At 48.8% G+C, this 60,000-nt stretch overlaps 2 protein-coding genes across 18 annotated transcripts in view; one reads left to right on the top strand and one right to left on the bottom strand.

Moving 5' to 3' along the window:
* The window catches only part of DOCK7 (dedicator of cytokinesis 7), a 177,487-nt gene extending 168,094 nt beyond the window's left edge, over nucleotides 1-9,393 (bottom strand). For 7 of the 14 annotated variants that reach the window (XM_075320362.1, XM_075320363.1, XM_075320365.1 and 4 more), the window contains exon 1: nucleotides 9,244-9,393. In XM_075320362.1, the coding sequence (XP_075176477.1) occupies nucleotides 9,244-9,281 (38 nt within the window). In that variant the 5' untranslated portion in view covers nucleotides 9,282-9,393. The remainder of the gene's footprint in view (nucleotides 1-9,243) is intronic. The other 7 variants (XM_075320367.1, XM_075320368.1, XM_075320374.1 and 4 more) reach the window with 1 other exon arrangement.
* Nucleotides 9,394-18,914: 9,521 nt separating this feature from the next.
* ATG4C (autophagy related 4C cysteine peptidase) lies at nucleotides 18,915-45,726 on the top strand. Of its 4 annotated transcripts, none has more exons than XM_075321148.1 (11): nucleotides 18,915-19,012; nucleotides 21,636-21,758; nucleotides 27,579-27,662; nucleotides 27,876-28,109; nucleotides 28,870-29,185; nucleotides 30,527-30,597; nucleotides 30,792-30,913; nucleotides 31,855-31,933; nucleotides 36,074-36,150; nucleotides 39,655-39,774; nucleotides 45,261-45,726. In XM_075321148.1, the coding sequence occupies exons 2-11, from the start codon at nucleotides 21,689-21,691 to the stop codon at nucleotides 45,429-45,431; spliced, it is 1,344 nt and encodes a 447-aa protein (XP_075177263.1). In that variant the 5' UTR covers nucleotides 18,915-19,012; nucleotides 21,636-21,688; the 3' UTR covers nucleotides 45,432-45,726. The 4 variants fall into 4 exon arrangements, with proteins under 4 accessions (XP_075177263.1, XP_075177265.1, XP_075177264.1 ...); XM_075321150.1 differs by having other exon boundaries at nucleotides 18,916-18,970; XM_075321149.1 differs by lacking the exon at nucleotides 18,915-19,012 and adding an exon at nucleotides 19,179-19,246.
* The last annotated feature ends 14,274 nt before the right edge of the window (nucleotides 45,727-60,000 follow it).

The following is a 60,000-nucleotide window of genomic DNA, read 5'->3' as shown; positions in this document are numbered from 1 at the left end:
AAATAAAGAACATGTTTACAAGTTATAGGATATGCAACATAGGATATAGAGTAGAATAACTCAAATCTTGGAGGTAATAAGTAATACAACACTTTTCTACTTTCATAATAAGTCCTTTGATTACACACTTCAGGTCAGACCATCATCACCCATGTAATAGCTTTGCTTTGGAGATGATGCCCACTGGGTGACCAACAATCCGACCCTCATGCAAAAACGTATGCAGCCTGGTTTAGAAAGGCGAGGCAACGTAGATGCACAAAGCCCCTGAGATGGCAATCCTGTCTAACAATGTAAACAAAACATAAAATGTACAAAGAGGAAAGAAAGATGAGAAAAGAAGAAATGTAGGGGGAGAGGGAAAAGAAGGACGAAAACGATGTCTCGTCTGGGTCGTGTGCAGCCCCCGGCACACTTGTTTTGTGGAATGGACAATCACAGAGGTCTCACGCCCCCAACTGAAGCTTGAAGCCATAGTACCAGGTCTGGTGTCTCTCTGTACATAATCCACGGCGCCCACAGCCTGGATACTCGCTCCTCCGAGTCTGACCAGCTCCTCCATCCTATAGATCTGGTTAATCTCGGCCACCAGTTCAGCCTCCAGTACCTTGGGATTAATCTCCTTGCCCACGTCAAAAAATGCCTTAACAGGCTTCTCTTGAAGTGTCCTGCTGCTTCTGATACAGATTCTGACTACTGAATTTCCTCCTCTTTTCTCTTAGAGATAGCAGAAGGGTGGGGAAAAAGTTCCAGGGTGAGATAAAACACTCACTAGAAAGCAGTAGATACGTCCCTCCACAGATTTGAATATTGATCTGATCCCTCAGTGAGCTGGCTAAGATTACGGTAATTTGATCTGCTTTCCAGAGTGTATGGTGAATTCAGGAGGCAGGCAAGAGAGGGAGAAGTGGCTCATAAGTGGAGAAAGAGGCGTTTTTCTCTGCTATGAGATTTATGCACGGTTTGTTGAAGCAGTGAGCAGCGCAGACTTTCCTGTAACATGTGTAGAAGTTTCCTATGTGAAAAGAAACCATGGAGGAGGATTACACGCAGTCCTATGCGAGACAACAGACGGCTCTACTGCATCTGCGGATGTTCATAGTGGATAACTGGCACAGAGTTCAGCCTCAGTAAACAGGAAATATATATATATACTTGGAATTAAAAAAAACTCCCCATATTCTGACTCATCGCTTACAAAAAGAAGCAAGAAGTAATGGGGAAGAAGACGGTGACGGGCGGAGGGTAATCACCGGGACACCCCAGCCTTGTGCTCTGAAATAAGGGAAACGAGACCAGTGACCTCCACTTATTGTTATGGGGACAATGTGCCCCAGGCTGGTAAGGCATGCTGGCAGTTGTAGTCCTTGCCTGGCTTGAGAGAGACTGTAAACTACTAACTTACAGTCTCTTGTACATTTATTCTTTAAAATATACAAAAAGTGCATTGAAGTTAAAGGAAGATTCCAGGAAAAGCCAACACGGCGTATATTAAAGGGGCGCTACCAATTCAGACATTTATCCCCAGGATCAATGGTGAACGGGAGCAGCGAACCAGCGCCGCAACTTTCCATCCGATCCGGCAGCCGCATGTTGGATGACCGCACAGGGAAAGTCCTAGAAGTGGCCCCATCTATCAGACAATTAGGGCTTATCCTGGGCATATTGGTAGGAATGCCCCTTTAATTTTCGCAGGAGAGCTCCTAAAATAACAGCAAAACTTTAAGGGGTTTTAGGAAGTGATCGCAAGGGGCGAATGGGTCATTACGTCAGCTGGGGTCCGGCTGAAGCCCCCGTCACTGCCATCCCTGTACTCCTATGATATATAACCTGTGGCTGAGCTTCACACAAAATGTTACATTTCACTATACACTTCAAAACTAAACAGTGAAAAAAAGAAATAAAATCTTATTTTGGAATTTTTTGCATAAGCAAAAAAAAAACAAAAAAAACAACTTTTTTTTATATCGCTGCGTACACTACAAAAAATCTCAACATCTGAATTGCTGTTTTTCGGTTGCTGCCAGTTGCAGAAAAAAATGTTTGCAGCCCCAAAAATGGTATCAATTGAAACTATGATACGGAGCGCAAGAAATGAGCTGTCACCCCGTGCTGCGGAGAGAAAATGTGAAAAGTTACAGGACTCAGAAAATGGCGACAAATCAAGGTATTGTAATCAGACCAGGCTGGAGAATCATTTCTACACATGATAAATGTAATAACAAAAACAGAAAAATATTGAGTTTTTGGGGGGTTTTATCTCCAGTATTAGGCTGCTTTCACACATCCGGTTTTAGCAGTGCGGCTCAATCCGGCTGTAAAACCTATGTAACGGATGCGGCGCATCCTTTGCATAAGTTTTTTACATGCGGCCGTCCAGTTTTTGCCGCTTGCGGCATGCTGCTAAGCATGCGCAGTGGCGAAAACGGCATGCGGCGGCCGGATGCGTTTTTTGCCGCATCGCGCCGCATCCGGCGTCCATAGGCATGCATTGGAAAATGCGCCGCAGCGGCCGGATGCGGTGCGATGCGTTTTTTTTTTTTGCCGGACTAAAAAACGTGCCAGGCAACGTTCGATCCGGCCGCCACATTGGCTAAAACTGCCGCATCCGGCAAAAACCGGACCAAACGCAAGGCCAAACGGCAGAACCCGGCACTAATGAAAGTCTATGCAAAAAAAAAACGGTTGCGTTTTTTGTGCAAAGTGCCGGATTGTGCCGCACAGCAAAAACCGGATGTGTGAAAGCAGCCTTAACTCATCCTGCAAAGAACAAGCCCTCATACGCCGATGTGAAGGAAAATTGGAGTAACCCCCCCCTCCAAAAAAAAAAACCAAACAAAAACAAACCTAAAATTGTCCGCAGCGGTAAAGGGTTATAGAACCTGTCGGCTGTCACATGATGTCGGTTATTGTGCTCCCTACAATATAACAATTAGTGCACATTTTTGTGCTCGCATTCGGCATTGTGTGTTCCTCTGTTTTTCCTCCTAGAAACGTATAAATAGACGACTGGGTGTTACATGTTGGCGGAGCTGGTGACTCGTCAATCAGCTGCTGTCCAGGCATTGCTGCTGTAGGCGCCCACCGTACCAACAAAAGCAGTAATAACATTTGGTTCTCAATTTAGCTATAGATTTCCAGGAGGAATAACAGAGGAACAACACGAAGCGGAGTTCTAAAGATGTTTTCCCTATATTTGTTATTACGAATTAAGTATTTACTACAAAGCACGTCAGAAGAAGGGGTCATCACGGGTCGTCCACAGGCCCCAACGACCGACCGGGCTGGCCGCAGCGCCCACCGACCGGGCTGGCCACAGCGCCCACCGACCGGGCTGGCCACAGCGCCCACCGACCGGGCTGGCCACAGCGCCCACCGACCGGGCTGGCCACAGCGCCCACCGACCGGGCTGGCCGCAGCGCCCACCGACCGAAGGGGTCATCACGGGTCGTCCACAGGCCCCACCGACCGACCGGCTGGCCGCAGCGCCCACCGACCGACCGGCTGGCCGCAGCGCCCACCGACCGACCGGCTGGCCGCAGCGCCCACCGACCGACCGGCTGGCCGCAGCGCCCACCGACCGAAGGGGTCATCACGGGTCGTCCACAGGCCCCACCGACCGACCGGCTGGCCGCAGCGCCCACCGACCGACCGGCTGGCCGCAGCGCCCACCGACCGACCGGCTGGCCGCAGCGCCCACTGACCGACCGGCTGGCCGCAGCGCCCACCGACCTACCGGATGGCCGCAGCGCCCACCGACCGGCTGGCCGCAGCGCCCACCGACCGGCTGGCCGCAGCGCCCACCGACCGAAGGGGTCATCACGGGTCGTCCACAGGCCCCACCGACCGACCGACTGGCCGCACAGCCCACCGAACGACTGGCCGCACAGCCCACCGAACGACTGGCCGCACAGCCCACCGAACGACTGGCCGCACAGCCCACCGAACGACTGGCCGCACAGCCCACCGAACGACCGGCCGCACAGCCCACCGAACGACCGGCCGCACAGCCCACCGAACGACTGGCCGCACAGCCCACCGAACCAATTGATTGTCCAGAGCTTGCAGTGACAACATTCTAACTCGGAAGTGATCGCTACTAGGATGCAGCGTCATCAGTGATTGGCTCCATATCCCCACGTGTGGTGGAGCTTTGGGAAGTGGCACAAAAAAAGAAACAAATTATGGTTTTATCAGTTCCAAGATCCTCCTCTTAAAGATTTACACAAGGGTTTGTTCACTGTTCAAGATGAAAAAAAAAATAATGCAGAAAACAAATAAATATCAATCACACTAATGCAAAATTAAGAGTATTTTCCAGGGAAAACCAAAGAGTGGGAGCCGCTACAAGTCGCCATGAGACCCTCGCCGATCTGTGTCCTATAGGTGCAGGGTCCTGATAAAATGAATGGGCGCTGATCTGAAATGGGACTGAAGCTTTTTTTGAGAAATTCTCGGCTAAAATCCACATCAGAAATCCCAGTGTGAACGCGGCCTCAGGGATGGGATCGGATAAGAAGGAACTTTGAAATAACGATTTGTTACAATGTATTGAAAATAAAACTGGAAGAAAGTATCAACAAGATTCTATGGAGTCAACAACCAGAGTAATAACAATAATTATAATGCTGCCGACTCTGCGAAGCCCCGTAATGACGATGAGACCAAAAACAAAAAAATATTTAGGGCAGAAACAGCAAATGTCCTCACGCCCCAGTGACCGATCACTTCCGCCCCATCAACACTTATTAGCAAATTACTACAAGAACAATGGAAGTGGCGGCTTTACAAGATCCATTGTTCTCCCCACATCGCTGGACCCAAAGGTTTTGGGAGGCCCCAGGGGTCTGAGGTCACAAAGATGGGGGCCCCCACTGGCACAAAGTTGGGGGGGGGCGTGGGTACAAAGTTGGAGGGGCCGCAGGCACAGAGACCCCCCCCCCCAACCCACCACATCTACTGAGTGATCCCTTATACAGGTATCAGACCAGTCCAACATCTACCAACTGTGGAACAAGCCCAAAATAACCAGACACCGCGCTCCAGACCCAACAGAGAGCGGAAAATAAAGAGGATCACTAAAACCACCTGAGAATTCACCTCTAAACTACAGAAATTTCCTCCATCCAACAGCTCAGCCTGTGACTAATGTGCGAGGAATGACGGCTGGAAGAAATCACCTGATAATATTCAGCCCAGAGGAAACCGCAATGTGCAGTCATCTGCTGATACAGGACCGCGAGACCCGTTATCTGCAAATAAAGAGCTACATCCTGCATTATACTCCGGAGCTGCACTCACTATTCTGCTGGTGCAGTCACTGTGTACACACATTACATTACTTATCCTGTACTGATCCTGAGTTACATCCTGTATTATACTCCAGAGCTGCACTCACTATTCTGCTGGTGCAGTCACTGTGTACATTACATTACTGATCCCAAGTTACATCTTGTATTATACTCCAGAGCTGCACTCACTATTCTGCTGGTGCAGTCACTGTGTACATACATTACATTACTTATCCTGTACTGATCCTGAGTTACATCCTGTATTATACTCCAGAGCTGCACTCACTATTCTGCTGGTGCAGTCACTCTGTACATACATTACATTACTGATCCTGTACTGATCCTGAGTTACATCTTGTATTATACTCCAGAGCTGCACTCACTATTCTGCTGGTGCAGTCACTCTGTACATACATTACATTACTGATCCTGTACTGATCCCGAGTTAGGCTGTGTCCACGAGAGAATGTTGCTGCGGATTTTTCTGCATCAAAATCTGCAGCTTTCCCGCAAAATCCGCACCTTTTCAAAGGTGCGGATTTACCGCGGATTTTTTTTTTTCCCAATTCTGAAGCCAAAATCCGCAACAATAATTGACATGTTGCAGATTTTTCCGGATCAAAATCCGCACCAAATCCGCCGCGGAAAAATCCGCAGCATGGGCATAGCATTTCCAAAAAGCCATAGAAATGGCTGGGAAGTGCCGCTGCTGCAGATTTTCGGAAAATCCGCGGCTTTTCCGCGAGAAATCCGCAGCAAAATCCGCGCATTTTCCGCAGCGTGGGCACATAGCCTTACATCCTGTATTATACTCCAGAGCTGCACTCACTATTCTGCTGGTGCAGTCACTGTGTACATACATTACATTACTGATCCTGAGTTACATCCTGTATTATACTCCAGAGCTGCACTCACTATTCTGCTGGTGCAGTCACTGTGTACATATATTACTTATCCTGTACTGATCCTGAGTTACCTCCTGTATTATACTCCAGAGCTGCACTCACTATTCTGCTGATGCAGTCACTGTGTACATACATTACATTACTGATCCTGAGTTACATCCTGTATTATACCCTCAGAGCTGCACTCACTATTCTGCTGGTGCAGTCACTGTGTACATACATTACATTACTGATCCTGTACTGATCCTGAGTTGTTATCTCCTGTATTATACTCCAGAGCTGCACTCACTATTCTGCTGGTGCAGTCACTGTGTACATACATTACATTACTTATCCTGTACTAATCCTGTGTTACCTCCTGTATTATACTCCAGAGCTGCACTCACTATTCTGCTGGTGCAGTCACTGTGTACATACATTACATTACTTATCCTGTACTAATCCTGTGTTACCTCCTGTATTATACCCCAGAGCTGCACTCACTATTCTGCTGGTGGAGTCACTGTGTACATACATTACATTACTGATCCTGTACTGATCCTGAGTTACCTCCTGTATTATACTCCAGAGCTGCACTCACTATTCTGCTGGTGCAGTCACTGTGTATACATACATTACATTACTTAACCTGTACTGATCCTGAGTTACCTTCTGTATTATACTCTAGAGCTGCACTCACTATTCTGCTGGTGCAGTCACTGTGTACATACATTACATTACTTATCCTGTACTAATCCTGTGTTACCTCCTGTATTATACTCCAGAGCTGCACTCACTATTCTGCTGGTGCAGTCACTGTGTACATACATTACATTACTGATCCTGTACTGATCCTGAGTTACATCCTGTATTATACCCCAGAGCTGCACTCACTATTCTGCTGGTGCAGTCACTGTGTACATACATTACATTACTGATCCTGTACTGATCCTGAGTTACCTCCTGTATTATACTCCAGAGCTGCACTCACTATTCTGCTGGTGCAGTCACTGTGTATACATACATTACATTACTTAACCTGTACTGATCCTGAGTTACCTTCTGTATTATACTCTAGAGCTGCACTCACTATTCTGCTGGTGCAGTCACTGTGTGTACATACATTACATTACTTATCCTGTACTGATCCTGAGTTACATCCTGTATTATACTCCAGAGCTGCACTCACTATTCTGCTGGTGCAGTCACTGTGTACATACATTACATTACTTAACCTGTACTGATCCTGAGTTACCTTCTGTATTATACTCTAGAGCTGCACTCACTATTCTGCTGGAGGTGAATGTCACATGCAGACCATGTATGATTGGGGGCTGCTACCAGAGATGACCACTGGAAAGGCGGGTTTCTGGGACCTTTTGGGTCCTGATGTTGGGGAATATTATAGAGGGTAATTATTGGGGGACAATTATTAAAGGGTCAGTGTGGAGGGTATACTCAGGCATGGGGCTGTATTGGGGTGTGCGGGGCAGTATTGGATGCGCTCAGTTATAGGGTCATGGGTCTGTATGTATGCATGGGCTGTATTGGGGGATGCAGGTCTGTATTGGGGACACGGGTGGGGTGCAGGGCTGTATTGGGGGGAGCTGAGTTATAGGGTCGCGGGGCTGTATTGGAGGGACAGTTATGGGGTCACAGGGGTGTATTGGGGGCATGGGGCTGTATTGGATGGTGCAGTATTGGGGGCTCTGACTTATTATAGGGTCACTGGTCTGTATTTGTGGGCGTGGGGCTGTATTGGGGGGACAGTTATAGGGTCACAGGTCTGTATTAGGGGGCGCAGGGCTGTATTGGGGGGACGAGTGAGGCGCGGGGCTGTATTGGGGGGACAAGTGAGGCGCGGGGCTGTATTGGGGGGACAAGTGAGGCGCGGGGCTGTATTGGGGGGGATGAGTGGGGGCGTGAGGCTGTATTGGGGGGATGAGTGGGGAGCAAAGCTGCATTGGGGGGACAAGTGGGGCGCAGGGCTGTATTGGGGGGGACGAGTGGGGAGCGGGGCTGTATTGGGGGGACAGTTCTAGGATCACAGGTCTGTATTAGGGGGGGGCGAGTAGGGCACGGGGCTGTATTGGGGGACAGTTATAGGGTCACAGGTCTGTATTAGGGGGCGCAGGGATGTATTGGGGGGACATGTGGGGCACGGGGCTGTATTGGGGGGTACGAGTGGGGCGTGACGCTGTATTGGGGGGGGAGACGAGTGATGCGTAAGGCTGTATTGGGGGGATGAGTGGGGCGCGGGGCTGTATTGGGGGGACGAGTGGGGCGCGGGGCTGTATTGAGGGGACGAGTGGGGCGCGGGGCTGTATTGGGGGGACGAGTGGGGCGCGGGGCTGTATTGGGGGGACGAGTGGGGCGTGAAGCTGTATTGGGGGGACGAGTGGGGCGCGGGGCTGTATTGAGGGGAACGAGTGGGGTGTGAAGCTCTATTGGGGGGACGAGTGGGGCGTGAAGCTGTATTGGGGGGACGAGTAGGGCGCGGGGCTGTATTGAGGGGACGAGTGGGGCGCGGGGCTGTATTGGGGGGACGAGTGGGGCGTGAGGCTGTATTGGGGGGACGAGTTTGGCCTGAGGCTGTATTGGGGGGGACGAGTGGGGCGTGAGGCTGTATTGGGGGGGACGAGTGGGGCGCGGGGCTGTATTGAGGGGACGAGTGGGGCGCGGGGCTGTATTGGGGGGACGAGTGGGGCATGAGGCTGTATTGGGGGGACGAGTGGGGCGTGAGGCTGTATTGGGGGGGACGAGTGGGGCGTGAGGCTGTATTGGGGGGACGAATGGGGCGCGGGGCTGTATTGGGGATCATGAGGTTATTATAGGGGAGATGGAGGGGCAGATATAGGAGATGTTTGGGGGGAGGGTTGCAGGGTCACCATTGGGGGTGATGATATTTGGGTCTGGGGTCCCGCCGTCCCCGCTCCTCCCCGCACAGAATGCCCCGGGCCCGGCTGTCAGTAGTGCGGAGGGCTCGGCCGGGCCTGTCCTCCGGGATCACATCCTGGGACGCCCCCCTCCTCCGGTCCGGCCGGTTATATGACGCACGGCCCCGGTACCTGCTGATCTTCTGGGCGAAGGCTCTGCGCTCCGCCATATCCGCCGCAGCCGAGCACTCCGGCCGGGGGAAAATCGGGAGCGCCGGGAAGGGGAGTGCGCACTGCTGCGGGGGAATACGGCGGCGGCTGCCGGCTACCGTATTGACCGGTAGAGAAGCGCACTCCGCATAGTGGACAGAGGGGGAAAAGTTGTATCATCCAGATCAGGGGAGAGGGGATCTTGAGAACAGCTGTACCATCCTGATCAGGGGAGAGGGGATCCTGAGAACAGCTGTACCATCCTGATCAGGGGAGAGGCGATCCTGAGAACAGCTGTACCATCCAGATCAGGGGAGAGGGGATCCTGAGAACAGATGTACCATCCTGACCAGGGGAGAGGGGGAGCCTGAGAACAGATGTACCATCCTGACCAGGGGAGAGGGGATCCTGAGAACAGATGTACCATCCTGATCAGGGGAGAGGGGGAGCCTGAGAACAGCTGTACCATCCTGATCAGGGGAGAGGGGGAGCCTGAGAACAGCTGTACCATCCTGATCAGGGGAGAGGGGGAGCCTGAGAACAGATGTACCATCCTGATCAGGGGAGAGGGGGAGCCTGAGAACAGATGTACCATCCTGATCAGGGGAGAGGGGGAGCCTGAGAACAGATGTACCATCCTGATCAGGGGAGAGGGGGAGCCTGAGAACAGATGTACCATCCTGATCAGGGGAGAGGGGGAGCCTGAGAACAGCTGTACCATCCTGATCAGGGGAGAGGGGGAGCCTGAGAAGAGCTGTACCATCCTGATCAGGGGAGAGGGGGAGCCTGAGAACAGATGTACCATCCTGATCAGGGGAGAGGGGGAGCCTGAGAACAGATGTACCATCCTGATCAGGGGAGAGGCGATCCTGAGAACAGCTGTACCATCCTGATCAGGGGAGAGGGGATCCTGAGAACAGCTGTACCATCCTGATCAGGGGAGAGGCGATCCTGAGAACAGCTGTACCATCCAGATCAGGGGAGAGGGGATCCTGAGAACAGCTGTACCATCCTGATCAGGGGAGAGGGGATCCTGAGAACAGCTGTACCATCCTGATCAGGGGAGAGGCGATCCTGAGAACAGCTGTACCATCCAGATCAGGGGAGAGGGGATCCTGAGAACAGCTGTACCATCCTGATCAGGGGAGAGGGGATCCTGAGAACAGCTGTACCATCCTGATTAGGGGAGAGTGGGAGCCTGAGAACAACTGTACCATCCTGATTAGGGGAGAGGGGGAGCCTGAGAACAGATGTACCATCCTGACCAGGGGAGAGGGGATCCTGAGAACAGATGTACCATCCTGATCAGGGGAGAGGGGGAGCCGGAGAACAGCTGTACCATCCTGATCAGGGGAGAGGGGGAGCCTGAGAACAGCTGTACCATCCTGATCAGGGGAGAGGGGGAGCCTGAGAACAGATGTACCATCCTGATCAGGGGAGAGGGGATCCTGAGAACAGCTGTACCATCCTGATTAGGGGAGAGTGGGAGCCTGAGAACAGATGTACCATCCTGATCAGGGGAGAGTGGGAGCCTGAGAACAGATGTACCATCCTGATCAGGGGAGAGGGGATCCTGAGAACAGTTGTACCATCCTGATCAGGGGAGAGGGGATCCTGAGAACAGCTGTACCATCCTGATCAGGGGAGAGGGTGAGCCTGAGAACAGATGTACCATCCTGATCAGGGGAGATGGGGATCCTGAGTAGAGTACAGAGAGGAACATTCTGATCAGGGGAGAGGGGGTCCTGAGTACAGAGGGGAACATTCTGATCAGGGGAGATGGGGATCCTGAGTACAGAGAGGAACATTCTAATCAGGGGAGAGGGGGATCCTGAGAACAGCTGTACCATCCTGATCAGGGGAGAGGGGGATCCGGAGAACAGCTGTACCATCCTGATCAGGGGAGAGGGGGAGCCTGAGAACAGATGTACCATCCTGATCAGGGGAGAGGGGGGATCCTAAGAACAGCTGTACTATTCTGATAAGGGGAGAGGGGATCCAGAGAACAAAGTGTTCCATTCTGATCAGGGGAGAGGGGGATCCTAATTACAGAGTGGACCATCCTGATCAGGGTAGAGGAAGATCCTAGTTACAGAGTGAACCATCCTGATCAGGAGAGATCCCTCTCTCCCTTGATCAGGATGGTACATCTGCTCTCTGAATTCCCCTCTCCCCTGATCAGGATGGTACACTCTGTTCTCTGGATCCCCCATTTACCTGATCAGGATGGTACAGCTGTACTCAGGACCCCCTTCTCCCTTGATGAGGATGGTACACTCTGTATTCAGGATCCCCTCTCCCCTGATGAGGATGGTACACTCTGTATTCAGGATCCCCTCTCCCCTGATGAGGATGGTACACTCTGTATTCAGGATCCCCTCTCCCCTGATGAGGATGGTACAGCTGTATTCAGGATCCCCTCTCCCTTGATGAGGATGGTACATTCTGTATTCAGGACCCCCTCTCCCCTGATGAGGATGGTACACTCTGTACTCAGGACCCCCCTCTCCCCTGATGAGGATGGTACACTCTGTACTCAGGACCCCCCTCTCCCCTGATGAGGATGGTACACTCTGTACTCAGGACCCCCCTCTCCCCTGATGAGGATGGTACACTCTGTACTCAGGACCCCCCTCTCCCCTGATGAGGATGGTACACTCTGTACTCAGGATCCCCTCTCCCCTGATGAGGATGGTACACTCTGTACTCAGGATCCCCTCTCCCCTGATGAGGATGGTACACTCTGTACTCAGGATCCCCTCTCCCCTGATGAGGATGGTACACTCTGTATTCAGAATCCCCCTCTCCCCTGATCAGGATGGTACACTCTGTTCTCTGGATCCCCTTTTACCTGATCAGGATGGTACAGCTGTACTCAGGACCCCCCCCCTCCCTTGATGAGGATGGTACACTCTGTACTCCCCATCCTGATCAGGGGAGAGGGGGATCTGCTGTCAGATTCTCCCCCTCATTCATCATTACCAGTGTTCCCATGTATACGTTTATAGCACACACTGTAATAATAATGTACAATAATATAATAACCGCACACAATGTAGCAATAATACAATACTTACATATAACAGCACAGAGAGGATCCGGCCTTCCTTACCTGTGATATGTAGCTCTATGTGTGATTTAAGGCTTTGGCTTTATTCTGTTAACTTTCTTAAAGGAATTTTCCACTGCTCAGATCCCATCTTCTTCATCCCTACATTTCCCCCATGTAAATAAATAACAGCCTGCCCTCCCCTCTGGTGTGGGCGCCCGGTCTCTCGGGGGTCATCTGTTTTGTCCGCAGAAGGTTAGAGCGATTAGGAGACCGGGCGCCAATATGACAACAGTGGAGGGGAATACGGGCCGCTATTATTTTACACAGGGACATGTCGTGATGGAGAAGGTGGGATCCGAGCCCTGCATAGCACCTGTAATGTCCTTATGGAGCCTTCGCTGCTACCACTAGGGGGAGCTGCAGACGACGGCGCATGGCATAATCCTATGTATGGAAATAGTCTATGTAAAATGTATCATTAAACGTAAACAAAGTTACAAGAAGGAAGATACAAGGAGGATGATACAAGGAGGAAGATACAAGGAGGAAGATACAAGGAGGAAGATACAAGGAGGATGATACAAGGAGGAAGATACAAGGAGGAAGATACAAGGAGGAAGATACAAGGAGGAAGATACAAGGAGGAAGATACAAGGAGGAAGATACAAGGAGGATGATACAAGGAGGAAGATACAAGGAGGAAGATACAAGGAGGAAGATACAAGGAGGAAGATACAAGGAGGAAGATACAAGGAGGAAGATACAAGGAGGAAGATACAAGGAGGATGATACAAGGGGGAAGATACAAGGAATAAGATACAAGGAGGAAGATACAAGGAGGAAGATACAAGGAGGAAGATACAAGGAGGAGGATACAAGGAGGAAGATACAAGGAGGAAGATACAAGGAGGATGATACAAGGAGGATGATACAAGGAGGAAGATACAAGGAGGATGATACAAGGAGGAAGATACAAGGAGGAAGATACAAGGAGGAAGATACAAGGAGGAAGATACAAGGAGGATGATACAAGGAGGATGATACAAGGAGGAAGATACAAGGAGGAAGATACAAGGAGGAAGATACAAGGAGGAAGATACAAGGAGGAAGATACAAGGAGGAAGATACAAGGAGGAAGATACAAGGAGGAAGATACAAGGAGGAAGATATAAGGAGGAAGATATAAGGAGGAAGATACAAGGAGGAAGATACAAGGAGGAAGATACAAGGAGGAAGATACAAGGAGGAAGATACAAGGAGGAAGATACAAGGAGGAAGATACAAGGAGGAAGATACAAGGAGGAAGATACAAGGAGGAAGATATAAGGAGGAAGATACAAGGAGGAAGATACAAGGAGGAAGATACAAGGAGGAAGATACAAGGAGGAAGATACAAGGAGGAAGATACAAGGAGGAAGATACAAGGAGGAAGATACAAGGAGGAAGATATAAGGAGGAAGATACAAGGAGGAAGATACAAGGAGGAAGATATAAGGAGGAAGATACAAGGAGGAAGATACAAGGAGGAGGATACAAGGAGGAAGATACAAGGAGGAGGATACAAGGAGGAAGATACAAGGAGGAAGATACAAGGAGGATGATACAAGGAGGACGTCCGCTCTGTATTCACCTGTAAGTGTGACGAATCATAATAAACTAAGACTCAAAAACACAATTGTTAACAAACAAAGAAATAATTCAACTTCAAAAACATTAAAATGTTTAATTATAACAACGTCCCCTCCTGGAGCATAAATACTCCACTGCGCCCCCTCCTGGAGAATAAATACTCCACAGCGGCCCCTCCTGGTATATAAATGCCCAGCAGTGCCCTCTCCTAGAGAATAAATCATCCACAGAGCCCCCTCCTGGTGTATAAATGCTCAGCAGCGCCTCCTCCTTGCACATAAAGGCTCCGCAGCGCCCTCTTCTGGTATATAAATGCTCCGCAGCGCCCCATCCTGGTGTATAAACACTCCGCAGCGCCCCCTCCTGGTGTATAAATGCTCAGCAGAGCCCTCTCCTGGTATATAAATGCTCAGCAGCGCCCCCTCCTGGTGTATAAATGCTCAGCAGCGCCCCCCCTGGTGTATAAATGCTCAACAATACCCCCTCCTGGTGTATAAATGCTCAGCAGCGCCTCCTCCTGGTGTATAAATGCTCAGCCGCGCCTTTTCCTAGTGTATAAATGCTCAGCAGCGCCCCCCCCTGGTGTATAAATGCTCAACAATACCCCCTCCTGGTGTATAAATGCTCCGCAGCGCCCCCTCCTGGTGTATAAATGCTCCGCAGCGCCCCCTCCTGGTGTATAAATGCTCAGCAGCGCCCCCTCCTGGTGTATAAATGCTCAGCAGCGCCCCTCCTGGTGTATAAATGCTCAACAGCGACCTCTTCTGTGTATAAACGCTCAGCAGCGCCCCCTCCTAGTGTATAAATGCTCAGCAGCGCCCCCTCCTGGTGTATAAATGTTCCGCAGCGCCCCCTCCTGGTGTATAAACGCTCAGCAGCGCCCTCTCCTGGTGTATAAATGCTCAGCAGCGCCCCCTCCTGGTGTATAAATGCTCAGCAGCGACCTCTTCTGTGTATAAACGCTCAGCAGTGCCCCCTCCTAGTGTATAAATGCTCAGCAGCGCTCCCTCCTGGTGTATAAATGCTCAGCAGCGCCCTCTTCTGTGTATAAACGCTCAGCAGCGCCTCCTCCTGGTGTATAAAGGCTCAGCAGCGCCCCCTCCTGGTGTATAAACGCTCCGCAGTGCCCCCTCCTGGTGTATAAAGGCTCAGCAGTGCCCCCTCCTGGTGTATAAATGCTCAGCAGCGCTCCCTCCTGGTGTATAAATGCTCCGCAGCGCCCCCTCCTGGCGTATAAACGCTCCGCAGCGCCCTCTCCTGGTGTATAAACGCTCCGAAGTGCCCTCTCCTGGTGTATAAACGCTCCGCAGCGCCCCCTCCTAGTGTATAAACGCTCCGCAGTGCCCCCTCCTGGTGTATAAACGCTCCGCAGTGCCCCCTCCTGGTGTATAAACGCTCAGCAGCGCCCCCTCCTGGTGTATAAATGCTCCGCAGTGCCCCCTCCTGGTGTATAAACGCTCCGCAGTGCCCTCTCCTGGTGTATAAACGCTCCGCAGTGCCCCCTCCTGGTGTATAAACGCTCAGCAGCGCCCCCTCCTGGTGTATAAATGCTCCGCAGCGCCCCCTCCTGGTGTATAAACGCTCCGCAGTGCCCCCTCCTGGTGTATAAACGCTCCGCAGTGCCCTCTCCTGGTGTATAAACGCTCCGCAGTGCCCCCTCCTGGTGTATAAACGCTCCGCAGTGCCCCCTCCTGGTGTATAAACGCTCAGCAGCGCCCCCTCGTGGTGTATAAACGCTCAGCAGCGCCCCCTCCTGGTGTATAAACGCTCAGCAGCGCCCCCTCCTGTTGTATAAACGCTCCGCAGTGCCCCCTCCTGGTGTATAAACGCTCCGCAGTGCCCCCTCCTGGTGTATAAACGCTCAGCAGCGCCCCCTCGTGGTGTATAAATGCTCCGCAGCGCCCCCTCCTGGTGTATAAACGCTCCGCAGTGCCCTCTCCTGGTGTATAAACGCTCCGCAGTGCCCCCTCCTGGTGTATAAACGCTCCGCAGTGCCCCCTCCTGGTGTATAAACGCTCAGCAGCGCCCCCTCCTGGTGTATAAATGCTCCGCAGCGCCCCCTCCTGGTGTATAAACGCTCCGCAGTGCCCCCTCCTGGTGTATAAACGCTCCGCAGTGCCCTCTCCTGGTGTATAAACGCTCCGCAGTGCCCCCTCCTGGTGTATAAACGCTCCGCAGTGCCCCCTCCTGGTGTATAAACGCTCAGCAGCGCCCCCTCGTGGTGTATAAACGCTCAGCAGCGCCCCCTCCTGGTGTATAAACGCTCAGCAGCGCCCCCTCCTGTTGTATAAACGCTCCGCAGTGCCCCCTCCTGGTGTATAAACGCTCCGCAGTGCCCCCTCCTGGTGTATAAACGCTCAGCAGCGCCCCCTCGTGGTGTATAAATGCTCCGCAGCGCCCCCTCCTGTTGTCTATATGCTCAGCAGCGCCCCCTCCTGGTGTATAAATGCTCAGCAGCGACCTCTTCTGTGTATAAACGCTCAGCAGTGCCCCCTCCTAGTGTATAAATGCTCAGCAGCGCCCCCTCCTGGTGTATAAATGCTCAGCAGCGCTCCCTCCTGGTGTATAAACGCTCCGCAGTGCCCCCTCCTGGTGTATAAACGCTCAGCAGCGCCCTCTCCTGGTGTATAAACGCTCCGCAGTGCCCCCTCCTGGTGTATAAACGCTCCGCAGTGCCCCCTCCTGGTGTATAAACGCTCAGCAGCGCCCCCTCGTGGTGTATAAACGCTCAGCAGCGCCCCCTCCTGGTGTATAAACGCTCAGCAGCGCCCCCTCCTGTTGTATAAACGCTCCGCAGTGCCCCCTCCTGGTGTATAAACGCTCCGCAGTGCCCCCTCCTGGTGTATAAACGCTCAGCAGCGCCCCCTCGTGGTGTATAAATGCTCAGCAGCGCTCCCTCCTGGTGTATAAACGCTCCGCAGTGCCCCCTCCTGGTGTATAAACGCTCAGCAGCGCCCTCTCCTGGTGTATAAACGCTCCGCAGTGCCCCCTCCTGGTGTATAAACGCTCCGCAGTGCCCCCTCCTGGTGTATAAACGCTCAGCAGCGCCCCCTCGTGGTGTATAAACGCTCAGCAGCGCCCCCTCCTGGTGTATAAACGCTCAGCAGCGCCCCCTCCTGTTGTATAAACGCTCCGCAGTGCCCCCTCCTGGTGTATAAACGCTCCGCAGTGCCCCCTCCTGGTGTATAAATGCTCAGCAGCGACCTCTTCTGTGTATAAACGCTCAGCAGTGCCCCCTCCTAGTGTATAAATGCTCAGCAGCGCCCCCTCCTGGTGTATAAATGCTCAGCAGCGCTCCCTCCTGGTGTATAAACGCTCCGCAGTGCCCCCTCCTGGTGTATAAACGCTCAGCAGCGCCCTCTCCTGGTGTATAAACGCTCCGCAGTGCCCCCTCCTGGTGTATAAACGCTCCGCAGTGCCCCCTCCTGGTGTATAAACGCTCAGCAGCGCCCCCTCGTGGTGTATAAACGCTCAGCAGCGCCCCCTCCTGGTGTATAAACGCTCAGCAGCGCCCCCTCCTGTTGTATAAACGCTCCGCAGTGCCCCCTCCTGGTGTATAAACGCTCCGCAGTGCCCCCTCCTGGTGTATAAATGCTCAGCAGCGACCTCTTCTGTGTATAAACGCTCAGCAGTGCCCCCTCCTAGTGTATAAATGCTCAGCAGCGCCCCCTCCTGGTGTATAAATGCTCAGCAGCGCTCCCTCCTGGTGTATAAACGCTCCGCAGTGCCCCCTCCTGGTGTATAAACGCTCAGCAGCGCCCTCTCCTGGTGTATAAACGCTCCGCAGTGCCCCCTCCTGGTGTATAAACGCTCCGCAGTGCCCCCTCCTGGTGTATAAACGCTCAGCAGCGCCCCCTCGTGGTGTATAAACGCTCAGCAGCGCCCCCTCCTGGTGTATAAACGCTCAGCAGCGCCCCCTCCTGTTGTATAAACGCTCCGCAGTGCCCCCTCCTGGTGTATAAACGCTCCGCAGTGCCCCCTCCTGGTGTATAAACGCTCAGCAGCGCCCCCTCGTGGTGTATAAATGCTCCGCAGCGCCCCCTCCTGTTGTCTATATGCTCAGCAGCGCCCCCTCCTGGTGTATAAATGCTCAGCAGCGACCTCTTCTGTGTATAAACGCTCAGCAGTGCCCCCTCCTAGTGTATAAATGCTCAGCAGCGCCCCCTCCTGGTGTATAAATGCTCAGCAGCGCTCCCTCCTGGTGTATAAATGCTCCGCAGCGCCCCCTCCTGGCGTATAAACGCTCCGCAGCGCCCTCTCCTGGTGTATAAACGCTCCGAAGTGCCCTCTCCTGGTGTATAAACGCTCCGCAGCGCCCCCTCCTAGTGTATAAACGCTCCGCAGTGCCCCCTCCTGGTGTATAAACGCTCCGCAGTGCCCCCTCCTGGTGTATAAACGCTCAGCAGCGCCCCCTCCTGGTGTATAAATGCTCCGCAGTGCCCCCTCCTGGTGTATAAACGCTCCGCAGTGCCCTCTCCTGGTGTATAAACGCTCCGCAGTGCCCCCTCCTGGTGTATAAACGCTCAGCAGCGCCCCCTCCTGGTGTATAAATGCTCCGCAGCGCCCCCTCCTGGTGTATAAACACTCCGCAGTGCCCCCTCCTGGTGTATAAACGCTCCGCAGTGCCCTCTCCTGGTGTATAAACGCTCCGCAGTGCCCCCTCCTGGTGTATAAACGCTCCGCAGTGCCCCCTCCTGGTGTATAAACGCTCAGCAGCGCCCCCTCGTGGTGTATAAACGCTCAGCAGCGCCCCCTCCTGGTGTATAAACGCTCAGCAGCGCCCCCTCCTGTTGTATAAACGCTCCGCAGTGCCCCCTCCTGGTGTATAAACGCTCCGCAGTGCCCCCTCCTGGTGTATAAACGCTCAGCAGCGCCCCCTCGTGGTGTATAAATGCTCCGCAGCGCCCCCTCCTGTTGTCTATATGCTCAGCAGCGCCCCCTCGTGGTGTATAAATGCTCCGCAGCGCCGCTCCCGCCTCCTCTCGGAAGTGTGCGGTGACTGCGGCCTGACAACATCCGCTCGGTGAGGTGAGACTCCTCCGTTGTGGTTCACCCCGCGGGTCCTGCACGGTAAGAGCGGAAGTCGTGTCCGGCGTCCCGGGGTCTCTCAGCCGTCCCCTCCCCGGTCCCCGCGCTCTGTGGACTGGCAGCCCGTGTGTCAGCTGACTCCCGCTCCCCCCTTGTCTCCTCTTACACTACATTTCCCGTCATGCCCTCCCGCAGAGCTGCCTGTGCGAGCATCATGGGAGCTGTAGTTTACGGGAGACAATTGGTGCAGTCAGCTGCTGGGGAGAAGTTGTGCTGGTGAGTGCGGCTTGTGCTGCCCCTCCATGTTGTCCCCTTATAGCTCTGGTGCATGGTGTATAGATGGCTCTGCTGGTCTCTTCTCTGACCCTGGAGATCCTCATACAAAGCTTCTTTCCTGATGCTGCAGCTGTTGCCCTCTATGATTTGGGTGGGTTTTACAGGGAATGACTCCCGCTACTTGGGTTTTTCTACAGTAGTTATTTAGATGTTAGACCATATACAACCATTACACAGTGTCAAGAGAATACCGCCATATCACAACCCACGTAATAGTGCATAGCAGAGAGAATACCACCATATCACAACCCACGTAATAGTGCATAGCAGAGAGAATACCGCCATATCACAACCCACGTAATAGTACATAGCGGAGAGAATACCGCCATATCACAACCCACGTAATAGTGCATAGCAGAGAGAATACCGCCATATCACAACCCACGTAATAGTGCATAGCAGAGAGAATACCGCCATATCACAACCCACGTAATAGTGCATAGCAGAGAGAATACCGCCATATCACAACCCACGTAATAGTGCATAGCAGAGAGAATACCGCCACATCACAACCCACGTAATAGTGCATAGCAGAGAGAATACCGCCATATCACAACCCACGTAATAGTGCATAGCAGAGAGAATACCGCCATATCACAACCCACGTAATAGTGCATAGCAGAGAGTATACCGCCATATCACAACCCACGTAATAGTACATAGCAGAGAGAATACCGCCATATCACAACCCACGTAATAGTGCATAGCAGAGAGTATACCGCCATATCACAACCCATGTAATAGTACATAGCAGAGAGAATACCGCCATATCACAACCCACGTAATAGTACATAGCAGAGAGAATACCGCCATATCACAACCCACGTAATAGTTCATAGCAGAGAGAATACCGCCATATCACAACCCACGTAATCGTACATAGCAGAGAGAATACCGCCATATCACAACCCACGTAATCGTACATAGCAGAGAGAATACCGCCATATCACAACCCGCGTAATAGTACATAGCAGAGAGAATACCGCCATATCACAACCCGCGTAATAGTACATAGCAGAGAGAATACCGCCATATCACAACCCGCGTAATAGTACATAGCAGAGAGAATACCGCCATATCACAACCCGCGTAATAGTACATAGCAGAGAGAATACCGCCATATCACAACCCGCGTAATAGTACATAGCAGAGAGAATACCGCCATATCACAACCCGCGTAATAGTACATAGCAGAGAGAATACCGCCATATCACAACCCGCGTAATAGTACATAGCAGAGAGAATACCGCCATATCACAACCCACGTAATAGTACATAGCAGAGAGAATACCGCCATATCACAACCCACGTAATAGTACATAGCAGAGAGAATGCCGCCATATCACAACCCACGTAATAGTACATAGCAGAGAGAATACTACCATATCACAACCCACGTAACGCTGCTGCGTAGCAGAGAGAGTACCGCTGCCTAATGCTGCTGCATAGTATATAATATTATATTTATTCATTCATATAGCGCTGTTAATTCCACAGTGCTTTACATACAATGGCAGAGAATATCGCCACGTAATGCTGCTACATGGCATAAATAAATACCTACATAGCATAAATACCGCCACATCATAGCTCACTTAATGCAGCTACACGTCACAGAGAATACTGCCACATCCTACGTGACAAAGATAATACTATAATCTTACAGCCCACATAAAACAGCACTGTCATGCTTTCAAAATATTACCATACCATAGATCTAATAATCTCATACTATAATCCAAATTGTAGCAAACCTTCAGCTGTGGATAAATATTCTGTCCTTTTCAACCCCTGATTGTAGAGAAGATTGTTCTCATTCACTGACGAGAAGCAGAGATCTTGCATATGGTCAGACATGTAAAAAATAAAGGTTGTCAGAAAGCTGCAGAACTCTGTCGCGGCTCTGGGTTTTGCGTCGCGGCTCTGGGTTTTGCGTCGCGGCTCTGGGTTTTGCGTCGCGGCTCTGGGTTTTGCGTCGCGGCTCTGGGTTTTGCGTTGCGGCGCTGTGGTTTTGCGTCGCGGCGCTGTGGTTTTGCGTCGCGGTGCTGTGGTTTTGCGTCGCGGCGCTGTGGTTTTGCGTCGCGGCGCTGTGGTTTTGCGTCGCGGCGCTGTGGTTTTGCGTCGCGGCGCTGTGGTTTTGCGTCGCGGCGCTGTGGTTTTGCGTCGCGGCGCTGTGGTTTTGCGTCGCGGCGCTGTGGTTTTGCGTCGCGGCGCTGGGTTTTGCGTCGCGGCGCTGGGTTTTGCATCATGGCACCGTCGTAGCTGTTACATTGCTTTCTTACCTGCTGCGTCCCGCACTTCGGTGACACATTTCTCATTTTTCCTTCAGGTCTGTGACTCTCCGGCCTCGGCGCGGCATGGGTTTATTCTCACGGGGTGAATATGGAAGCCAGCGGCACCGATGAAAAAGTGAAGTCAATGTTTTTATCTGCGTGGCACAATGTAAAGTACAGTAAGTTCGTTTTCAAATTACTTAATGTATCATTTGCTTGTTTCTACAGCAAATCCTCGGTTAACCCCTTCACGACCGCGGGCAGTAAAATTACGTCCTATTTTAACGTGACTTAACGACCAGGGACGTAATTTTACTGCCTAAACTTCATTTGATTGCCGTGGCCATAGCAACGGCTTTCAAATGATGTCCCCTGCTGTTTCTTACAGCAGGGGACCTTTGCTTGACCCTAGGGGGGGCAGCATCGCCACCCCCTATCGACGATCGATGTGATTGGCTGTTCAAATCTGAACCGCCAACCACATCGATCGCACTAATTTCGGCAAAAATAATGCCCGAATTAGTGCGATCCTGTGAGATCCAGCTATGAGATGCCGCAGCTGCTGCAGCATATCATAGGTGGACCTCAAACATGTCTCCCCCAGCCCCTGCAGCACTGATTGGAGCGATCGTGCTATGACGCGCAATCGCTCCAATCAGTGTGCAGTGGGGCGGTGTGATTTGCCCGTGGCCGCCCTCCCCAGGCCTGTGCTGGCCTGCGAGCCCTCCCCCAACATGTCTGCAGCGTGCAGTGGCTGGTACTTGTGGTACCACGCCACCGCCGCTGCTGCCGCCGCCGCCGCCCTAGCTGTCACCGCTGCTGCACGTGAGTACTGTGCTCACTTTGCAGCCAGCCCGTGCGCGCTCCCGTGGTGCCCCTGCGCGCTCCCGTGGTGCCCCTGCGCGCTGCCATGGTAGCCCCTGCCGTGCCCCCCCCCGCGATCTGCTCCCCCCAACCCCCCCCCCCCCCCCCCCCCCCCCGACATCCCGATCTGCTCCCCCCGCGATCTGACTGCCTCCCCCATTATCTCTGTTCTGCAGCTCCCTCTCCGGTCTCCCCCTCTGCTCTACCCCCTCCCCCCTCTGCTTCCCCCCCCCCCCCTCTCTGCTCTCACTCCCCCCCCCCTCTCCCCCTCTGCTCTCCCCCGACGTCCTCTTACCTGTCTTCACCGGCCTGATCACATCTGCGTCCATCGCTGGGTCCTTCCTGGGCATTCTGCTGATCTGCCTGCTGCTCCTGTAAAGCTGTCCATCTCTCTGCCATCTATTCCTCTGCAGCTCTTCTGGTCAGTGATCCTCCTGCTAGTCCTCTGGGTACTGTGAGTATAACTTTTTTTTTTTTTTTCCGTATCCCCTGTCCATTTTTACACCTCATCCGTCCGTGCGTCCCGCCAAGCGCTGATCAGGGATGCAGATAACGGATCGGCATCCCTGCTCAATTTTTGGCGTGACTTTTTTTTTTTTTCCGTATCCCCGACGCTTTTTGTATCGCATCCGTCCGTGCGTCCCGCCAAGCGCTGAACAGGGATGCAGATAACGGATCGGCATCCCTGCTCAATTTTTGGCGTGACTTTTTTTTCCGTATCCCCGACGCTTTTTGTATCGCATCCGTCTGTGCGTCCCGCCAAGCGCTGATCAGGGATGCAGATAACGGATCGGCATCCCTGCTCAATTTTTGGCGTGACTTTTTTTTTTCCGTATCCCCGACGCTTTTTGTATCACATCCATCCGTGCGTCCCGCCAAGCGCTGATCAGGGATGCACATAACGGATCGGCATCCATGGTCAATTTTTGGCGTGACTTTTTTCCATATTTGCGACGCTTTTTGTATCGCATCCGTCCGTGCGTCCCACCAAGCGCTGATCAGGGATGCACATAACGGATCTGCATCCATGGTCAATTTTTGGCGTGACTTTTTTTTTTTTTACGTATCCCCGACGCTTTTTTTTATCGCATCCGACCGTGCGTCCTGCAGCGGCCGATCAGTGCACTGCGTCTGTGCGTTTGAAAAGTCAAATGGCGCTCCTTCTCTTCTGAGCCCCGCCATGCGCTCAAACAATTTATTTCCACCACATATGAGGTATCTGCGTACTCAGGAGAAAATGCACAATACATTTTATGGTGCATTTTTTCCTGTTACCCTTGTGAAAAAAAAAGCTACCTAGTTGAAGCAACCGTTTTGTGGTAAAAAAAAAAAATTTTTCTTTTCACGGCTCAACGCTATAAACTTCTGTGAAGCCCCCAGGTGTTCAAAGTGCACATCAAACATCTAGAAAAATTATTTGAGGGCTCTAGTTTCCAAAATGGGGTCACTTGTGGGGGAGCTCCACTGTTTAGGCACCATAGGGGGTCTCCAAACGTGACATGGCGTCCGCTAATGATTCCAACCAATTTTGCTGTCAAATGGCGCTCCTTCTCTTCTGAGCCCCGCCATGCGCCCAAACAATTACTTTCCACCACATATGAGGTATCTGCGTACTCAGGAGAAAATGCACAATACATTTTATGGTGCATTTTTTCCTGATAGCCTTGTGAAAAAAAAAGCTACCTAGTTGAAGCAACCGTTTTGTGGTAAAAAAAATTTTTTTTCTTTTCACGGCTCAACGCTATAAACTTCTGTGAAGCCCCCAAGTGTTCAAAGTGCTCACCAAACATCTAGAACAATTATTTGAGGGCTCTAGTTTCCAAAATGGGGTCACTTGTGGGGGAGCTCCATTGTTTAGGCACCTCAGGGGGTCTTCAAACCCGACATGGCGTCCGCTAACAGGTGCAGCTAATTTTGCACTCAAAAATTCAAATGGCGCTCCTTGCCTTCCGAGCACTGCTGTGTGTCCAAACATTTGATTTCCACCACATATCAGGTATCTGCGTACTCAGGAGAAAATGCACAATACATTTTATGGTGCATTTTTTCCTGTTACCCTTGTGAAAAAAAAAGCTACCTAGTTGAAGCAACCGTTTTGTGGTAAAAAAAATTTTTTTTCTTTTCACGGCTCAACGCTATAAACTTATGTGAAGCCCCCAGGGGTTCAAAGTGCTCACCAAACATCTAGAAAAATTATTTGAGGGCTCTAGTTTCCAAAATGGGGTCACTTGTGGGGGAGCTCCATTGGTTAGGCACCTCAGGGGGTCTTCAAACCCGACATGGCGTCTGCTAATGAGTGCAGCTAATTTTGCGTTCAAAAATTCAAATGGCGCTCCTTCCCTTCCGAGCTCTGCCGTGCGCCCAAACAATTGATTTTTACCACATATGGGGTATCAGCGTACTCAGGAGAACATGCACAATAAATTGTATTGTGTACTTTCTCTTTTCTCCCTTGTAAAAATGAAAATTTTATGGCTAAAGTAACATTTTTGTGTTAAAAAGTAAAATTTTCATTTTTTCCTTCCACATTGCTTTGGTTCCTGTGAAGCACCTAAAGGGTTAATAATCTTATTGGATGTGGTTTTGAGCAGTGTGAGGGGTGTAGTTTTTAGAATGGGGTCACTTTTGGGTATTTTCTGTCACCTAGGCCTCTCAAAGTCACCTCAAATGTAATGTGGTCCCTAAAAAAATTATTTTGTAAATTTTGTTGGAAAAATGAGAATTTGCTGATGACCTTTGACCCCTTCTAACTTCCTAACGGAAAAAAAATTTGTTTCGAAAATTGCGCTGATGTAAAGTACACAAGTGGGAAATGTTATTTAGTAACTATTTTGTGTGACATATCTCACAGATTTATGGGCATAAATTTTCAAAGTTTGAAAATTGCGAAATTTTCAAAATTTTCGCCAAATTTCCTAAATTTTCACAAATAAACGCAAAAAATATCGGCCTAAATTTACCACTGACATGAAGTACAATATGTCACGAAAAAACAATCTCAGAATCGCCAGGATCCGTTGAAGCGTTCCAGAGTTATAACCTGTCAAAGTGACACTGGTCAGAATTGCAAAAAATGGCCCGGTCATTAGGGTGTTTTAGTGGCCGGGGGTGAAGGGGTTAATCTGATTACTGCTGTAATTCGTTACTATGTATCAGTTTAGGCCAATTAGGCAGAATCCAGGCAGGTGAGGACGGTGTTTTTTCCGCCTCTAAATGGAGCGGAGAATGATTCCCTTTTGAAATGTGTGATGGTGGCTGAAAGTGTCATTCCTGTGTAAGGTGTTCTATTAACGTCACAATTCGTTTGTAGCTCCAGTGCAGACCTCTTCGTCTTGTGTTACCTCGCTGCAGCTTGCTCGCAGTCTTCTTCTTAGGCCCGTTTCACACGTCAGTGAAAAACACTGACGTTCTTCACTGACGTGTAAACACGCACATGTCCCTCCGTGTTCTGTGAGTCACGGCACACGTGGGTTGTCCATGTGCAATCCGTGATCCCGTGCTTGCATATGGACATTACTCACCTGCCTTCACTGCTGCTGTCCATGGTGCTGCACTCCTCGGCTCTGCAGCATCCGCCCACCGCTCTCTGCAGCTACTTCCTGGTCGGCTGTTCCTGCTTCATGAATATTCATGAGCCGGGCAGGAGCTGCCGAGAGCGGAGCAGGCACAGCGAATCGGAGGCAAGGTAAGTTGAAAATTTTGAATATTTTTATATGTCCGTGATTTTCTGGTACGTGTTTCACTGATCACACACGGCTCACACCATAGTGTGGTCCGTGGGTCATCAGTGATGCCAGAAAAAAACTGACTTGTCTCCATGCAGAATCACGGCCAAGGGTGCACGGAGACACGTTCAGTGAAAAATCACTGATGTGTGCGCAGACCCATTGGTTATAATGGGTCTGCGTATGTCAGTGATTCTGGTACGTTTAAAAAAAAAAAAAGCATAAACGTACCAGAATCACTGACGTGTGAAAGGGGCCTTAGCCTCAGACCTCCACCTACACATGCCAGGGATGCCCACTGAGCGCCAAGCCTATAGCTGCATTTGCAGGGGATGCCCACTGAGCGCTAAGCTTGCAGCTACATTTGCAGGAGATGCCCACTGAGCGCTAAGCCTGCAGCTACATTTGCAGGAGATTCCCACTGAGCGCTAAGCCTGTAGCTACATTTGCAGGGGATGCCCACTGAGCGCTAAGCCTGCAGGTACATTTGCAGGGGATGCCCACTGAGGTCCAAACCTGCAGCTACACTGGCAAGGGATGCCCACTGAGGTCCGAACCTGCAGCTACACTTGCAGGGGATGCCCACTGAGGTCCGAACCTGCAGCTACACTTGCAAGGGATGCCCACTGAGGTCCAAACCTGCAGCTACACTGGCAAGGGATGCCCACTGAGGTCCAAACCTGCAGCTACACTTGCAAGGGATGCCCACTGCGGTCCGAACCTGCAGCTACGCTTGCAAGGGATGCCCACTGCGGTCCGAACCTGCAGCTACACTTGCAAGGGATGCCCACTGAGGTCCGAACCTGCAGCTACACTTGCAAGGGATGCCCACTGAGGTCCAAACCTGCAGCTACACTTGCAAGGGATGCCCACTGCGGTCCGAACCTGCAGCTACGCTTGCAAGGGATGCCCACTGCGGTCCGAACCTGCAGCTACACTTGCAAGGGATGCCCACTGAGGTCCGAACCTGCAGCTACACTTGCAAGGGATGCCCACTGAGGTCCAAACCTGCAGCTACACTTGCAAGGGATGCCCACTGAGGTCCAAACCTGCAGCTACACTTGCAGGGGATGCCCACTGAGGTCCGAACCTGCAGCTACACTTGCAGGGGACGCCGCTGCTGCCTGTACTTATAAATGATAGGGGAGGACCAATACCCAGTTAGATGTAAACTGTGTACAGAGCCAAAACACCATTGCTCTGTGCATGGCTCTTCAGTCCTTTCTCTCAGCTCCCATTGAAGTGAATAGGAGCAAAACTGCATTACTCAAGAACTGCCACTGCAGTGACGGGAGCGGTGGTGTTCCAGCTCTGTAAACTGCAGACGGCTGATCTCTGGGCATCTGATACTGATGATCTATCCTAATTTTCACGATCTAGGTAGTTCTAATTCTCTTTTATTTATTTTAGGCTGGGTACTCAGAACAAGAACCTATTTTAGAAGAAACTCCCCTGTCTTTTTGCTTGGCAAATGCTACCATTTTAAATTTGAAGGTGAGTCCCTGTAGGGCCGGGTAGGTGTCCTCTCAGGATTAATATTGGAAATGCCAACCTCCACCCCTGGCACCATTGCTCCTGGCTTATTTTGGGTTTGTTCTGATCTAATTTGGCACCATAAGGGTTAACACATGGCCCCTTGTCTTACGATGCCCTGACGGTAAAGTCGGCATTTTCTTACTTTTTTTTTCCCTCTCCGTTTTCCATCAGAGCCCGAGTCTTCTCCCGACGGGTCAGATTCCGGGTCGGTGACGAATGAAGATGCGTTCGGCTCCGTGGAGGATTTCCGGAAGGATTTTATTTCCAGGATTTGGCTGACGTACAGGGAAGAGTTCCCGCAGCTGGAGGGGTCGGCGTGGAGCACGGACTGCGGCTGGGGCTGCACGCTGAGGACCGGGCAGATGCTGCTGGCTCAGGGGCTCCTGATTCACTTCATTGGCAGAGGTTTGTTTTTATTTTTCGGATTATTCCACCATCTCTACTAAGGTAAACCGCTTCCTTGGAGACTCATGATTTTGTGTATACAGCTCCCATGCATCTCAATGATGAGTCTATAAGGCCCGTTTCACACACCCGGCATTTTGCCGGATCCGGCACACTCCAGTACAGTGTTAATACTGTACAATGGCATCGCGGCAAGCTCCGGTCACATGCTGTCATGTGACCGGAGCATGTGACTGGAGCTTGCCGCGATGCCATTGTACAGTATTGCACTGTACTGGAGTGTGCCAGATCCGGCAATCCGGTGAAATGCTGCATGTGTGAAACGGGCCTAAGCAAACCCTGGGCCCCGTCTGAGCCTTCATTTCCTTTGCCTCACGGTTTTATGGTCTGTAATCATAATAGATCTGCCAGCATAGGAGCTGTGTACACAAAACGGTAACATTCTGCTTGTATTTGGGTACAGCATGCATCCCCTATGGGTGCCAGAACTGATGCCCCACTGGTGCCGTGCCACTGTCCTGTGCTGACACTACAGCAATCGGAGCTGGTCTTCAGTCACCACTGCTAGTGCTGGGTGCTGGTTTCCACTGTCACCTTTGCTGTGTAATGGGCTCTTTACTCCTTACAACCGCACCATAAGGCAGTTATGGTTTAAAGAGAAACTTTGATGGATGACCTTTAAGGAATATTTACAGCGAATGCCAAGTGTCCCATACATTGCTCATCTCGTGCCTTTGTTATCTTTGTCTCCCTCACTTAGACTGGTTGTGGCCAAAAGCCCTGGACCTTTACCGTCCGGAGGCAGAATTCTGGTTACAGAACAGCGTTAGGAAACTTGCTCCCATTGAGGCTTCCTACAACGCCCCGACCAACGGTACAACGCCCAGGAACTCTCGAGCCGCCATAGAAAACGAAGACGAAAATCAAAGTTCTCTTTATCACCGGAAAATTGTCTCCTGGTTCTCGGATCACCCCGCTGCCGAATTTGGGATTCATCGGCTGATCCGGCTCGGGAGGAAATCTGGGAAAGTGGCCGGAGACTGGTACGGTCCCGCCATCGTCTCCCACCTGTTGAGGTACGATATTTTACCGGTGTATCTGAAGTGCGTGGCCTGCAATGCGGCAAATCTTAGTCGGCACCCATCTTGTGGTTGTACTTGTGCCAAAAATTGAATCCACTTCTACCATGCACAGGTGAAAATGACTATGCGATAACTTGCATAGTCGGCTGGAAGTCCTGCTTAATGGTGATGACGACAAGTTCTCCCAAATGGGCTCCCTGTTAACCTTGACCCCATAGTACAAGTAAAGGGGTTGTACAGGATTTAAGTAAAGGATGGGTCGTCAATATCAGACGGGAGGTGGTCCGACACCCGGCGCCCCCACTGCTGTTTACAGAAACCATATGTTTTCAGGAAGGAGCAGCGCAGCAGTTTCCAGATCCTGCAGCCCCTCTCCTATTCACTTCAGTAGGATCTGCAAAAAAATAAAGCTTGTGGACTTGATGTCCATGAGCTGAGATGGGGCGCAAAAAACTAAACTGAGTTTTTGTTTTTTGTTCTGGTGCTGTAGTGACATCACACGTCAAACTGCGTACACATGGTCGGTATCGCTCTGCACAGGAGAAAGGGGGGGGAATAATTTTGGGGGTAATTTTTTAAAGGGAATCTTGTTAGGTCCAATATGCACCCAGATCCACGAGCAGTTCTGGGTGCATATTGCTAATCCCTGCCGAACTGCCCCTGTATCTAATAGCATAGATAAAGATCTTTAGAAAACTTATTTCTAAATATCCTTTATGATATGCTAATGAGCGCAGGGACTAGTCACAAGGACGTTTTTTCCGCTGACTAGCCGTCCTCTTAGCATGGTCACAAGGGCGCTCTATCATGCCATCAATGCAGCATCACCAGCAGGGACTGCTGTCACGGCTGATCTGAATGCCCGATACTTCCGGTCATGCACAGTAGGAAGTCGGGTGTACGCACCTTGGCTTCAAATAGGTCTAGTGTGCATGTCCGGAAGTATCGAGCATTCAGATCAACGTTCACCGCAGACACAGGTACGAGCGCCATCGCTGGTGATGCTGCATTTAATAGCATATTAGAGCGCCCCTGTGGGCGTGCCACCATGCTAAGAGGGCGGAATGAGCGCAGGAACTAACACCCTTGTGACTAGTCCCTGTCTTCATTAGCATATCATAAAGGATCTTTAGAAATACTTTTTCTGTAGATTTCTTTATCTATGCTAGTGTATACAGGGATCATTAGGTAGGGATTAGCAATATGCACCTAGAACTGCTCGTGGTCCTGGGCGCATATTGCACCTGACAAGTTCCCTTTTAACTACTTTTAGAACTGCTGGAACAAAAAACAAAACTGTATATAATGATTCCTGTCACTTGTAATATTTTCCAGGAAGGCAAAGAAGGACTCCGCTGACCCCGAGCTGCAGAGCCTCTCCATATACGTCGCTCAGGACTGTACAAGTAGGGTTTAATTATTTTCATTTTTGTTTTGCAAAAGTTAAATCGTCATTATATTGTCAACTCAAATTGTGAAACTTTTGCCAGACTTATTCAGGATCTCTGCTTGCTGTCATTCAGCAGGAAACTTCCTGTATAATGTCAGGGGGTGCAGATGTCTTTTCCTGATTTTTGTCTATTTCTTGTCCTCTCCGCAGTTTACCGCGACGATGTGTACGACCCGCAGGATAAATCCAGCGGTGATAAATCCGTTCTCATTCTGGTTCCTGTCAGACTTGGTGGAGAAAGGACCAATACTGAATATTTTGAGTTTGTGAAGGTAGGGGGGGCTTATCGAGGGGGGGGGCACAGGGGCATATCGAGGGGGTTGTAGCGGCTGTCCTATTTTATCATAGGAATGTGGATATCTTGCTGGAGTGGAACAATCTTAAATTGCAAAATAAAAGCCTGCAATTCTTTATACTGACGTCCATTTATCATTCAATACAACATTTTAAAGGGACACTCCTCAGAAGTATGCTTATACATTAATATTGTCCATGTAGAGGCAAAATATCTGGAATATAAGAAACGAACCTGCAGTAGAAAGTTTAGATGTCCTTTATGGAAGGTCGACCAAAGATGGAAGAAGTGTAGGGGGAGTTGCCACATCTTTCCTCAGGATCACACTGAGGATTTGGAGGTTAACCTGCGGTGTTTAGTTTTTTTTTTAATAAATATGATATTGGTATTATGGCTGTGTAGCCGCGTGTCTTCTGATAAGAATGACACCTTTCTTGTAGAGATCGGATGTGCCGTTTCTGAGAAATTTAGAGCAGATGCTATATCTAAATCAGGCAGGAAGTGCACGGGGGCGTGGCAGTGCACTTGTAAGAAGCAGTCAGATGACACGCCCCCAGTGCTCTCCTGCCTCTGATTGCTTCTTACAAGTGCACTGACACGCCCCCGTGCTCTTCCTGCCTTATTTGGACATGACGTCTACTCTACATTTCTCAGGACTGGCACATCCGAGCTCTGCAAGAAAGGTGTCATTCTAATCAGGAGACGAGCGCCTACACAGCAGTACCGCCAAAGCCATGCATAAAACAAATTGTTCACTAAGTTTTCTTGGATCCCCCTATCACTGAAAACTAGCCACAGAGGTTTGTTACTCCTTCATATAGTGTTCGCTCTAATCTGCAGCTGTACGATCTAATCAAAGTGTCTGACTACATCTTACTTTATGATCCCATGTAATTTCTGGTGTTTTCTTGCTCTCAGGGGATTCTTAGCCTGGAATTTTGTGTTGGGATCATTGGTGGCAGACCGAAGCAGTCTTATTACTTTGTGGGATTTCAAGGTGGGTACAAAAATACTGTGAGTATAAGACTTTATATTGTAACTACATGGAGGTTCCCACATATTCATAAATCCTAAAGTGCTTCATATAGGGATGTGGTCTAAATACTTCCTATAGTGAGGCATTTACCTAAAGATAAGTGAGACTGTGTAGATCTGTGGGGGTCTGATCTCCTGGAAATGGGGCTCTGAAGTTCCACCCCAACATTCATACTTGGAGTGAACCTGTCATGTGCACTATACAGCCGAACCATGATCAGTTCTGGGTGCATATTGCTATTCCCTGCTTAACCGTCCCTCTATCATCTAGTAGCATAGATAAAGAGATCTTTAGAAAAGGTATTGCCAAAGATCCTTCATGATATGCTAATGAGCGCAGGGACTAGTCACAAGGGCATTACTTCCCTTGGTTAGTTGGCCCCCTTACCATTTAAGCACACCCTGTGTTCGTACTAACATGCGAATGAACGCGTAGTGTCAGAGGTATGGTCACACTAACCTCTCGGCTGCCACAGCTGGATTTCGTATCAGTGTGCACGATCATAACGTCCCCGGACTTCCAGTCATGAGCACTATGAAGCCAGGTGTACGCTTCCCGGCTTCAAACTGTTGTAGTTCGCATGAACGGAAGTTTGGGGACGTTCTGATCATGCACTCTGAGCCGAAAACCATCGGTGGCATCAGAGGTGAGTGCGACCATGCCTCTGACGCAGTGCATTAACACTCCCACAGGGCCGTGCTTACATGCTAAGGGGGGCGACTAGCCAAGGGAACTAACGCCCTTGCGACTAATCCCTGCGCTCATTAGCATATCATAAAGAATCTTTAGAAATACTTTTCCTGAAGATCTTTTATGTTATTGTATCGCTGGACTGATGGGCAGGGATTAGCAGTATACACTCAGAGCTGCTCGTGGTTCTGGGTGCATATTAGACCTGACAGGTTCCCTTTAACGTTACTAAGCGCTGTACACCGCTTTCTCCATAATGACTGAGGTGGTCGCGCATACATGCAGCGTTTAATCCATTCAACTGGGGCATTTCAAAGGCGCACACATGGTGCTGCCATCGTTGGGTTCACTGACTCTATCGTACATGCACATCAGCAGCTGGTAATGGTGATGTATTATAGCTGACACCGCAATGGCCAGGATCAGAGAACTCCGATTCCAGGTACTCCAACACCTTTAGATGCTGTGGTCAATAATTACCATTGCAGCTAAACGGTTAAGCAGTGGAAGTAGCCAATAAACCATTCCACAGTGCAAACACAGGCTGCAGATACAACGCATTGAAATACAGAAGTGTCTGTGTATTAGATGACCAAACAAGTCGCCAAGTAGAAGTAAAATAATAGAAACTTCAATTTATGGTTGTTTAGAGTTGAGCTAAAAAAAAGATATTTGCAGGGCTTCATCCATCCGGCGGCCACATTGGCTTTCCTGGCGGCTCTTCTTCTTGATAGAGAAGAACAAGAGTATCTCCACAACGTTGTCACTGTGGAGATACGGGAGTCAGTGGGTGCTCTCGTCCGCTGGCCTGGCCGCCTTTAGAAAGACGGCATGATCCAGGGCTCATCCCAACTGAACGCCCGACCTCCTTAACCGTGGACGTAACACTACTCAGACAACACTGGGTGAGGGAATCGCAATCTTAAGACTTTATTGGATCGCCAAACAATTAACGGCGCATAACACATAACCAGCAAAACCACAGAATGTAACCGGCAACAGTTTCTCCCCCTTCCGCTGGCTCACCAGGGATTAGAATGTCCGTGCCTCAGAGCTTCCAGGGCTAATTACTCCAATCCAGCAGCACCCCGCTTTCGGCGGGCACCCACCGAGAATGGAATAATGCCAAATATAGGAAGCTGGCTGAGGACCGCAAAGCCTGTAGTCAGGTGACTGGATTGTCCCAAGCTGGATTCCTTCCTTAGGTAGTCTTTGATATCTCAGCCGAATCCTTGCATTCGATGCTGAAGTCCATGTAGTGTTATAATCCAGGTTTGGTTATGGCTTGCCAATCTGATCCGCAGATCCTAGATTGGTATCATGTAGCAAGAGTCTCCCTGGGCAATGGACAGTCCTTCTTATACCCCTGAGCTCTCCATTCAGACCATTGGGGTCTTCATGATTGGTGGATAAGACTGGGCTCTTATTGGCTAGATTTCAAGCTGTATACAAAATATCCCTAGTAATGGTCTCTGGTAGAGACAGGGAGAGACAGCTTAAGTTACATTGCATCTAGCAATACAATGGGAGATTCGCATAATTGTCTGGGTATCTGACCTTCACTGGCCAAGGCAATTACATGAGTCAACAAGAACTTTAAAGCCCCCGTCACATTTAGCGACTTACCAGCGATCCTGAAAACGATGCGACCTGATAAGGATTGCTGGTAAATCGCTGGGAGATGTCACACAGTCAGACCTTACCAACGACTCAGTAACGATACAGGTCGCAGTAGCGACCTGTATAACGATCTCTGCTGTCATTTGAGACCCTATCACACAGTGTCAAACCCAGCAGGACGTCGCCTTTTGAAGAGAATGGTCCCAACCATTCAGCAACGACTAGCGATCTCACAGCAGGGGCCTGATCGCTGGTAGGTGTCACACATAACAAGATCGCTGCTGCGTCATGACAACTGACGCAGCAACGATCTCGTTAGCGCTCTCGTTGTGTGTGACGGGGCCTTTACACTAGACTCCTAAAGCCCCCTGTCGCATTTGATGACTTTCCAGCGATCTCAAAAGCAATGCGACCTGATCAGGATCGCTGGTAAGTCGCTACGTGGTCGCTGGTGAGATTTCAAACAGTCAAATCTTCCCAACGACGCAGCAACGATACAGCCACCGTAGTGATCTATATAACGATATCGGTGGTCGTTGCACGCCTACGTGGCTGTACGTTTCTGAGCTCTTGAGTAGTCAATGAGGTCGTCAGTAAGGGGTCAAACACACCACTGCATTCTGCCCAGCAAGACCTTGACTATCAAAAATGGTCCAGGCCATTCCGACAAGACCAGCGATCTCACAGCAGCGACCAGGTCCCTGCTGTATGTGTCAAACGTAGCGAGATCGCTGGCGAGGTCGCTGTTGCGTCACAGAATCTATGACTCGCTAGCGATCTCGCTATGTGTGAAGGTACCTTAAGAGTCTTGTAGAAACAATGAGGGGCTTATCCCCCATCTATAAACAAACTATCATCAAGTCTGGCTGAATTTTAAGAAACTTAACCCATGCTAGGCCCTGACAGAGGCCATGTCGTCAGTCGCTTATTAATGTAATGACTTTACAGGTTTTACTACCCATAAGGGGCCGACAGACAGGACTCAATGGTCCCTGCTGGATCAGGGTCCTACTCTAATCTCCTTCCACAAAAAAAACACGGTCCAAGTTCCAGGGAAATTGTCTGGCACCGTGCAGGATAAGGCAGTGACCTGCAGCAATCAGCCCTGGACTTATTAAAAAAACAAAAAAACAAAAAAAACAAAGCTTCCGATTTTTATAAATGACCATTCTCAGAATAAATAATTACGGCAGCACCGAGGCCGCTATTAATTCATCAGATCCCACCAAAGTCCACTCATTTGTCACTTAGCCTCCATTGTAATTGGTTTCTGCAAACTGCATCTTTAATTTCCCGCGCTGCATAAACAAGGCATATTTTACCTTCCGTCTAATGAAAGTTTAAGCGCCTTCGCTCTCCTCATTTGGCAGATTTTATTTACATATTTACATTTGAGCAGTTTAAGCGCCGCGAGTTGACGTTAAGATGACAAGTAATACGTCCTCGGTGTCGGCCGCGCTTTCCCGCAGCATTTTTCATCGGCAAACTCCGGAATATAATTGTGTGTTTGTGAAAGTAATTTCATCACCAAAAATTAAATGACAGACTCATCACTTTTTTTTTTTTATGAAAAAAGAAAAAAAAATTCTGCCTACACAAGCATCTTTGGATTCCAGAAGTTAATCTGTCCCTTTTTTATTTTTTTTTTTCTCTGGAGCGCGCATTCGTCAAAGAGCCGGGGCCTTTTGTCTGCGATTTTTCTCGGCTGTTCTTCTGCATAGAAATTGTATTGTAAGCGACGCGGTAATAAAGGGGATTTGGAATTACTTATCTTCTGTTGTGTCCTTGCAGATGACAGCTTGATATACATGGATCCTCATTACTGCCAATCTTTTGTAGATGTCAGCACAAAGGATTTCCCTCTCGAGGTAATGTCACCGAGGTTCTGGCACCGTTATCGCTCTCTAATTTATGCACTAATTATGAACCGGATCATCCACGGCACTTGCCAATTAAAGGGGTCGATCTAAAAGCTACGTGAGAAGTGTCTGATCATTGATCCTGATATTGGGCTCCCACGTCCACTCTTTGCAGTGCAGACTTCTGCACCGCCGCTCCTTTGTTGTGACTACAGGGGATTTAGCACAGCGCTCTAGTATCGGTCAGTCTCAAAAGGGGGCACTGAGCGTTCTCAGCGACCACTCTACTCAATTGGATCACTCGTGACCCAGTCCTCATGGTTGGATGTGTTATCTCCAATCTTATGTTAACCCTTTAAGTTATGACACCCATTAAAAAATCTCTGGACACCTCATGGGGCTGGTTATACGCGTCCATTGGCACGACCATACGGCTAATAGCCAGAAAACCGCTTAGGGGGAATGGCATTGATATGATGAAAATGGTGTCCAACTCGGGTGGAAATATGTTAGGCTGAGAAAGGACACTTTTTGACGATAACTTGTTGAAAAAGCAAAAATGGAAAAAATTTAAAGATCGGCGCGACCGACTATCCAAAATAGGATGGCTAAATAGCGGGGCCATGTGGTGGCCTGTTTAAGGTGCACGGGGGAGAAGTGGGTGGCCTCTTTAGGGTGCACGGGGGATAAGTGGATGGCCTCTTTAGGGTGCACGGGGGAGAAGTGGGTGGCCTGTTTAGGGTGCACGGGGGAGAAGTGGGTGGCCTGTTTAGGGTGCACGGGGGAGAAGTGGGTGGCCTGTTTAGGGTGCACGGGGGAGAAGTGGGTGGCCTGTTTAGGGTGCACGGGGGAGAAGTGGGTGGCCTGTTTAGGGTGCACGGGGGAGAAGTGGGTGGCCTCTTTAGGGTGCACGGGGGAGAAGTGGGTGGCCTGTTTAGGGTGCACGGGGGAGAAGTGGGGGGCCTGTTGGGGTGCACGGGGGAGAAGTGGGTGGCCTGTTTAGGGTGCACGGGGGAGAAGTGGGTGGCCTGTTTAGGGTGCACGGGGGAGAAGTGGGGGGCCTCTTTAGGGTGCACGGGGGAGAAGTGGGGGGGCCTGTTTAGGGTGCACGGGGGAGAAGTGGGTGGCCTCTTTAGGGTGCACGGGGGAGAAGTGGGTGGCCTGTTTAGGGTGCACGGGGGAGAAGTGGGTGGCCTGTTTAGGGTGCACGGGGGAGAAGTGGGTGGCCTGTTTAGGGTGCACGGGGGAGAAGTGGGTGGCCTGTTTAGGGTGCACGGGGGAGAAGTGGGTGGCCTCTTTAGGGTGCACGGGGGAGAAGTGGGTGGCCTGTTTAGGGTGCACGGGGGAGAAGTGGGGGGCCTGTTGGGGTGCACGGGGGAGAAGTGGGTGGCCTGTTTAGGGTGCACGGGGGAGAAGTGGGTGGCCTGTTTAGGGTGCACGGGGGAGAAGTGGGGGGCCTCTTTAGGGTGCACGGGGGAGAAGTGGGGGGGCCTGTTTAGGGTGCACGGGGGAGCAGTGGGAGGCCTGTGTAGGGTGCACGGGGGAGAAGTTGGGTGGGGGCCGTGCACACTTAGTGTCTGGGTATTGCAGCCAAATTAAAATATTTGTCTGAAACCATAAAACCCTGGAGAAGGCGGCCCCCAATTCTGACCTGAGCAATGATACAATGTATCTGCGCAGGTGAAAACAAACCTTCAAGACAGGAGAGATTCTCAAATCTCACAGCTGATGATTTGTCACTTCTGTATTTCTGACCATTTTGAAGACCTCTGCTTGCTGTCAGGGAATGGAGGCATTATTTATTCTTGCTGTCCCCATGAAGTTGCGGATTTTTGCAATTAACCTAAGTTTGCATTAAATAAGAATGCGATTAGCGCAAGAGCCACAAAGAGCGAGGAACGTTCTGTTGCTGCTGCTGCACACCGTGATCATTAACAATATGCACTGAGCGTGTCCTCTGCACTACAACCCCCATCATAACCCTTCTGCTCCTGTTACGCGCTGTCCCGCGGATGCCACCTGCCTGTGAGCTGTGCACCAGGGAAGAAGTTTTTTGTTTTTTCCTCCTCTCCACTTCTTCCCAAATCTTGGCACGCTGACTGTACGCGTCCGGATGTCCTGACAATGATAGATAGACCCCAGCGGAGTAATGTACATTTCACTACAGCTCAGACTCTGCACAGAAAGATTTGCAAATCTAATTAGGTAGAATCACATGCACATTACCGCGATCAAACATTGCTTCTTGTCAATGTGGAGGGAGAGGAAATCCGGGCCAAGGTAAAAGAAAAATGGAGGCTCCGGAGTCGGGCGGATGAGCCGACCACCGCGGGGTATACAATGGTTACCAAAGTGGATGCAAAATATGACAGTTTCTTAGATTTATTGGACACCCCTTAATACTTTGGTTGTGTTAATTGTGTCGTTATCACTATATAAAGATGTTCACCCAAATCCTATGCACTGACTATGTATTATCATTTTGCCTCCCTGCTGCCACCACCAGAGGGCGCTCACTGCACACATCTTCTCCATTAAGCTCTGTAACAATTCATATGTACTTGGCACCCCCTAGTGGTAGCTGCAAGATGACGAATAGACTTTCTCTGCAGTAGGTTTGCAGCTTTGTATGAGGATAAGGTGTTCATAGGTGGACTATCACTATCTTATAGAGCTCTAGTTACCAGGATTTCCTCCTGTAATGATGCAGTCGAGAGCCTCCTCACTTGGGGCCTCTTATTTGATACTGTCTAAGCATTACAGCCCCATTGATCCCTTATGGCAGCACTGTCAAACTTAAAGGGGGTCTCCTATCATTCAGTTTTTCTGTGACCAGTGCAGCTGATCTGTGGCTGCAGTGATTGGCTGCAGTGGTCAAGCAGCGACCATGCCAGGAGAGGAGATTGGTGGTGGACAAGCCCAGATCGTCAGAGGATCATTTATGTGATTTCTTATTATTTAACCACGTTGGTGCCAGATGCCCATTTTAATGAAGGGAGTGAGCAATCCCTTTAACACACAGTCCAGCGATCACTTGAGGGTCCCCCTTTCCAACTATGACGGCCGCCATCCCTCTGGACTGTTGATCTGTTATATTACCATATAGAGTAGACCTGCTCAGCTTGTGGGTTTGTTACAATGTACCAGTGCAGGCAGATGTGCCTTGCTCATCCTTTTTATATAAGGTTTTTACATCTTTCTTCTGAGAGGCACGGTGGCTCAGTGGTTAGCACTGCAGTCTCGCAGCGCTGGGGTCCTGGGTTCAAATCCCACCATTGACACCATCTGCAAGGAGTTTGTATGTTCTCCCCGTGTTTGCGTGGGTTTCCTCCGGGTTCTCCGGTTTCCTCCCACACTCCAAAGACTTACAGATAGGGACTCTAGATTGTGAGCCCCAATGGGGACAGTGTTGCCAATGTACTGTATGTAAAGCGCTGTGGAATTAATAGCGCTATATAAATGATTATTATTATTATTATTATTATTATTATTATTATTATTATTATTCCGCAGTCATTCCACTGTCCTTCACCAAAGAAAATGCCCTTCAAGAAAATGGACCCCAGCTGCGCTCTGGGATTTTACTGCAGAAACTCCCGGGACTTTGAGAAGGTGATAGAAGAGCTCACCAAGGTTTGTAAATGGCATCATGATGTGCGCCAGCGTGCACCCCGTCACATACATCCAGAGGGGGCGCCTGGAGGAACCCTGCGAATACTCGGGGCTGCAGAGCGGCGCTCCCTGCTCCACGCATGAGGGTCAACCCTGTATGAATGGCCGCTGTATTAACTCTTCCCACTACTGGCAATTTTTCATCTTCATCCCCTTCCCTTCTGTGAATTAAATGACAAAACAAGAGGATTCTCCACCTTGGAACTATTGCCGCAATACCAAACGTGTCCAATTTTATTTAGTGGGTTTAAAAAGGAAAAAAAAAAAGATTGATTTTATTTTTTTATTTTTTTTCGAAGGTGCAATTCGGTCTTAAATTTTTTATGAATCCGTTGATACCATTTTGTTTTTATTTGTTTTCTATTTTATAATTTAATGTCCTGCTATCCCCCTGTATTGAATACTCAGGGAAAGTCCAGCTCACCTGTCCGTAAGAGTGCACTGGATGAAAAGTTCTAAAATGATCCATAAAAAATAAATCCAACACTTTTTTTTTTTTTTTTAAAAAAAAACAAAAAACCTTCAGATTAAAAATAGTAAAGCAAAGGGGAAAAAAACCCTGTGTTGGTTACCAACTACGTGTTGGTCTTTTCCCTTGCTTGACTCTTAACTTTTTATTCCTTTAGATTAAATATTATACCACTGTATTGCAGTACATGGCTAAAATCAATCTCCTATGATGCTCAGCCTGTTGCTTGGCTTCACAGGAGTATCAATGTGGCCATCCATTTGCACCCTGCCATCACCTCATGAGGAAGAGAGGGGGCCTGATGGACGATACAAAGGGCGCACCCCAGGGATCACATGCTGTCAATTCCACTGTTAGATTGACAGTGCCATTTTTAAATGGTGAAATACTAAAAGTGTGAAACAACTGAATATGTCTTATATTCTAGGTTCTTCAAAGTAGCCACCTTTTTGCTTTGATTACTGCTTTGCACACTCTTGGCATTCTCTTGAGGAGCTTCAAGAGGTAGTCACCGGAAATGGTCTTACAACAGTCTTGAAGGAGTTCCCAGAGATGCTTAACACTTGTTCGCCCTTTTGCCTTCACTCTGTGGTCCAGCTCACCCAAACCATCTCAATTGGGTTCAGGTCTGGTGAGTGTGGAGGCCAGGTCATCTGGCGTAGCACCCCATCACTCTCCTTCTTAGTCAAATAGCCCTTACACAGCCTGGAGGTGTGTTTGGGGTCATTGTCCTGTTGAAAAATAAATGATGGTCCAACTAAACGCAAACCGGATGGAATAGCACGCCGCTGCAAGATGCTGTGGAGCCATGCTGGTTCAGTATGCCTTCAATTCTGAATAAATCCCCAACAGTGTCACCAGCAAAGCCCCCCCCACACCATCACACCTCCTCCACCATGCTTCACGGTGGGAACCAGCCATGTAGAGTCCATCCGTTCACCTTTTCTACAAAGACACGGTGGTTGGATCGAAAGATCTCAAATTTGGACTCCTCAGACCAAAGCACAGATTTCCACTGGTCTAATGTCCATTCCTTGTGTTCTTTAGCCCAAACAAGTCTCCTCTGCTTGTTGCCTGTCCTTAGCAGTGGTTTCCTAGCAGCTATTTTACCATGAAGGCTGCTGCACAAAGTCTCCTCTTAACAGTTGTTCTAGAGATGAGGTGTGTCCAAACTTTTGGTCTGTACTAAAATTTATATATGTATAATATGCAAGGATGGTTGACCTTAGGGAGATCAACATCCAACACCACGGAGACACCATCACGTGTTTCTCAACTCAGTGATTCTAGAGCAATGCCCCCTGGGAAATATTCAAAACAAGAAAGCCTGCGGAGACTACATCACATGTTTCTCAACGCTGGCAGGAAACTAGTCAGGTCTTTCACCGGGAAGGAACAACCACGTGAAGGGCAGTGTCCAGTTAAGGAGACCATCTATGCCAAACATGGTATCCATCCACAGACAGCTGTTTTGGGGTATTTGCCCCTCATCAGAGACTAAGAAGGAGAGTGATGGGGTGCTACGCCAGATGACCTGGTCTTCACAGTCACCAGACCTGAACCCAATTGAGATGGTTTGGGGTGAGTTGGACCGCAGAGTGAAGGCAAAAGGGCCAACAAGTGCTAAGCATCTCTGGGAACTCCTTCAAGACTCTTGGCAAACCATTTTTGGTGACTACCTCTTGAAGCTCATCAAGAGAATGCCAAGAGTGAGCAAAGCAGTAATCAAAGCAAAAGGTGGCTACTTTGAAGAACCTAGAATATAAGACATATTTTCAGTTGTTTCACACTTTTAGTATTTCATTCCACATGTTTTCATTCATAGTTTTGATGCCTTCAGTGTGAATCTACAATTTTTAGAGTCGTGAAAATAAAATATATAATAAATTTTATATATATATATATATATATATATATATATATAATTTATATTTTCTTTGTCGCTCCATTGGGAGACCCAGACAATTGGTGTATAGCTTATGCCTCCGGAGGTCACACAAAGCATTACACTTAAAAGTGTAAACCCCTCCCCTCTGCCTATACACCCCCCCGTGCATCACGGGCTCCTCAGTTTTATTGCTTTGTGGAAGGAGGACTACAGACAGGGGTGCGATCTCTCCTCCGAGCCCAGTCGCACCCCTTGAGACGTCTCATGCACTTCCTAGGGAAGATGGTGGCAGCAATGGAGGCAGTTCCATTTGCACAGTTTCATCTGCGTCCTCTTCAATGGGACATTCTCCGCAAATGGGACAGGAAATCGACGTCCCTCGACAGGAACGTCTCCCTTTCTCGGGCAGCCAAGGCATCCCTTCAGTGGTGGCTTCTTCCCACTTCTTTGTCGAAGGGGAAATCCTTCCTGCCCCCATCCTGGGCTGTGGTCACGACGGACGCGAGTCTGTCAGGGTGGGGAGCGGTCTTCCTCCACCACAGGGCTCAGGGAACCTGGACTCAGCCAGAGTCCTCCCTTCAGATCAATGTTCTGGAGATAAGGGCAGTGTATCTAGCCCTGAAGGCGTTCCAGCCGTGGCTGGAAGGCAGGCAGATCCGAATTCAGTCGGACAACGCCACAGCGGTGGCATACATCAACCACCAGGGCGGCACGCGCAGTCGGCAAGCCTTCCAGGAAGTTCGGCGGATTCTGCTGTGGGTGGAAGCCACAGCCTCCACCATCTCCGCAGTTCACATCCCGGGCGTGGAAAACTGGGAAGCGGACTTTCTCAGTCGCCAGGGCATGGACGCAGGGGAATGGTCTCTTCACCCGGACGTGTTTCAAGAGATCTGTTGCCGCTGGGGGAAGCCGGACGTCGACCTAATGGCGTCCCGGCACAACAACAAGGTCCCGGCATTCATGGCACGGTCTCAAGATCACAGAGCTCTGGCGGCAGACGCCTTAGTTCAGGATTGGTCGCAGTTTCAACTGCCTTATGTCTTTCCCCCTCTGGCACTGCTGCCCAGAGTGTTACGCAAGATCAGGTCCGACTGCCGCCGCGCCCTCCTCGTCGCCCCAGACTGGCCAAGGAGGTCGTGGTACCCGGATCTGTGGCATCTCATGGTGGGTCAACCGTGGGCACTACCAGACCGACCAGACTTGCTGTCTCAAGGGCCATTTTTCCATCTGAATTCTGCGGCCCTCAACCTGACTGTGTGGCCATTGAGTCCTGGATCCTAGCGTCTTCGGGGTTATCTCAAGAGGTCATTGCCACTATGAGACAGGCCAGGAAACCAACGTCAGCCAAGATCTACCACAGGACGTGGAGGATCTTCTTATCCTGGTGCTCTGATCAGGGTTTTATTCCATGGCCATTTGCCTTGCCCACTTTTCTGTTTTTCCTTCAATCCGGAATGGAAAAGGGGCTGTCTCTCGGCTCTCTTAAGGGACAAGTCTCGGCGCTCTCTGTATTTTTTCAAAAGCGTCTAGCAAGGCTTCCGCAAGTACGCACGTTCCTGCAGGGGGTTTGCCACATAGTCCCCCCTTACAAGCGCCCGCTAGAACCCTGGGATCTGAACAGGGTGCTAATGGCTCTTCAGAAACCACCTTTCGAGCCAATGAGAGATATTTCTCTTTCTCGCCTCTCGCAGAAGGTGGTCTTCCTAGTGGCAGTCACATCACTTCGCAGAGTGTCTGAGCTAGCTGCACTGTCATGCAAAGCCCCCTGGTGTTTCACCAGGACAAGGTGGTTCTGCGTCCGGTTCCGGAATTTCTCCCGAAGGTGGTATCCCCTTTTCATCTCAATCAGGATATCTCCTTACCTTCTTTTTGTCCTCATCCAGTTCACCAATGTGAAAAGGATTTGCACTCGTTAGATCTTGTGAGAGCACTCCGGCTCTACATTTCTCGTACGGCTCCCCTGCGCCGCTCGGATGCGCTCTTTGTCCTTGTCGCTGGCCAGCGTAAAGGGTCGCAGGCTTCCAAGTCAACCTTGGCTCGGTGGATCAAGGAACCAATTCTTGAAGTCTACCGTTCTTCTGGCCTTCCGGTTCCTTCAGGACTGAAAGCCCATTCTACCAGAGCCGTGGGTGCGTCCTGGGCATTGCGGCACCAGGCTACGGCTCAGCAGGTGTGTCAGGCGGCTACCTGGTCGAGTCTGCACACTTTCACGAAGCACTATCAGGTGCATACCTATGCTTCGGCAGATGCCAGCTTAGGTAGGCGAGTCCTCCAGGCGGCGGTTGCCCACCTGTAGGAAGGGGCCGTCTTTCGGCTCTATTACCGGGGTATCCTTTACCCACCCAGGGATTGCTTTTGGACATCCCAATTGTCTGGGTCTCCCAATGGAGCGACAAAGAAGGGAATTTTGTTTAGTTACCGTAAATTCCTTTTCTTCTAGCTCCAATTGGGAGACCCAGCACCCGCCCCTGTTCCCTTCGGGCTGTTGTTCTTTTGTGTACACATGTTGTTCATGTTGAATTGTTCTTTGGTTCATGGTTTCAGTTCTCCGAACATCCTTCGGATTGAATTTACCTTAGACCAATTTATAAGTTTCCTCCTTCCTGCTTTTGCACCAAAACTGAGGAGCCCGTGATGCACGGGGGGGTGTATAGGCAGAGGGGAGGGGTTACACTTTTAAGTGTAATGCTTTGTGTGACCTCTGGAGGCAGAAGCTATACACCCAATTGTCTGGGTCTCCCAATTGGAGCTAGAAGAAAAGGAATTTACGGTAAGTAAACAAAATTCCCTTCTTTATTTTTTTTATTTATTTATTTTTTAAAAGGGTGTGTTTTTTAATAGTATATTTTATATTAATATTGTAATATTGTTTAAAACTAAACTTTTGTGTTGGAATCTTTTCCCTGCCAGAAGGTGGCGCTATTAGGACATGATTCCATTCTGTGGATTTTTATCCGCCAGGACAGAAATCTATTGTAAAAGCCGAACTTTTTCAGCCGCTGCATACAATGTCTCACTTCTACATGTACATTTTGTGTAACGTTTGCAGCAGATGTGATGTTTCACATGACCCGCTCCTCTGTGTTCCAGGTACTGAAGTCCTCCAGCCGGCAGAACTATCCCTTGTTTACCTTTGTGAGTGGACACGCTCGGGACTTTGATTTTGTCTGCACTCAGGTCTACGAACAGAGCGACCTTTTCACCGACGAGGAAAAGAACAAATTAAAAAGCTTTAACACCGAGGAGTTTGTCTTGCTGTGAAATGTATATACGGTATATTTTTTTTTTTTTTTTTTTTTTTTCCACCTCCCATCGGGACCATCCTACAGAAACACTAGAACCTTGCAACGTTTTTGAATTTATTTTTAAATGAAATTTTAATTGTTTTTAATAACTTTTTTCAAGAGGCCTTTTTTTTTTTTTTTAATTATATGGTCTGTGATAGAGGCACAATTTACCAGATTTGCAGCGTCACTGTAATTTTTGTAACTTCTTTACTTGCTGCATACAACGGATGGTGCAATGGCCGCTCTGAATAAAACTGATCTGGTATAAACGTGGTTTTGTCAGTCTATTCTTTGTCAGGATGTTAAAATCTGTACAATAGGCGGAAACTATAGTAACTATATTCTTGTACATGGGGGGCAGTATTATAGCCGTTATATTCTTGTACATAGGGGCAGTATTATAGTAGTTATATTCTTGTACATAGGGGCAGTATTATAGCAGTTATATTCTTGTACATAGGGGCAGTATTATAGCAGTTATATTCTTGTACATAGGGGCAGTATTATAGCAGTTATATTCTTGTACATAGGGGCAGTATTATAGCAGTTATATTCTTGTACATAGGGGGCAGTATTATAGTAGTTATATTCTTGTACATAGGGAGCAGTATTATAGTAGTTATATTCTTGTACATAGGGGGCAGTATTATAGTAGTTATATTCTTCTACATAGGGGCAGTATTATAGTAGTTATATTCTTGTACATAGGGGCAGTATTATAGTAGTTATATTCTTGTACATAGGGGGCAGTATTATAGCAGTTATATTCTTGTACATAGGGGCAGTATTATAGCAGTTATATTCTTGTACATAGGGGCAGTATTATAGTAGTTATGTTCTTGTACATAGGGGCAGTATTATAGCAGTTATATTCTTGTACATAGGGGCAGTATTATAGTAGTTATATTCTTGTACATAGGGGCAGTATTATAGCAGTTATATTCTTGTACATAGGGGCAGTATTATAGCAGTTATATTCTTGTACATAGGGGCAGTATTATAGCAGTTATATTCTTGTACATAGGGACCAGTATTATAGCAGTTATACTCTTGTACATAGGGGCAGTATTATAGCAGTTATATTCTCGTACATAGGGGCAGTATTATAGTAGTTATATTCTTGTACATAGGAGGCAGGATTATAGTAGTTATATTCTTGTACATAGGGGGCAGTATTATAGTAGTTATATTCTTGTACATAGGGGCAGTATTATAGTAGTTATATTCTTGTACATAGGAGGCAGGATTATAGTAGTTATATTCTTGTACATTGGGGCAGAGAAATAAAATCCAGACTACCAATTTCTGGATTCCTCACCGCTGGTGTATAGTGATGATTGCTATTTGCCCGCAGGATATTGGTTGTTTGCGCTCTGTATTGCTGGAATGGTTAGCATGTAAATGAATGGCGGTGTTACAATCCTTCAGTGTTCTGCTCCTTGTTTTAATGCTAATACAAATTCTCCTATTATTGGGCGCTTGGCCCTTGGTTTCCATCTGTATAAGGAGGGGAACATTTTTTTTCTTTTCTTGATGGTGGACAATGAACAGAAGAATTGATTCAGTGTCTTCATTTGCAGATGAAGCAATAGTGGAATCATGTTAATTGTGGCCATGTATCGCTGGGAGGCTTCCCCATGACTTGGACCTCTGTTTTCCAAGGAGGTTTTGAGACTAGATAAAAATTCTTAAATTCTAACCCCGAGTGGTTGTTTGCAGCCCATTATTGCGGGAGCGGGGTGCACGCGCTCACTTGTGCGGGGCTGTCGCCCTCTGTTTAAAGGATATTTACAGAGATGTATGAATATTTGATTAATGAGTCGCGGTCTCAGGAGACATGTGATTATTGAGCCTCTTCTGAAAAGCGCCTCGTTGACTGTTAACACAGCTGCCAATCGCGACATTGACACGACGGCCTTCTCTGCGGGTAATGTATTCCTGCGAGAGCGCGCACTGGATCAGAGGGACATTATTCGGTGATCTCGGCTTAAGCTCTTGAAAGATCAATTTACTAAGTCTGCTTTCTAAAGATTTTTTTTTTTTCCCTCTGTGGAAACAAGCTGTGACACGTGGCCATAAGAGCTATCCTACAGACTAGAAGCCTTGTCCGCTGCGGACCTCAATCTTTTTCACCCGCTGTCATCGTCAATGGCCGCACAATGTTTCCCCGTGTTTAATGATGAGTTTATTAACAGATTTCAGTTTTTGGGGTTTTTCTGGATTTGGCGAGTTGATGGCCTGTACATTGGATCTATACAGAAGATGGACGTGTAAGTCTTCGATTTGTAATAGAGGCAAATTCTGGAAGTGGTATTATAAAGAGGACCTACAGCAGCTGTAATGCCCTAATTGCATCATAGGGATTTATGACAGCCGCCGAGAGCACGGAGTTCCCTATTTTTAAAACCACTGTTCTGCGGCTCTTCACCTTTACGTATCGAAGGAGGGCCAACGTGTCCCTTTTGTCCTGTCTTGTAGGAGTGTCCACATGTGTCCCCATCTTGGATTATTGAGGGAGTCCCAAAATGTCCCTCTGCCACGGCTTATCGAGGGAGTCCCAACATATCCCACCGCCACAGCTTATTGAGGGAGTCTCAACATGTCCCTCCACCCTGGATTATAAAGGGAGTCCCAACATGTCCCTCCACCCTGGATTATAGAGGGAGTCCCAACATGTCCCTCCACCACAGCTTATCGAGCTAGTCCCAACATGTCCCTTCACCCTGGATTATCGAGGGAGTCCCAACATGTCCCTCCACCACAGCTTATCGAGGGAGTCCCAACATGTCCCTTCACCCTGGATTATAGAGGGAGTCCTAACATGTCCCTCCCCCCTGTCTTACTGAAGGAGTTCCACCACATTTTTCCACCGCAGTTTATCGTAAAAGTCACAACATTATTCCCCACCCTGGCTTATTCAGGGAGTCCCAAAAAGGCCCTCTGCCACGGCTTATCGAAGGAGTTCCAAAATGTCTTTACACCCTGGATTATAGAGGGAGTTCCAACATGTTCCTCCACTCTGGCTTATTGAGGGAGTCTCAACATGTCTCTCCACCCTGGTTCAACAGTGTCCCTACACCCTGAATTATAGAGGGAGTCCTAACCTGTCCCTCCACACTCTTACCGAGGGAGTTCCACAACGTTTTCTCACCGCAGTTTATCATACAAGTCCCAACATATCTCTCTACCATGGGCTATAGAGGGAGTGCCAACATGTCTCTCCACTCTGGCTTATCGAGGGAGTTCCGACATGTTTCTCCACCCTGATCGCAACATTCCCATGCACCCTGGTTTGTAAAGGGGTTCCCAACATGTCCGTCCACTCTGGCTCGTAGAGGGAGTCACAAAATGTCTTTCCACCCTGGGTTATCGAGGGAGTCCCAACCGATCTCCGTCTTACATTATTAAGGGAGTCCCAACATGTCTTTTCGTGCCCTGGCTTATCAAGGGAGACCAAACATGTCAGTGCAGACTTGGTTATGGAGGGTGTCCCAACATATCCCTAACTTATTGAGTAAACCCATGTGTCTCATCACCCTCCCTCCTTAGTTTATAGTGAATGTACCAACATAGCTCTTCAGCCTTGCTGATTAAGGGTGTTGTATGGTGTCACTGATTCTGACTTTGTATCTACTTTCCCAAGCTAAAAACATCACAGAAGGCTATGGCCCCCATCAATCTTTCTGTCTCTCTATTAATTTGATGCATCAAATCCTCTATGTAGAAATCCACGCAGTAGACTGGCTGTCCACCGTGTCTTATAGATGTCTCAACATTGCTCTCCATCCTGGAGTCCTTCTGTGTCTTGGACTTTACTTGGCATCTGCTCACTTGATCTAACACCATCATAGAAGTCTATGACTGCACCTACTGAGAAGAATGGGCTTTCCGTTAATTTCAGTTGAGTCGCCAGATCCTTCAAAATTGAAGCCGCTCTACGCTGAGGTTCCTCACCCTGCATTATAGAGGGATTACCAACAAATATCTCCTTTTTGGAGATGATGTCTTCTTGTGTGCACCCCATATTATTTTTTTTTTTTTTATGATTTGTTTTTTAAACCTGATCTTTGACCTGACTGTGGGTCTAATCACCCGGATTACCTGCATCGTATGTCTATTGCTTTCAGTGGATGCACTAGGTCCTTCAGCGCAAGACCTACTTTATGCCGCGTCTCTCCACCTTGGTCTATAGAAGGATCAAAAAGAGTTACTCTTCTTTTAACTCAAGAAGGTAGACTGATAGTATATACAAAAAGCATCTCCAAAAGATAATATCATTTGTGACCCTGCCTAATAACAGATGTTTAAAATACACAAAATATGGCAAATCTCATACATTTTACCAGTGGTCATTTAAAAATAAGTAATTTTTGGAGTTCCCGACTATTAAAAAATGATCTGGTGGAGATTTCTGACATTTACTTACATAGTATGGCGCCACCTGGTGTTCAGAGTGTATAGTAATGTGCACGTCCTACAAATGAGAAACGGTGGTGGACGCACATGCTCAGTTGCTCTCTCCTCACAGCGAGGTCTCTGCTTAGTCGTCCTCTGCTCAGTGCAGAGTCGTCAATAGAAATGGCTTTCCACCCACTTGCCGGGAATGGCGGAAAGTCTCTGCAGTACATGAAAGCGAAACTGCGGATAGAGCTGAGCAAAAAGGTTTGCAGGACCCTGGTACGGTGGCCATTTGGTAGTCCACAACCACAGGAGCAGAGCCTTTCTAACTTTTTCCAACCTGCCATCATCACAGGTGCCTTGCCTGACTAGTAGATGTAGGGCAACATAACGTTGTGCAATAAACAAGCTCTAGCGCCAACTATTGAAAGTAGCAAGCCCAAAAGTCAAAATTGACTCTCCAACGAGCCTTGTCATATGACTTCGGATTTCTGCCAGATCAGAATCTCAATATTGTGCAATAAGGTACGCACCACAATGTCACGCTGAGCCGACTAATAAGAGGTGCTGGGTAAGCCAACAGGTAGGAGGAGGTTCATAACAAGGCTGGTGGCCAGGGACTACGAATATGGCCACTGAACTAGGGTCCTATGAATCTTTTTATTCAACTGTAGTTGAAAAGTTTCATTTTGAAGAGGATATAAGATAAGACTATATTGTCAGCTGCCAGAGGGGGAAGTAGACTGATTCTGTACAGTGATTTCTCCTAGAGGCACCAAGGGAAGACACATTAAAGCAAAATATGATTTTAAAAAAGGGGTATTCTTATAGAAATGTAACAAATTACTGTAAAACAGATATTAGTCGTATTTATTCATTGTTATTCTTGGGAAAACTACCTTAATTCCTTATTCTTTTATCTGGTTTCTGCATCGTTATATGAATGATCACTTAATGTGTCTTTTGGGAACTGTATAAAGTAGTGAGCTTTGTGTGTCGTTACAATGTATAAATGACAATGCTACGTTGTTAGTGCGCGGACATTTCTATTGGTGATCTCCCATCAGATATCATCAGTCATTACATAACCATCATCTTTAGTTTCTCCCACTTTTACATATTTCTCATTGTTTTTACTTCTTCAGAACTCGACAAACTCGAGGGAACTTTCATACAAAAACTATTTTAATAGCTGGAAATGCACAAAAGCCTCAGTTGTTACATTTCCACTTTGAAGCGAAGTCCACCCAACCAAGATCTGTCAAGATATGTCAAGGAGGTTACGGGTTAATGGCCCTATTACTCAACTTGTACTCAGTAGAGGAAAACAATTCATACTGATCTCAGAAGACGCTTCCCAAGGAATGGGATCTAGGACAGCGCTAATGCAGAAAAATTGCAATGGGTAATTAAGGGGAACCCTACGGCTGGTCCCGGCTTGTATACGTGTTCTTTCTATATAGGGTATAATGTATAAACCTTCGGTGAATAGATAACACAGTAATAGCTTTGTAACCAGTAGAGGAGTATGTTTTCAGAATAAGCTGTCCTCTATGTGTATATGCGGAATAACACTATTTCTGGTTAGTAATCTGCATTTTCACCAATTTTTCCCCCTCTGCAGGCTATATAGCTTACATTGATCATTACAATTGACTCTGAGCTGGTGGGTGTAGACTAGCTGCTATGATTTCTCCCATAAGCAGCACACAAGGAGGGATTGCTGCTTTTCCTTCATTGATTAGCATAAATACAAAAGATGTAGCAACATGGAGTAGATGTGAATCCTGCTCTGGAGTGAGATAAGAGACTTGTTAGAAAGCTCACCAGTATCTGTCTCCCTTTGCTTCTTTTCTCCCTTCATCCGCCATAAAATATAATATACTTTGTAACCTGTACAAATACTGATAACATCTCTATATACAGTAGATAACACAAGATCCACTGTTCCCAATATATGATGTCACAGCTCACCACCTCCTTCTCCTGTACAATGACTGATAACCTCTACATACAATAGATAATACAGGATCTACCATTCACAATAATTGTCACTACTCACCTCCTCCTGTACAATGACTGATAATGCCTCTATATGCAGAGATAACCCAGGATCCACCAATCACAATAGATGCTGTCACAGCTCACCTCCACCTCCTGAGCTGGTGGGTGTACAGTCATGGCCAAAAGTTTTGAGAATGCTACAAATATTAATTTTTACAAAGTCTACTGCTTAAGTTTTTCTAATGGCAATTTGCATATACTCCAGAATGTCATAAAGAGTGATCAGCTTAACAGCAATTACTTGCAAAGTCAATATTGGCTAAGAAAATGAACTTCAACCCCCAAAACACATTTCAACATCATTGCATTCCTGTCTTAAAAGGAGCAGCTAACATTGTTTTAGTGATTGTTCCATTAACACAGGTGTGGGTGTTGATGAGGACAGGGCTGGTGATTAATCAGTCATGATTAAGAAAGAATGACACCACTGGACACTTTAAAAGGAGGCTGGTGCTTGGTATCATTGTTTCTCTTCAGTTAACCAAGGTTATCTCTAAAGAAACATGTGCAGCCATCATTGCTCTGCACAAAAATGGCCTAACAGGGAAGAGTATCGCAGCTACAAAGATTGCACCTCAGCCAACAATCTATCGCATCATCAAGAACTTCAAGGAGAGAACTTCCATTGTTGCCAAAAAGGCTCCTGGGCGCCCAAGAAGGACCAGCAAACGCCAGGACCGTATCTTAAAACTGTTTCAGCTGCGGGATGGGACTACCAGCAGTGCCGAGCTAGCGCAGCAATGGCAGCAGGCTGGTGTGAGTGCTTCTGCACGCACTGTGAGGCGGAGACTGCTTGAGCAAGACCTGGTTTCAAGGAGGGCAGCAAAGAAGCCACTTCTCTCCAGAAAAAACATCAGGGACCGACTGATATTCTGAAAAAGGTACAGGGAGTGGACTGCTGAGGACTGTGGTAAAGTCATTTTCTCAGATGAATCCCCTTTTCGATTGTTTGGGACATCTGGAAAACAGCTTATTAGGAGAAGAAGAGGTGAGCGCTACCACCAGTCTTGTCTCATGCCAACTGTTAAGCATCCGGAAACCATTCATGTGTGGGGTTGCTTCTCAGCCAAGGGAATCGCACCACTCACAGTCTTGCCTAAAAACACAGCCATGAATAAAGAATGGTACCAGAATGTCCTCCAAGAGCAACTTCTCCCAACTGTCCAAGAGCAGTTTGGCGCCCAACAATGCCTTTTCCAGCATGATGGAGCACCTTGCCATAAAGCAAAGGTGATCACTAAATGGCTCATGGAACAAAACATAGAGATTTTGGGTCCATGGCCTGGAAACTCTCCAGATCTTAATCCCATTGAGAACTTGTGGGCAATCATCAAGAGACGGGTGGACAAACAAAAACCAACAAATTCTGGCAAAATGCAAGCATTGCTTATGCAAGAATGGACAGCTATCAGTCAGGATTTGCTCCAGAAGTTGATTGAGAGCATGCCCGGGAGAATTGCAGAGGTCCTGAGGAAGAAGGGTCAACACTGCAAATATTGACTTGCTGCATTAACTCATTCTAACTGTCAATAGAACCTTTTGGTACTCATAATATGATTGCAATTATATTTCTGTATGTGATGTAAACATCAGACAAACACAATTAAAAACCAGAGGGCAACAGATCATGTGAAAATATCATTTTGGTGTCATTCTCAAAACTTTTGTCCATGACTGTAGACTAGCTGCTATGATTTCTCCCATAAGCAGCACACAAGGAGGGATTGCTGCTTTTCCTTCATTGATTAGCATAAATGCAAAAGATGCAGCAACATGGAGTAGATGTGAATCCTGCTCTGGAGTGAGGTAAGAGACTTGTTAGAAAGCTCACCAGGATCTGTCTCCCTTTGCTTTTTTTCTCCCTCTGCGCCTCCTCCATAAAATATAATATACTTTGTAACCTGTACAAATACTGATAACACCTCTATATACAGTAGATAACATAAGATCCATTGTTCACAATAGATGATGTCACAACTCGCCACCACCTCCTCCTGTACAATGACTAATAACCTCTACATAAAATAGATAATACAGGATCCACCATTCACAATAATTGTCACTACTCACCTCCTCCTGTACAATGACTGATAATGCCTCTATATGCAGAGATAACCCAGGATCCACCAATCATAATAGATGCTGTCACAGCTCACCTCCACCTCCTGTACAATGATAATACCTCTATATACAGTAGATAACACAGAATGCACCATTCACAATAAGTGATATCACAACTCACCTTCCCTTTCCTGTACAATGACTGATAGCACCTCTACATACAGTAAATAATACAGGATCCACCATTCACAATAGATGTCACAGCTCACGTCCTCCTCCTCCTCCTGTACATTGACTAATAACACCTCTATATATAGAAGATAACACAAGATCCACCATTCACAAAAGATTTCACAGCTCACCTCCTCCTCCTGTACATTGACTAATAACACCTCTATATATAGAAGATAACACAAGATCCACCATTCACAATAGATTTCCCAGCTCACCTCCTCCTCCTGTACATTGACTGATAGCACCTCTATATATAGTAGATAACACAGGATCCACCGTTGACAGCTAACCCTGCTCCCTCCCTTCAAAACTCCCTGTGCACATGCTCATACTAAAGAAGTTATCCACTACCCTAACTCATTTCATTTTTTATTCATCAATTGTGCTATTTTGCGCCACTAATTGTATCCATACTCTAATTACAGTAATTTAAACCTTTTATCCTGCAGATAGCATCACTTAGTGTCTGCAGCTGCAGCTCTTATGTTTACATCAATCTATTCCCCTCCCCAGGCTTACCGTGTGCTAATACTACAAAGTTCATTATGCATTGCTGTAGCCTGTGAGCCAGCACTTTGCATGCCTCCTCTATTCTCCACCCTGTGCTGCTAAAGATATTGGGAGATAGCAAGTGTCAGAGCAGCCCAGGATAGGTAACCAGACAATCTGGCAATTTCCCGATGGCGAGTACAGCCCTGTTACTGTGTTTGTTCTGCAAATTTTGGCAATTTTTAGCTTTCCATGTCAGTGATTGGATTACCTAAACCCTTTGCTTTTGAAATACAGATCACAACACCTCACTAGTAAAGGTGTCAGCCCCTGCTGTTACTGTTGATTTAAACTTTAAATAAATTGAATTAAACAGCTTGCAGTGAGGCAGACAAATTGTGTCTTCAGGACATATGCTCAGGCAGCTGTCATTCACTGCAAAATGTCTACACCCACCATCAGGAGCCTAGTGACAACTTCCTTTCACTTGGTCTGATTTCTGGGCCGGAACAGGAAGTATCAGCGGCGGAAGAAGAATCTGTAGAACATCTAGTACTATGTGATCCCTGCTGAGATGCGCTCACAGAATCTATACATCCAATACAAATATATTACAAAAGGTATTGTTTTGAAGCGCTATGATATATAGCAAAGGGGTGAAAAAGTAGTGGACTATCCCTTTAAATGTTTTGCTACATAAGGAAACAACAGTAAGTTAGAGTCTAAAAATGCCCCAGTGACACGGAACCTGGGAGATTTGTAATTTGAATTTTTACTACAGATTTGTAAATTATTATGTCAATATTTACCCAAGAGCTGATGATACGTTCCCCCGCACAGACGCGGAGCTCTCCGAGGTGCTGCAGCCCCAGTGTGTCCGTCATTGCTGAAGGTCTCCGCAGATGGGCTAAGCATTGCTCACACACCTGCGTAAATGGGACTGTCCACTCTATATATTTTTATTCTACATATTGTATATGTTTTTGACATGATAAATAGCGCACCTTGGAAGAAAAGTAGGAAATAGGATACATTCATCACCCTCCTCCGGGTCTACATTTAGCAGAATGCATATGTATCAGGCGGCTGCACCATGAATCCCAAGTGTCCCATGTTCTGCTATACAGTCCTAGATTCCTGGATTAGTCCCCCTTCCCCAGTAAGGAGATTCCTTCCATCTGGGTTAATGTGGAGGTGACATAAACGGTCAGTGATCGGACGCTGATGGCTGACATCACTGGCGAACACAGACAGAAAAGGGTCCTGTGCAAGAACAACATATGGGCCCTTTGCTGCCCAAAAGCGCCTCATAATGCACAATTCCTCCTGATTTGGAAGTAGTAATGGGCCCTTTACCTCTTGGGCCAGCGGCTGCACCAATATGTCCACCACTGGCTGACGTAGCTCCTTGCCTTCTGCTGGCTGCCTATTATGAGAGAGTTTCACTTGGGGGGACACTGTGGCTGTCACTGTTATTGGGGCACTGTGGCTGTCACTGTTATTGGGGCACTGTGGCTGTCACTGTTATTGGGGCACTGCGGCTGTAACTGTTATTGGGGCACTGTGGCTGTCACTGTTATTGGGGCACCGCGGCTGTCACTGTTATTGGGGCACTGTGGCTGTCACTGTTATAGGGGCACTGTGGCTGTCACTATTATTGGGGCGCTGTGGCTGTCACTGTTATTGGGGTACTGCGGCTGTCACTGTTATAGGGGCACTGTGGCTGTCACTATTATTGGGGCACTGTGGCTGTCACTGTTATTGGGGTACTGTGGCTGTCACTGTTATTGGGGTACTGCGGCTGTCACTGGTATTGGGGTACCGTGGCTGTCACTGTTATTGGGGTACCGCGGCTGTCACTGTTATTGGGGCACCGCGGCTGTCACTGTTATTGGGGCACTGCGGCTGTCACTGTTATTGGGGCACTGCGGCTGTCACTGTTATTGGGGTACTGTGCCTGTCACTATTATTGGGGTACCGCAGCTGTCACTGTTATTGGGGCACCGCGGCTGTCACTGTTATTGGGGCACTGCGGCTGTCACTGTTATTGGGGCACTGCGGCTGTCACTGTTATTGGGGCACTGCGGCTGTCACTGTTATTGGGGCACCGCGGCTGTCACTGTTATTGGGGCACTGCGACTGTCACTGTTATTGGGGCACTGCGGCTGTCACTGGTATTGGGGCACTGCGGCTGTCACTGTTATTGGGGCACTGCGGCTGTCACTGTTATTGGGGCACCGCGGCTGTCACTGTTATTGGGGCACTGCGGCTGTCACTGTTATTGGGGCACCGCGGCTGTCACTGTTATTGGGGCACTGCGGCTGTCACTGTTATTGGGGCACCGCGGCTGTCACTGTTATTGGGGCACTGCGGCTGTCACTGTTATTGGGGCACTGCGGCTGTCACTGTTATTGGGGTACTGTGCCTGTCACTATTATTGGGGTACCGCGGCTGTCACTGTTATTGGGGCACCGCGGCTGTCACTGTTATTGGGGCACTGCGGCTGTCACTGTTATTGGGGCACTGCGGCTGTCACTGTTATTGGGGCACTGCGGCTGTCACTGTTATTGGGGCACCGCGGCTGTCACTGTTATTGGGGCACCGCGGCTGTCACTGTTATTGGGGCACTGCGGCTGTCACTGGTATTGGGGCACTGCGGCTGTCACTGTTATTGGGGTACCGCGGCTGTCACTGTTATTGGGGCACCGCGGCTGTCACTGTTATTGGGGCACTGCGGCTGTCACTGTTATTGGGGCACTGCGGCTGTCACTGTTATTGGGGCACTGCGGCTGTCACTGTTATTGGGCACCGCGGCTGTCACTGTTATTGGGGCACTGCGGCTGTCACTGTTATTGGGGCACTGCGGCTGTCACTGGTATTGGGGTACCGTGGCTGTCACTGTTATTGGGGTACCGCGGCTATCACTGTTATTGGGGTACCGCGGCTGTCACTGTTATTGGGGTACCGCGGATGTCACTGTTATTGGGGTACTGTGGCTGTCACTGTTATTGGGGCACCGCGGCTGTCACTGTTATTGGGGTACTGTGGTTGTCACTGGTATTGGGGTACCGTGGCTGTCACTGTTATTGGGGTACCGCGGCTATCACTGTTATTGGGGTACCGCGGCTGTCACTGTTATTGGGGTACCGCGGCTGTCACTGTTATTGGGGTACTGTGGCTGTCACTGTTATTGGGGCACCGCGGCTGTCACTGTTATTGGGGTACTGTGGTTGTTACTGTTATTGGGGTACTGTGGTTGTGAATCTTGGATGATTAGATACAATATCATACATTTGTTTGCAGAGTTGCGCAGTAACAGTACCAGATCCTAGCACAAGACAGACGCACCAGTTGCTGTCGGCTGTAACGTATTAGCGCTCGCTGAATATTCCGCCGTTGCAGCGTGACACAGATGACGGATAGCGGCGGCGTCTCGGTGATTACTATCCCGGCAGCCGGTGCTTCCGCAGTTGTTGTTGGTTCCGGGCCGCTCTGTTCTGCTCTGGGGCCTCTAGGAGCCTCTCTGCGTTACTGCAGGAGCATAATGAAGTTGCTACACCACTGCGGTAATTAAGGAAGATCTGGCAGTAATTGCAACAGTGAATCAATGTAACTATTACCGCTTTAACGAGAGCTGGTTTAATGTTCTAATCTGAGGCTTTCCTCCTGATAAAACACACACTGGGTCTATTTACCGCGCTCTTCAGCGGGATTATGCTACACTGTAAATATTTATACATATTTACACGTAAATGGAGAGGACCCGAATCCATTTTATACGGGAGAGATGGTTCATTTCAAGCTAATGCTTATTTTGCTCTGTCCTGGGAGGATGAGCGGAGTAAATGCTTCTGCTCGCTCTTTAATGGTGGATTTTGTCTGCATACATGATGGGGTACGCAGTTCCTGATACATAGGGGTTCACAATTAACGAAGACGCAAGAAGTGGCAGCAGACGAGGGCTAAGGAAGCCATTCCCTGCCATATCCTCACAGGTAACAATAAGTGGCCCCCAAACCGTGCCCTGCTATATCCTCACAGGTTACAATAAGTGGCCCCCAAACCGTGCCCTGCTATATCCTCACAGGTTACAATAAGTGGCCCCCAAACCGTGCCCTGCTATATCCTCACAGGTAACAATAAGTGGACCCCAAACCGTGCCCTGCTACATCATCACAGGTTACAATAAGTGGCCCCCAAACCGTGCCCTGCTATATCCTCACAGGTAACAATAAGTGGCCCCCAAACCGTGCCCTGCTATATCCTCACAGGTAACAATAAGTGGACCCCAAACCGTGCCCTGCTATATCCTCACAGGTTACAATAAGTGGCCCCCAAACCGTGCCCTGCTATATCCTCACAGGTAACAATAAGTGGCCCCCAAACCGTGCTCTGCTATATCCTCACAGGTAACAATAAGTGGACCCCAAACCGTGCCCTGCTATATCCTCACAGGTTACAATAAGTGGCCCCCAAACCGTGCTCTGCTATATCCTCACAGGTAACAATAAGTGGACCCCAAACCGTGCCCTGCTATATCCTCACAGGTAACAATAAGTGGCCCCCAAACCGTGCCCTGCTACATCCTCACAGGTTACAATAAGTGGCCCCCAAACCGTGCCCTGCTATATCCTCACAGGTTACAATAAGTGGCCCCCAAACCGTGCCCTGCTATATCCTCACAGGTTACAATAAGTGGCCCCCAAACCGTGCCCTGCTATATCCTCACAGGTTACAATAAGTGGCCCCCAAACCGTGCCCTGCCCTGCTATATCCTCATAGGTAACAATAAGTGGACCCCAAACCGTGCCCTGCTATATCCTCACAGGTAACAATAAGTGGACCTCAAACCGTGCCCTGCTATATCCTCACAGGTTACAATAAGTGGCCCCCAAACCGTGCCCTGCTATATCTCTCACAGGTTACAATAAGTGGCCCCCAAACCGTGCCCTGCTACATCCTCACAGGTAACAATAAGTGGCCCCCAAACCGTGCCCTGCTATATCCTCACAGGTTACAATAAGTGGCCCCCAAACCGTGCCCTGCTACATCCTCACAGGTTACAATAAGTGGCCCCCAAACCGTGCCCTGCTATATCACAGGTTACAATAAGTGGCCCCCAAACCGTGCCCTGCTATATCTCTCACAGGTAACAATAAGTGGCACCCAAACCATGCCCTGCTACATCCTCACAGGTAACAATAAGTGGCCCCCAAACCGTGCCCTGCTATATCCTCACAGGTTACAATCAGTGGCCCCCAAACCGTGCCCTGCTATATCCTCACAGGTTACAATCA

This window comes from Anomaloglossus baeobatrachus, chromosome 8, assembly GCF_048569485.1.
Source record: "Anomaloglossus baeobatrachus isolate aAnoBae1 chromosome 8, aAnoBae1.hap1, whole genome shotgun sequence".
Classification (NCBI taxonomy): domain Eukaryota; kingdom Metazoa; phylum Chordata; class Amphibia; order Anura; family Aromobatidae; genus Anomaloglossus; species Anomaloglossus baeobatrachus.
The sequence above is the reverse complement of the archived record's forward strand: the minus strand, read 5'-3'. Positions and strand labels throughout refer to the sequence as shown.

Excerpts from the sequence above, each read along its gene's own strand:
- ATG4C (XM_075321148.1), top strand. The coding sequence starts at position 21,689 with ATGGAAGCCAGCGGCACCGATGAAAAAGTGAAGTCAATGTTTTTATCT. Across the intron at positions 28,110-28,869 it reads GATTCACTTCATTGGCAGAG|ACTGGTTGTGGCCAAAAGCC; the intron begins GTTTGTTTTTAT and ends TCCCTCACTTAG. Across the intron at positions 30,914-31,854 it reads AATATTTTGAGTTTGTGAAG|GGGATTCTTAGCCTGGAATT; the intron begins GTAGGGGGGGCT and ends TCTTGCTCTCAG.